Below are 71,371 nucleotides of genomic sequence, written 5' to 3' on the forward strand. Positions count from 1 at the left end.
GGGGTATGAGGCTTGTGAGCCGTTGGTTGGTAGGCTCCATAGAAGAAAAGGCAAAAAAACCACCCTACAATCAAGAGTAGAACGGTCGGACTCCCTTTTGGGCAACGCTGAAACAGTAAAAGCAGGGAAAATGGGCATGAAAAAGGAGACGAAGCTTGTGTGGTCTTGAACTCTGCGTTTGGGTGGGGAGGCGGTTTCAGTTCCCGATCTCGAGGTGGGGTGGAGAAAGGGGGATTTCTCGGGGTTTCGAAACATGACGGAGCAAGCCGCTCGGCGGGGTTCACTATGCTAATGAGCCGCCGGGGAAAGGGGTCCCGCGAGCCCGTCCCTCGGCCCCCTCTCCCGACCCGGGAGCCGACCCTCTCCCGGCCCGTGCAGCCATGCCTTGTGCTGCTCCTGCCCCGAGGCGCGGGCGCCATCGGAGCAGTCGGGGGAGCCCTTTCCCCGAGCGTCCGCCGGGCCCCGAGGCGGCCGGAGGTCAGCTCGGGGAAGGCGTCGGGCGGAGGCGGCCGGCGCGGCTGGCAGGGCGGGGCGCCAGCAGCTGGAGGGGCGGCCCGGCTGGAGGCCCCGCGGGGGCGGGGAGCCCTGCCCGGGTGGCAGGGCCTGCGGGAGGGGGGCGGGGGAGGCTGCTGGGCGGTCTGCGGGCGCTCGGGCGGGGGCGGCCCAGCTGCGGCCCCGCGGGGGGAGGGCCCGGGCCTGACCCCGGGCGGTGGGGCAGGGCGGGCGCTCGGCCCGGCGGGCCGCTGGGGTCGCGCACAGTGCACGGCGCGCCCGCCCGCCCTGCCCCCTCCCTCCCTGGCGAGCCGCGGCCGAGCGGCCAGGGCGCCCCCGGGTCTGGCCCGTCACCACAGAGCGGCGGGAGGGGCGGGGGCGGGGCGGTGGCAGCCCCAGACAGCCGGCTGGGCAACTCGAGGAAGGAAGGAGGGCAGGCGGGCGGGCGGGCGGGCGGCGGTGGGGGTGGGGCGGGGAGGGAACATCCTGTCTGCGCCGGGTGCACCGCAGACGGCGTCGCGCGCCAGCCGCCCAGACGGTGCGCAGGGCCAGGAGCGCCCGGCGCGCGCCTCGGGGGAGGGGCCGCGCGCGAGACGACCGAGCCGGGGTAGTCTGGGGCGCCACAATAGGCCGGACGGCGCGCGTCCCCGAGCGGCTGGGAGTCGCCAGGCGGCGCGCGCGCCCGCGCCTGGCTCGGCGCCCCTCCCCGCCCCCCTCCCGCCGCCCTCGCTCTCCCCCGGGCGGCCGGAGACGGCGGCGGCGTCTGCGGGAAGCCGTGTGTCTCCGCAGTGACGTGGGCGGGCCGAGGGCTCGGTGACGTCAGAGGGCTGTGTGTAGCGATGTGTGTGGGGTTCGGAGCGGCGGCGGCGGCGGCGCCGGCACAGCAGAAGGGAATTGGCGAGCGGCGGCGGCGGCGGCGGCGGCAGCGACCCGCACAGGTGCGGCCCCTGCTCGCGTAGTGGGGTGCGCGGGGGAGGCGGCGAGGGGCGTGTGGCCTCGGAGGGGACAGTGGGGGGGTCCGCGTCGCTCATCCAGCTTGCCCCAGGCGCCGAGGCCAGAGTCGGGGGTCAGGACGTGCGAGTCCGGGGTGGGGTCAGGGCCAGCGCCAGCGCCAGCGCGGGGGTGGGGTGGGTGCCGGTGTCCCAAGACTGGTCCTGCCTGGCCGGCGCTGGGCTGGTGTGTGCCGGCCGGGCAGGGGCGCTGCACTTGATCCGAGCGGACGGGACCCCGGAGACCCGGACGCCGGTCACCGCCCCCCCCCGCCGCCGGCGGCTCCCCCTTCCGCCAGGCTGTGCTCAGAGGGGATGCCCCAGGCTCAACTCTGCCTGCCGCTCCCCGGTCCCCCGCGGGGGCGAAGGGATCCCGGCCAGGCGCCCGGCAGACACAGACCTCTCCTCGCAGCCCCGGGCGGGGGGAGGTGCAGCCCGAGGGGCGCTGGGTAACACCGGAGAACTTCCCGGGGAGAGGGTGCGCGGGGGATTTCCACAGCCCTCCCCGCGCCCCCGCAGTGGGCTGAGCTGGAAGGGCTTTTGGGGTGGTTCAGAGCTCGTGGGTGGGGGTCGGGGGACTCCTCTCTACTTCCCACCAAGGTCTTTCACACCCCCAGGTGTCCTGGGTCCCCCAGTCCCCTCTGGGCTTTGAGGTGAGTGGGTGGCTGGCTGCGCAGGGAGAGGACATTAGGGTTTTAGGGGCTCCCCCATTCTAGATCCTACCTCTTGCCTTCTCCCTTGGTCTGCGTTGATGGAGGAGGTGTTTCAGTGCTGGGTGGTAGTCTGATGGCTAGTGGACCTTTCAGTCTGCTGTAAGGTAAACTGCTGGGAGTTTGGGAGGTGAGAATATCCGTTTGATGGACTTCTGAATTTTCTCTCAAGAAGGAAGTGGAAGAAGAATATTTTCTCCCTTCCTCCATTTGCATTCTTTGTGAGGTCTGTCTGCCTTGTGCTTTTTGTCCCGGATTAGTCTTGTTCAGGGATGGAGAGATTCCCAGGCGTGGAGTCCATAGCTTTTGGCTTTCCATTAAACAAATTTGCTTTACCATTTAGGGAAAGCTTTTTTTCTTTTTTGCCTGCAGTCATTCCAGAAGAATAGCAAACACTGAATAGATGAATTAATACATTTAAGATTGTAACTCATTTACATGATTGCTATGTTAACAAGCGTCCGATTTTTTTGGGGGGGGATAGCAATGGTGTGTGTGTGTATTTTAACTAGGGATATGAAGTAAAGGATTTCTATAGTTCATATGACATAGTTGAAAAACCTCTGGTACTGAGCTTTCAGCTGTTTAAGGTCTGCATATTTGGAGTTGAAGGGTATCCCCCAACCCCCGTTTGAGGGTATTTATCCACCTTGTAAATTGCTTGTTTTTTTAGTGAAGGTACTTCAAGTTGCTGGTGTTAAGATTTAAAGAAATCACTGAAATGTCACCTTTGGTTAAGTGAACTTAGTTTAAGATTAAGAAACTGGTTTCAAATTGACCCTTTGGCCTCTGGAGCAAATTCAAATATAACTCTCCCCCCCTCCCCCTTCTCTTTCAGATTAATTGAAAGAAGAATGAACTGTAGTCCTTGAAGCTAACTGGGCAATTTTTCTTTGAGTATAAATTTTGATTGTAGAAGTTCAAGTGCGGCTAAAGGGTCTTGCTGGTACCAGGATCTCTCCAAACCTTCAGTTTGCCAACCCAGACCAACACCATCTTTTTCACAGGGGGACCATTTTTCCTCCCCTTTCGGTGTCTTGGGTGGCAAAAAAATAAATTTGACTGGATCTTTCTGACTCGCATTTTTGACTGTTGGCTTTATGACACAAACGGTGGCATAAACTTGGCTTGAAAGTGAATAGAACTTGGGCATCTTGGATTGAGAGAATTGAGACCTTACTTCTAAACCATATAGCAGAGGAATTTGAGCAAACATACAGACTTCCTCATTGCCATTCCTCATAAAAGTTATCTTGTAATAACAGACCAAAAAATTCCACATCTGCAGTGAAATTATATTACAGTTTAAGCAGAACCCAAACATTGCCAAATCTCTTAAGTAAGGAGCTTTTTCTGGACATCGAATTTTCCAGAGTGAGTTGCCACAAGTATTTGTGTACATTGTTTTTCTCTCCTCTAATAAGAAACTCAGTGAAAATGCAAATCTCAGACTGAATTTTGTTTTTCCGCACGTGTTGAACAATGGAAAATCGACAGGCAAATTTCTCTGAGGCTGAGGGCGCAAGTAAAAAACTGAAGGGGATGGGAGATGATGATGGCAGCCCCCCGGTGAAAAAAATGATGACGGACATTCATGCCAGTGGAAAAATGCTGATCAATAAGGGGCCGATAGTAAAGAAGGAACACATGGAAGACTATGGAGAAGCACCGATGGAGAGGAATGGAGAGCATGCCAAGCGAACCTGTACTTCCGTGCCTGAATCCTCCAACCTAAATCCCAGTTTGAAACACACCCTGGCGCAATTCCATCTAAGTAGTCAGAGCTCTCTGGGTGGGCCAGCGGCGTTTTCCGCTCGATACTCCCACGGAAGCATGTCACCCAGTGGTTTTCTGCCTCTTCCTTCTCCTCAAGTTCTTCCTGGCCCGCTGCTCATCCCTTCTGATAGCTCCACAGAACTGACCCAGACTGTGTTGGAGGGGGAGTCTATTTCTTGTTTTCAGGTCGGAGGAGAAAAGAGACTATGTTTGCCCCAAGTCTTAAATTCTGTGCTCCGAGAATTTTCACTCCAGCAAATCAATACAGTGTGTGATGAACTGTATGTATATTGTTCAAGGTGTACTTCAGACCAGCTTCATATCTTGAAGGTCCTGGGAATACTTCCTTTCAACGCCCCATCCTGTGGGCTGATCACCCTAACGGATGCACAAAGACTATGTAACGCGTTGTTGAGGCCTCGCACTTTTCCCCAGAATGGTAGCATGCTTCCTCCTAAAAGCTCATTGGCCCAGTTGAAGGAAACTGGAAGTGCCTTTGAAGTGGAACATGAATGCTTGGGCAAATGTCAGGGTCTGTTTGCACCCCAGTTTTATGTTCAGCCTGATGCGCCCTGCATTCAATGTCTGGAATGCTGTGCAATGTTTGCACCCCAAACATTTGTGATGCATTCTCATAGGTCACCTGGCAAAAGGACTTGTCACTGGGGTTTTGAATCTGCCAAATGGCATTGCTATATTCACGTGAATCCCAAATACTTAGGAACACCCGAGGAAAAGAAACTGAAGATAATTTTAGAAGAAATGAAGGAGAAATTTAGCATGAGAAATGGGCAGAGAACTCAACCCAAGGCAAGTTTTTCTCCTTTTCTGTTAATAGCAATTCTGAATGGCTGTGATGGTTTACTTTGAAATCAAAATTCCATATTTAAACTATAACAGCCTGTAAGTTGTTAGGGAGCGCTACTGCCTGTGCAACAACAACAAAAATATTGAGCCATGTGTAATATGTTTGTATTGTACTTAGAGATGGTTCTTGGATGTGTTCTCCTTTGTCCTTCCAAACAACCTTGAGAGAGAAATTGGGTTATCCCCAGTTTGCAGATGAAGGGAATGAGACTATCAGAGGTGGGGTGGTTTTCCCAAGGTTACAAAGCCAAGAAATGAGAGGAATTGGGTACTCTTTCTCAAGCCCTGCCCTACATCCTATTTCATGGCACCTCAATCTGCTGTTTTCCTAGGGCTTGCAATAATTTACACTCTGGTGATAACTCCATTTACAAATGGCAGGAGCTCATCCTCAGTTCTGGTGGTGAGCTCACAAAAGAGCCTTTTCCAAAGGTGTGCCTAGGATTTCTGACATTGTCTCCAGGTTTGGATATCCTAGCTTGATGACTATCGGAAACAAATGGGCAAGGCAGATTTATTTATTTGATTTGTGATTTGACTAAATTTTTTCTTTAAGGAGCAGAGTAATTTTAAAAAATAGGACTGAGTTAGAATAATAAAGTTATTGTAGGCTTTACAAATCTTAATAATTTAGAGAATTTTTGGCACAGAGAAATGAAACTTGCAGTTTTTCCACTGCATTATCTGCTCAGCTTAACCAATATCTTCAGCTGACTAAAATTTTGAAGGCCTGGTAGTGGAGAAGATGCCGTTGGTTACGTATTCAGTTTCTTGATCTGGTTACTTTGTATATTTATACTTGATTAAAATTGGTATATAATAACAACAGCTAACGGTTTATTAAGTGTTTAAACATGTGACAAACATATTCAAACAGTTTAATATGGATTATTTTATGTAGTTCTTCCAACAAAAGGTTGGCCATCTTTAACAGAAGAAATTTTATTTATTGTAATTTGTATTTCTTAACATATCTCTACCGGTGCTCATTTATAGAAGAAATGAATGACGCACAAGGTATGACTGCTTGTTATTCCCAGTAACATGAGCCCTTCAAATTCAGTGTTCCTGGCGTTATTAGGTCCCTTTAAGGCAGCGGTTCTCAACCTTCCTTGACCCTTTCATACAGTTCCTCATGCTGTGGTGACCCCGAACATAAAATTATTTTTGTTGCAACTTCATAACTGTAACTTTGCTGCTGTTAATGAATCGGGCGGCCCCTGTGAAAGGGTCATTTGATACCCTCCCCCAAAGGGGTTGTGACCCAAAGGTTGAGAACCGCTGCTTTAACATTTGAGAGAGATTTAGTTACAGTGATTGACTTCTAAGCCTGATGAAGATAATTTTAAACTCTCAGAGTAGTTTGCAGCTTGCTTACCCCCCCCCCCCCATGCCCCTCCCAGGGTCACTCAACACCTCTTCAAAATTACATTGCCAGTCGCTCCTAAAAGCCTTCTGCCCTCTGGTCAATTCTAACTGTAGAACATAGTAGAACTGCTGTCCAGGCAGCTTCATCTTCCTGCCTCAGAGCTGCTGGTTTGAACCCCTGACCTTACAGTTTGCAGCCCAGTGCTTAATCACAAGACCACCAGGATTCCCTCCAAACCAAGACCAAACACCAAGAGACTCCGGCTCATAGCAACTCTATGACTCAGGGTCCCTGAGTGTCCACTAAATACAGTTAGGTGTTTTAGGTGTAGCTGTTAAACTGATTTTAAAGTAGAATTGGCTTCAGGTTACCACTCAAACTGCTGGACTGGCCCCATGCTAGAAGCAAGTCTTCAGAGATTATCTAAATTCTCCAAATGTGAAATACCCCTTTTGATATTTATGATATATTATCCCCAAGCTAATTGAGGCCCTGGCCCTTCCATGCATGCAGGTGGCCACGTTATTCATTACACTGACATAGGCAGTTTGGGAGTGAAATACTATTTGCCTTATTATTTTCCCTGTGTGAGAAAAGACAAAGAGGATGATAAAGATTTTTTGTTTTATGTTTTTTTTTAAAGTAGTGAGTGACTTACCTGAAACTGGGAATAAACTATGATTAAAATTAAAGCCAGTCTTCATCTAGGATGTAGTACTTTATATTGTCTCAGAATTTGTTATTAATTTTGAGTATATTTCTGATTTGGAGAGTGTCTTTGCTATGTCTCTTTTTGGTAGTATTTGCTGGTGTATGTGTGTTGGTAGTGTTTCCCATTTTGTGTGACTTTCAGAAAATTTAAGAAGATTTCCAGCACACTTTTATGAAAAGATTTTTTTTTGCTTCTGTACTTGAGTGTTTTATTGTACTTGCCACTTCATAGCTTAAAATTTTTCTCTTTAAAACACAGTGAGGTGTAGTCCCTTTTACATGATTTGTGAGGAAGCAGGACAGATGAGAAACTAATGTCAGATCAGTCACCCGCTTCTGATTGTCTAAGTAGTAGGTGGTAGAAACAGGAGTTGACTGTGGGTCTTCTTGGTGGATGTCTGCTAATTTTACTACTACTATTCCTAGCCAACCCAACTAAGTAGCAGAAATTGCATTTTGAGAAACATTAACTTTCCTTACGGACTTCCCTTAAAACAATGGTTTTAAAATGTAGTAGTAGTAACCTACATGGAGCATTTTCTTCGGAAAGAACGAGGAGGTAATCTTCCAGGCGTGCTCTACCTTACACGAATGAGCCAGGGATTTGGTTGCCAAGTAAACCTAATGGACCCAAAGGAAATTGATTGGAAAAAATCAAAATAGCCTTTACTATTCAGGGTCTTATGTTTAGCATGATTACTTACGTGATTTTATATATTTACATAATTTACAGTCAAAATTTTGCTTTTGGAGCAAAAAGGTACGTGAAACCTCAAAGACAATTATTTGAAATTACTATTTCGTAAGACTGAAATTGTATTAGTATGGATCAACAAACTACTTACTTGCATATTTATTAGTGGTATTAACTTGCATAGTTAATAGTTACACTCAGATGAGAGCAGTAGTGGTTAATGAAAAGTGTTCTAAGGGAATACTTGAATCTATTCATTATAGAAACTCAAAGGCATTGTTTAGATCCATTTACTTTGTACAGCATAAGATTCACGTAGTTTGCACTGCAAAGGGGTGTTATTGAATTAGTTCTCTTGTCAATATCACTTTGTTTTTGTGTTTGTTATTAGAAAAATGGTTACTGTATTTTTTTCAGGGCATAAACATGTAAGAATATCACTCCTGATTCATCTTCAAATCTCCATAGTGTATTTATTTGCCTGTAATTCTGATTTTGTCGCCTCTTACATTTGTGTCTATAGAGAAAGCCATAAGCAGATTGATCATTTGTAAATAAAATTTAAAGGATTCCATTTACTTAGAGACAAGTTATTTTCAGGAACATTAAGTCATTGTATAGTCCATCAATTAGATAATTACAGGTCATTTTTCACTGTTACAGCATGTGGCTGACATTCTCCACTTTACTAAGTTAAAGATCATTTAGGCCCTTATATACATAAACATTTTATATTAAACTTTAGATTATAATATTCAGACTGGACTTGTTTTAGTACGAGTATGATTTTTACTCTCAGACAAAAAGCAATCCTATCAATTATCACTAATACAAATAGGTCTAAAGATAACCTTCCCCCCAAAAAATGCCCCAAACACACCATCTTCTAGTCAATTTCCAACTCATAGTGACCCTACCTATAGGACAGGGTAGAACTGCCTCTAAGTTTGAGAGCGTAACTCTTGATGGAGTAGAAAAGCCCAGTCTTTCTCCTGTGGAGCAGCTGATGGTTTCGAACCACTGACCTTGCAGTTAGCACCCTAACTCGTAACCACTATGCCACCGGGGCTTCCAGGATCTAAAGATTATCAACCTGAAATTTTTTTCCCTTTAAAACTTATTTACCATTTCATTACCTTTAGTTTTGTATTTTCCTTTCTAATCTTTTTTTGATAACTAATAATACTGAACACTTGTTTCCTCTTACGCAGTACTGCACTTTCATTTAGGAAGTTTCTCCTTATAAACCTAAGTGAGGTAAGGAAATAGAAAAGATAACGGGCAACTGCAAAGAATAAAGTCGAGACAAATGTGTTCTGGCAGTAACTGTGGCACATTGGATGGTGCAGTTTGCATTTTGTTATTAGCATACATTTTAATTGAGGATAAGGTCTGAATGACATGACATTTGTGCTTATATAAGGTGAACATTTTTATCCCACTTTTTAAGTTCTGCCTTTCTCTATGCTTCTAGAGACTTTGCCTTTTCCCAGACCCTAGTTTAGTACCTGTGAACTTCATGCTTTTAAATCATATACATTGTTGCAAAATGATGGCAACCTGTACTTACAACATGTTTGAAAAGAGATGTTTTTGAACAGGATAGATTAGCCTTTCAAAACAGACAAAAATAAAAACATTTGTAATACGTTTTTCAAAACCTGCTGAATAAGAGTAACCGATCAGATGAGAGAATGGGTATGAGAGGATTTCAGAAGCTGGAGTTTGTAGAAATGAGCAGGAGGGCCTTTCCAATGGCCGATTTTACCTCCCTTCTGATAACTTTGTGGATTCTTGCATTCCCCCAACATCTTCTTGCCTGAGCTAGGGCTCCTTGAGCATATTCTAAGACAGGTAGTGGCACTGCATTCACAGTCTTCTCCCTTTTACTTGCTGTGCAGTCATTACATTAAGAAAATGTTGGTGACACTAAAATGTAGTGTCCTGGGGGAGTGTGGAACAGATAGGCTTGCTGCAAGAAGCCGTAATCGTCACTCTCTGAATAATTTCATTATTGTAGACATGCAACGCAAATGTGGACATTGGCTGTGGATGAGCCTGGGGCCCATTCTTGTGACTTGGCTGGGGTCCGAGTGAAGTTTAGAATGGTGGAGGCCTAACACAGCTATTTAGATTGGGCAAGTCGGCTCAGAGTGCCTTTCTCCCTTCTTACTCTGCATTTATAATAAGTTCAGCGTAATCACGCTTTGGGAACTTCTCGATTGTTCACTGGATTTGCGGGCACCCCCTTTCCCAGGTATCCTTTTTCCTGAAGTTGGTGGAATGCCTTTGGGAATAGTAGTGTCCTGTGGGGTTTCAAAAGGAGCGCTTTCGTGATGCAAGGTTAAAATGCTTGACTGCTAACTGAATCTTCGGTGGTTGGAACCCATCAACTACTGTGCTGGAAAATGGTGTGACAGTCTGCTTGGTTAAAGATTTACAGCCTTGGAAACCCTGTGGGGGGACAGTTCTGCTTTGTCCTGTAGGGTCGTAATGAGTCACTGTCAGCTAGATGGCAGTGGTTTAGGAAATAGAGTAGTAATCATTTTTATCTTTAGAATCCAGAATTGTTGGCAGATTGTTTGGATTGGAAAACTTATGATTGGAAAACATAGGAATTGGTCTCTTAGGACTTGAGAAATAAACATTTTTAAATTTCAAAGAAGCAAGTAAGAAAAAAAATTGTCTCCTTTTTCCCCCTTCAAGGTAGGCTTTGATCAGTGTAGTTAGCCAATAGTGTTCTCCCAGCTATGCTCCCGTTATCATTTGTTACTGGTGAACAAGGCAGTAATCGAGCATGGGGTTAATTCCAATCCCTTTAGAATTCTGTAAGTGGAAAGGGATTGTGGAGCTAAAACTCAAATTTTTTCAAGTACAGGGATGGAACTATTTTGGGAATAGTAATAACTCTCACCTGTATTTGTTCACATACAGAATTTGATCTATTGGGGTTCATATATATAATAATTTTAGAATTTTATTAGTAATAAAAGCAAAGGCTATAATTAAACCATAATCTTTTTTTAAAGGTGTGGTTTGTTTCAATCGCTAAATTATAGTATTCCAGCACTATGCTAGCCTGAAATAGGAATGAGTGGGATAAAGGAAAAAAATTAGTTTAAGACTCACATTGATTTTCTGATTTTTAGGTTTAGGAATGGGACGGAACTATGTGAGTAGTGGTAGATGGAGGCCCCTGGGGGCAGGAATTCATCTTGTATTCTCAGAATTGCGGGCGATAGATTGAAAGTTGTAGTAGACCTGTCAGTAACTGCTGAGCCAGTGGTGTAGTTTTAAAACAAAACAGCATTTTGTTTATCTTCTGGGGGAAGAGAGCTTTCCTGGCTGAGCTGTCACGGTGGGCACTCGATGGGCTGCTAACAGGGTAAATTGGTGGGTGAAGGGAGATATTGGACAGTGTAAGACATGAAAAAATAAATTATCAAGGGTTCATGAGGGAAGGGGGCAGGGAGGGAGGGGAAGAAATGGGGAGCTGATCCTAAAGGGCTCAAGTAGAAAGCAAATGTTTTGAGAATGATGAGGGCAACAAATGTGCTTGACACAATGGATGCATGTATGGATTGTGATAAGAGTTGTACGAGCCCCCAATAAAATGATTCAAAAAAGAAAAAGAAAAGCTCATTTGCTAAGGTAGAACTATACCTGCTGTACTAAGTCATGTCAAAAAGCAAAGAATGTATGAAAATAAAAAAAGCCTCAATATAAGAAAAGAAACTACCAGCTGTTTCTCGGGAGAAAGATGGGGCTTTCTACTTCTGTAAAGAGTGACAGTCCCTGAGACTCAGGGGCACCTCCACCCTGCCTGGAGTGTCACCAGTAGTCAGAATGGATTGCACGAGTGAGTTGTTGTTTTTTAATTGGAAAAGGAATAAGAATGTCTAAGAAACTTAGAAAAGCCATTTTGGTAAATAATATTGGCACTTTTTTGCTTTTTAAGTCTTGAGAACAACCTAAGCTGAGAATTCTGGAAGGGTCTTGAAATCGGTTTAGTAGTTCATAATCAATGTTTTAATAACACATCGTAGAAGAAAATAGAAAATAAAGTATGGTATATAATGATTATTTATATTATTTATATTTTATACTAAAATCAGTTAATAATTTTTTCAAGCATAGGTAATAGGACACAAAAGTAAGTTTTAGATGTATATAGATTAAAACTTTTTTGAAAACTCTTTTCAGTGAAAATATGTATCTGGTGTAGAGATTTCCAAGTAATTACAATTCTAAATGGTTTGGACCCCATAGAATTCCAATATATATATTTTAAAATTATATATATATATTTAAAAATTAAATTTGGGGGGGCACGAGGGGGCTGGCCAAATTAAATTGTTTTGAAAAGTTCCAGTAATGGACTTTTTACTAGTTTTTCGTTCCTTCCAAGTTGTAAATGGAGTGATAACATACTATTGACTTCCTGTTGTTCATTCCCGGGAAGAATTTGTTACACAATTTATTATAAAAGTGTGAATCTCTGCGTTTTCTTTTTTTTAAAAAAAAATCATTTTATTGGGGGTTCTTACAGCTATTATTTGGGGGTCAAAGGACCTTTTCACAGGGGTCACCTGATAACAGTAGCAAAATTATAGTTATGAAGTAACAACAAAAATGATTTTATGGTTGGGGTCACCACCACATGGGGAACTGTATGAAAGAGTTGTGGCATTAGGAAGGTTGAGAACCACTGGCTTAGATCATATTTTAATTTGTTTTGCATTAGATTGATTAATTCTAATAATTGCAATGACGTGAGATACAAAACTAAGCTTTAAAATCTGTTAAGTAGCAGTTTGCTACCTTGTAACATTTCCTTTTGTCATTGTTGAAACATTTACAACATGTTGGAAGCATGAACTGGTTTAGTCATGGCTGTGAAGCAGTAAAATTGGAACAGTCTTGCATCTATAAAGTGTGGGTGTATTAGATTGGGGAAAGTGTGAGTTGAAGCTGCCTTGGAGATGGGGACGTGGAGAAGCATAGTGAGCTCTTCGTGGAGCCTGATGTAGGAGACTGGATTACTGCCAGACTTCTGCAGAATGACACACAATTCAAATCAGCGTAGTCAGTTGCCATCTTTGAGCCGGGCGCTGTTGTTTCCAACTCCGTCAAGAGATCTAGTTGCTACCCATGCTGTTTCCTGGCCTTATTTTCTAGGAGGTAGATCATGTTTCTAAGAAGCAGGGCATCAGCTTGTAACTTTTCCTATTCTGGTTACTGTTCTGGTCAGGTACGCTAGGTTTTACCAATTTGGGTCTGTTCCAGTTTTGTTTTATTGGCTATGCCTGAACCAGGAAAAACTACCATATATACTCGAATATAAGCTGATCCGAATATAAGCCGAGGCACCTAATTATTACCTGGGAAACCAGAAACACCGATTGACTCGAGTTTAAGCCTAGGGTGGAAAATGCAGAAGCTATTGGTGAGTTTTAATAATCAAAACAAATGAAAATAAAATTACTAAAAATTGAGACATCAGTGGGGTAATGTATTTAAATATTTGTTTTAAATAAAAAACATAAATAAAAGAATGAGTCATTTGACATTATTAGTAAACCAGCACAGTAAGTGGAAAATAGGTTCAACAAAAACAATAAGGTATCAACAATGATACCTTAAGAATACTATTCCCTGAGCTCAATCAGCAACCAAGCTAAAATGTAAAGAGTTAAAATCCTTCAAAACTGGATTCCTCATCATCTGTATCCCAATGCAGAGCTTCAGCTGGTGTGAGGTCATCATAGACGCTGTCCTCACTGAGATCGCCGTCATCACCATCACTGCTGTCATTTTCATACAAAGCGCAGTCTTCACTGCCATCCATAGCATTACTAATACTACATTTCTGGAAGGCACCTCACACCATGTCTTCTGGAATGTCTTCCCATGCATCTCGAACCCACTTTGCTATTAACTCTATGTCAGGCTTCATGAGATTTCCTCCTTTTGTTAGTCGGGCTTGACCAGATGACATCCATTCATGCCACATCCTTTGCACACGGTCTTTAAAAGGCTTATTCAAAGATACACGTCATAGGATGGCTCTTGATTGGTCAGATGTGAGTAAACAAACAGTCAAAGCCCTGCAGTGTCAGCAGGGCTTTGAATGAACAGCGGAGAGACAGCAATCACCCGTGAGATAGCGGGCGCTTGTCTTTTTTTTGTGTGCTGAAAAACTTGGCTTATACACGAGTATATACGGTAGTTCAAAACCCTGGTTGAAAGTATTGGGGAAAATTAATACTGTCCTTGGGCATTGGATTCTTTCAGTAAGAGTTGTTGGCAGCTGCATGGTAGGCTGTCTCGTGTCCTTCTGAAATCATTTATTGAATATTTGAATATCTTATTATATACAGACACATTGATGAATAGGTATATTTGCTTTATCCTTAAGGCATTAATGCCTGTGTTTCTAGTCACGTGTACAGGATTACCAGCCAGTACAAAGTAATGTGCATTTTCATAGCTGTTATATTTTATTTCTTATATAAACAGACTATTAAGAGAGAGACTGTTAAATTTAACAGCCTGCTAGTGATGTTCTTCATAGGCTTGTTCTCTGATGATTTAAATACCAAAATTAAAAACTTAGTCTTTACATATGATGCACTTAAAAAATTCCGCTTTTAACAAATCTTTTCTCACGTTTTAAAAAAGGCTTAATTCTGATTTTTGTTGAAATTTTACACATCCCACCGGCATTTTGATGTATTGTCTCCATTGCCCTAATTTATCAGTATTTGTCATTAGGATTTAAAGATCATGATATTAATCTGATGCTGTAATTAAGGATGCTGTAATTAAGAATCAGTGCCACTGAAAGCAAAAGTTTCTTAATGAGGGCCGTCTTGGGACCTTCAAAGATTTTGATTTTTAAGTATAGACTATTTCTGTATAAATATTAAGTTGGATTGCTTTTATATCTAGAAAGTGGTAACAAAACTGCTTATTAGCTTTTTGTAAATGAGATTGAGTGCTCTGTGACTTGTCATTGTGAGGCTACACCACCCCAAATCAGCTCCCACTGGGAGCCATCCTGCATAGGTTCGCCAAGGCTGAAATTCCCTCTGGGAGCCAGATGGCCTCCGTTTCTCCCACAGAGCAGGTAGCAGCCAGTCTAGTGCTTAGGAGACAGGGCCACCAGGGCAGACAGAATGCAGTGGTTCTTTGAGGGAATTTGTCTCTCCAAGGGTTATGTTCATGAAATAAGAAAAAATTTAGGAAAATGCTTCGTTTTTCCCTGTTCTAAATTAATTCCTTTACTGTGCATTTTAGGATTGTTCAAGTTTTGCTTTCAGAGCTATTACTTGAGTTTTATGACTTACAGAAAGAACTTTGAAATGGAATAATTTGAAATTTTGCTTATGTGTTTGGATGAGGATGCCATCTGTTCATTTGGGGTAGATAATGGTGAAACATAGGAAAAGAAAGCATTTAAAAAATGTTAAGGCCTTCATTTCATGTGGGAAAGGGAGATAGCGGGTGGTGTAAGATATGAAAATAATAATTTATCGGGTCTATGAGGGTGGGGAAGGGGGGATAAAAGAGGAGCTGATACCAAGGGTTCAAACAGAAAGAAAATGTTTGAAAATGATGTTGGCAACATATGTACAAATGTGTTTGATACAACTGATGTATGGATTGTTGTAAGAGCTATAAAAGTCTCCAATAAAATGATGTATTAATAAAAAATCTGTAAGGGCTTAATTTACTAAATTATATATTTGTTTTGCCAAATACTACGGTATATTTTGTTTCTATGATTGACTACCCAAAAGAAATAAATTATTCCCATGTTAAAAGGTAAAACAAAAGGCTATAGATGCTCATATCTTGCTATCTAATTTTTATTCCTGATCAGTAGCATTCCTGCTTTGCCATTTAATTATATTGTTCGTTTTTTTAAAAAAATCTAATTTGTATGTTGACACAAATGCAGAATAGGTGAGAAAATCTGGTATGGCTTTGAATATTTCGTTGTATAATATGTGCTTTTCTTAATTGTCACGCAACTAGGATAATTTAAGTGTGTTTTTGCCTTACCATAGCATGGTAGGTAAAATTAGCTCCCTATGTTTTTATCATCCCTGTGTATTTTTCCCATCACTTGTATTATTTAATTTGTAGCTCTGATCTCTAAAAATTCAGCCTGGGGTGGGGGGTGGAGGGGAATTCAGCCTAGAGATTGTTAGGGCTCTTTGGTGATTCATGGAGTGGAAGGATATTTAATGTGAAAAAGAGACTATCTTGAGTTTCTTGGTAGCAGAGTAACCTTGAAAAAGGCCACCCAGGGAATTAATGAGCCACCCTTTCATTCAGAATTCATTCAGCAAATACATACTGAGTCCCTAAGCATGCCAAAGTGATTGAGATGATCCTTGACCTCAACTTGCTGTTCCCGCAGCCACTGCATGGCCTCTTACCACGGGATTTGAACAGGGAATTTGAACACTGGCTAGGGGATTGCCACGGCGATCTTTCAGACTCATGAGTCTGTGACGTGGATAGTGGGCTAGTCTAGATTAGTCTGACTTTGATAGTAGGTTCGTGTGAGGATGAAGATGACACAGGGCAGAAACTGGCGGGCAATGGGTGTTTTAATGAATATGCCAGCAATCATCTTATCGCCACATCTTAAATTTGGAGACAAACGACATTGGTTTTTGATTCATGAATCGGAGTAAAACACTCGTCTTGTGTTTTAACCAATGGACTTCTAGAAGAGAAATGGCCGTTTCATTCAAGCCTGTCGTAGGTTTTCTTGATTGGTTAGACTGGGCTTATCCAGGTTCAACAATACCTTTTTTTATCATGCATTTTGTGGTATAAAATTCCCTGCTCAGTTTAGTGACATTGTTAGATAATGAAGCTTACTCTTGTAAGCACTTAAAACAAAAACAAACAAAAAACAATTTAAACATCTTTCGTGAAATTCTGAAATGCCCTCCATAGTGAAGTCTTTGTAAATGGCTTATAGAATGTAATTATGTCATACTGATCTTAAACTTCGATCACTGTGATCTTTGGTGGTGGTGGCAGGAAGCAGCTGAAGTGTACTCTGTATGCTACCACCCCCAGATTGTCTCGCCTTGAATCAGTTTTTGTTTGAGGTTTTGTCATTCTCATCTTTCCTTAGGTTGTCAACCCGTCACCTCATGTCTGCCCGTGTATCTGATGCCAGCAGCCAGTCCCCTTTCTAATTTACTAATGAAGCTAAGCTTTACATATAGAGAAATGGTGTTGATAAGTGATTGGTTTATTTTATAAATAAGTGGTTGCATTCAGTCCAGGTTTCGATTATGTATAGAATATTTGATCAAGATTGTGAGGTAGGTTTACTTAAACATAGAGTCTGGGGCCCTCCTCGAATACCGAACGCTTTTCAAATTGTTTTTTTCCTGGGAATTTCTTAGTCTTTTAAATTCTTTGCCCATTAATTCTTAACAAAAGCGTACAGCTCCCAACCAATACAGATAACTGTGTTTGCCAATTGGTTTTGCTTTGATCTCAAGTGCTGAGCATATGGAGAACTGTGTTACCTATTTCACTTGTTTCTTGGTTCTGGAGTATGGGGGAATCATCTGACAAAATTGTTTTCTAATTCTCTGGAGCTGTCTAGTAGTCGTCTCCCTCAGGTGTACTGCATTACCGTGTGGGGTGTCATGCCCAGCACACCTGCCTGGCTGGGGAGCCCCTCAGAGGGAGGGATTCAGAAGAATACCCAACTCTTTCTCTTATCCTTCCTTCATGGCATTCCCAGCCCCATTCTGCTTCATTGCCATGGGATTGCCTCCTGGCTTTCCTTCCCTCTTTTGTTGCTCATCCAAACCATGCCTCCTTCCAGTTCCTGGCTCCCTCCTGCACTAGTGAACCTACTCCCTCTCCCTCGCTAGGTGCTCTTTTGCCTCCAGAGCAGGGCACTCATAACGGTAATATGAAGGTCAGTAGATGGATGAGGGACATTGTAGAAAGCAAATCAAAGTAAGGAGAAAAGTTAGTAACCCCGGGTTCTGCTCTTTGTCAGAGCCTCAGTTTCTTAATGTGCAACATGGAGGTAATGACACCTATTTAACAGGATGTGTGTTAGAGATGAGCAGGGTGTGTAGTTCTCAGCTGATGGAGATGCTCATTGATTTGCCAGATCCCCTCCTCCTCTTCCCTTTGGTTATGGGTACAGTTCAGTATTTGGAGCATATACAACTTTTTTTTAGCAAGCTTGTTTACATTTATGAGGGAATACGGTTTACCCATAACTGTAAGCAAACGAATGTGGTTTGGGGTTTTGTTTTACAGCATATCTGTTGTAGAAGGTTATCGAGTTAATATGCTAGCAACTGGAAGAGTTGCTGTTTGTTGCAACTAGAGTAAGGATCAGGACTTCTCAGTGCTGTCTGTTTTCAAGAGTACTGTTTTTATCAAATGGATTTGTAGAGTGGATTCCATAAATGTGAACTTGGACGAAATGAGTCTTGTTGATCAGCAGCAGGCATACCGAAGCTGCCGTTTATTTTTAAAGTTCATTTTATTGGGGGCTCTTATAACAATCCACATATCAGTTGTATCAAGCATATTTGAACTTAATTGCCATCATCATTTCCTAAACATTTACTTTCTGTTTGAGCCCTTGGTATTAGCCCTCTCCTCCCCCCTCCCACCTTGCCTTTACTGGCGAGAAGCTGCCGATTTGATGGAATAGTTCATGCAGCATCTGAGTTTCCAGGTCACGGGATGTGGCCCTCTGAGGAAGGACCACTGATTGAGAAGGTCGCTCTTCCGTGACGCACCTCTTCTCTAAGCAGTCTTCCCGCTCTGCTCATTTCTGCAGATGGTTACATCACCCGGAATGGAGTTGCAGGCGTGGCATCCTGTTATAAAGCAGGAGGGGGACCATGTTTCTCACACACATTCGTTTCTGCATCCCAGGTGAGTGGACAGTCATCCGCTTACCACTTATGCTGTGCCAGGGGTTAAAAAGTGGTTACAAGTTGGGCTGCCATCCTCAGGGTCAGCAGTTTGAAAACCACCAGCTGCTCCACTGGAGAAAGAGGAGACTTTCTACTCCTGTCCAGAGGTCGTCTCAGCACCCACCAGAGCAGTTCTACTCTGTCCTGTGGGACCGCTATGGGTCAGCACCCACTGGATGGCGGTTGAGTTTGCCAGCTGAGAGGAGCCCTCGAGGTGCAGTGGGGGCAACACTGGGCAGCTAGTTACAGCGTTTTCAGGTGGGCCCGTTAGCTGCTCTGCAGGAGAAAGACGCCCTCAGCACCCACAGTGCTTGGCCGCCTCCGCGACTGCAGGGGTCAGAACCCGCCCCACGGTGGCGGGCTTGCTGGTGCTTGTATTGCGCCTCTGTACTTCTCTGTTGTTTCTTCTGCTCAATCTTATCGTCTAGTCATTCGGATTAGAAAAACTTTGAGGGAAAAATATAAATGAACTCTAATTGTATTGAATATTGATAAAACTTTTGCTTGGTTTTTCTGCTTTTTTTTCTTTCTAGAAATAAATCATTCCTGGGTCCTTGATTTTTTTTGTTTAAGTGATAAAAATCATATGCTTGAAAATGTTCAGATAATCTAAAATACACAGCAGTACATATTTTGATTTTGACATAGAGTACGTAAGCAGGCGCAGAGCCCGAAGGACACAGTGGTTACCTGTTCTGGAGGCTGTTAGCCTCAAGGTCGCAATTCCGATACGCTGCTCTGCAGGACAACGGGGTTTCCTCTTCTGTAGAGTCACCGTCCAGTAACTTATAGGGCTGTTAGTTCTACCCTTGTTATACAGGGTTCCTGTGCTCTGGAATTGACTTGATAGGCACTGAATTGCTATATTGGTGGTGTTTTTTGTGTGTGAGTGGCATTTAATACTCAGCTCACTGTACTTTTCTTTGTTTCCAGTTACTACTTATACATGTGTGATAAAGTGGTTGCCCCAAATGTGTCTCTGACTTCTGCCACCCCTCAGTATAGAGAGGGCACAGGGATGGAGGCATGTAAGTCCATACCAAGACAGCCCGAGAAGCCGCACAGCAATGTCCGACGCCCCAAACTAGCGTCTTACCCAGACGTCTCGCTCAAGGAGCAGGAGAATCTGGATTTGAAAACAAGTAGAGGATTGTACAGCCGTGTTGGTGAGTAGTCACACATCATCTTTTAAAAATAAAATACCTCATGAACACACTGATTCATCATTGTCAAAGAGGATTTTTATGTAAGAGAGTAATTTAAGCTTGAACTTTAGAACACTTTTTTACTCTGGATGATGTTAATACCCGTAGAATGGTGATACCTCTAGAGGGTAATTAGATAGACAGACAGACAGAGAGACCGGCAATGTAACTTTCACACTGCTAATGATTTTTATCTGACTCACTCTGTCTTCCTGCCTTTGCCCCCAGCCACCTTCTTTACTAGGTCTTTATCTTTCTTCCTAATTTGCTATCTTCCGAGAAACCATAGAACTAGGTTTCTAGGAAGTACATAAAAGTAAGAGGAGATAGAACTCAGGGAAACTTAGTTATGGAATGATGCAGTGATTAAAAATTCATAGATTTAGGGGCCTGGCAGATGGCATAAATGCAGAATGCTGGCTGGAAGCTAAAACAGAGCTTCTTACTTAACAGTGCCTTCTAAAATACTGTGGACTGAACAGGATATGCCACCTGTTTTATCTCCTACAGCCTCAGAGTTTTGCTGACAGCTTAGGCAGTGTGGCAATTGTTTCACTGCATCAAGCTGTTGAGCTTTCTGATTATTTAACCGTTTCCACAGAGAATGGAGATTCTCAGAGTTTTTGGTACTTTAATTTTTGGGGATTTAAAAAGTTAATTTTCCTTGTGATTTCAATATGACAGATAATAATTCCTAAGAGGGCATCATGTCATTCTAGCATTTTATCTTATTTTCTAAATTAATGTGTTCTAGTGACTTTGAAAATTTACAGTAATTCACGTACTATAAACTTCACCCTTTAAGATGAACAACCCAGTGATGTTTAGTATTTGTACAACATTGTACAGCCATCTCAACCGATTCCAGAACTTTTCATCACCCCAAAAGGAAACTCGCTGAACTATTGGCAGCCACACCTACCTTCTCCTCTTCCCCAACCTCTACCCCAAACTGCTCTGCTTTTTGTCTTTACGGTTTTGCCTAATCTGGCTGCTTCATAGAAACGGAATCATATTCTGCATGTGGCTTTTTGTGTCTGGCTTCTTCCACTTGTCTTTCTGTTTTCCCAGTCCATGTTATATCAGTCTTCCTTCCTTTTGATGACCAATCTTTTATGATATTCATGAATACAGTCCGCTCTAAAAGCCCATTCATCAGTTGATGGACTTGGGGGCTGTTCTTTGGGTTTCTATGGCTATCATGACCAGTGCTGCTGTGAACCTTCCTGTGAAAATGCTAGTGTGGACATGTGTTTCCAGTTCTCTAAGTACATGCTTAGAAGGAGATCCTGTTGGATCGTATAGTAGCTGTTTTTAAAAACAGCTTTGTTTACATATACTTTGTATAACATACAATTTACTCGCTCAGTAGTATTAGGTCAGTCTTCACCACCATCCATTTCAGACTCCTGGCAACTTTGTGAGGAATTGACCAAACCAGCATCCAAAGCTGCCACACGCACCGTTTTGCGTTCCAGCCACAGTGCGTGGTCCTTCATGCTAGTGATTGTCTTCCTCTTCTAGCCATCCTAGTGGTTGTTAAGCAGTCTCTCATTACGGTTTTAATTTGCAATAATACTGTTGATAATCATTTCATACACTGTCCATTTGTATATCTTTTTTGGAAAAATGCCTATTTAGATTCTTTGCTCACTTTTAAGTCGGACCTTTCATTTTACCAGACCTATGCTTTATCACTTTTTATTTGAGTTCTTTGAAATACAAGACTTTCAATTTGGATGAGGCCCGTTTTTTCCTAGTTGCTTTAGGTATCAATCAATCTGAGTCATGCACATATGCATCAAATGAGCTTTGTTTGTATGTTTAGGTCGTTGATACGTTTTAAGTTAATTTTTATGTATGGTGGGGTCTGAGTAAGGGTCCATTCTTAATCTTTAGCAAGTCGATACGGTTGCCACAGCACCATTTGTTCAAAAGATATTCTTTCCCCGATGAATTAGCTTGATTCCTTTGTTGAAAATCGGTGTACATAAAGCATGAATTTATTTCTGGGTTCTCAGTACTACACTGTTTGTTTACATGTCTGTTTTTTATGGGAACACCATACAGCCTTGATGTCTGTACTTTGTTGTAAATTTTAAAATTGGGAACTGTGAGTCTTCAGTCTTTTTCAAGGTTGTTTTGGCTATCCTGGAGCTCTTGAATTTCATTATAAATTTTAGAAACAGCTTGTCAATTTCTACCTCAAAGGTAGCTGGGATCTAATAGGGCTTGTGTTAAATAAAGTAGATCAATTTTGGTAGTACTGTCATCCTAACAATATTACCTTCTAATCCGTGAATGTTAGAAGAACATCTTTAACATTGATCCACTTTCTCTCTTAATTACTCTCAAATGAAGTTTTGTTGTAGTTTTCCGTATACAAGTTTTATACTTTTGTTAAATTCATTTCTAAGGTTTTGATACTTTTCATGTCATTGTGACATAGACTTGTTTGTTATTTAATTTCAATTTTGGATAATTATAGGGACATTTTAATGAAGTGACTTTCATACTTTATTGCCTGACTTTTTTCTTTCAAAGATCCACCAATATCAAATAACTCTACAAGTAAAAAGAAATCTGAATCTGCCTCCAATTTAGTCAGAGACACAAGCAAGGCCATGGTTGGTCAGGATGCTGCAGCTTCATCTCCACTGCCTGTCAAGGACGTCACTTGTGAGGATGACAAGGGGAAAATCATGGAAGAAGTTGTGAGAACTTACATCAAACAACAGGAAAAGCTGAACTCAATTTTGCAGAAGAAGCAGCAACTTCAGATGGTAGGTGGTAGTAGCTTATGAAAAAAAAAACCAGTGTGTGTTCTTAGTAAGATGAACCACGATGAGATGGTGTACGTGTACTTGAGTTTAACTCCAAAATTTACAATGACACAGACAATTTTAGTAGATGCTTCACTTTTCAGACTGAATGGTTTTGGAGAAAATAAATTCAGCTGTGTAATACAAATCAGGCATTTTTCTCTTCTCCTTTTTTCCTGGATGAATAAAATATATGATGAAAATAAGGTAGCGATCATCTTGTGCTCTCTGCTCTGCAGGAAGTGGACATGCTGAGTAGTTGCACAGTCATGAAGGAACTGACCGAGGAGCAGCAGCATTTACAGAAGGAGCTGGAGTCTTTGCAGAACGAGCATGCGCAAAGAATGGAGGAATTCTACGTTGAACAGAGAGACTTGGAGAGAAAATTAGAGCAGGTTATTAAGCAAAAGTGTACCTGTGATGCCAACATAGAAAAAGATAAAGAAGTCGAATATGCGGCACAGGTAAGAATTGTTTAGTTTATCTAATGTTGCCCTTTCAACGTAGAAATAGAAACTGTCAGCTCTGTTAAAGAAGTAACTCATGTCCACGCTCATTTCACGAGGCTACATTTCAAAGCAGAGAATTCTGTGACATGCACTGTTGAACTATATTGTCCAAGATGACTTTGTGTGTTTTTCATTTTAAACTTGCATTGGGTCGCTGTAGAAATCAATGCTTACGTTATCAATTGCTAGCTCCCCGAATAGTAACAGTTACACACCCACTTGTCACTTACCAGCATGGTTCACTTTTGAAGATGAGATCCCTATGTGAAAACCGAGGATGGCTGCAGCATTGCGTAACTGCCAAACCACCGAGAATCACGGCCCACTCGAGCTGACATGCAATCTTACTGTTACTCTTGCCTAGTGCTCTGGTGTTTCTTAACTGCGAGACGTAGTTTGTTAGTGTGTTAAGTAGTCATATAGATTTTTCATATTGTCATGAATGCAAAATGTTAAATCCTGTACTAGTGAGAGGAGTAGGTGTATATGTAATATTTTAATCTAGTGAATGAGAGAAGCCCTAGGGGGGGAAATGAATTTTTAACTCACTTCCTGTTCATTGAGGAGCCCTGGTGACATAGTGGTTACGAGTTGACTGTGATCCGCAGGGTCAGCAGTTGGAAACCACCAGCCGCACAGTGGGAGAAAGACGGTCTTTGTGCTCCCTCAGAATCTGCCATCTAGGAAACTCAGAGGGACGGTTCTGCGCTGCGCTCGCTGTCTTACAGGCTTGCTACGTGCCGACATGCACTCTGTGATGGCAGTCATTCTGTTTTGTTTCTGAGTTTCTGTTCATTGTAGTGCAAACTTGGGAGAGCTGAGTAAATAATTGTGACATAACCGTGTCATGAGAGAGTAAGGTGTGGGACCACGTGGAAGTATGGCGGGTATTCAGCTGTCTTGACCCGTGGCTTCTCCCTGTGTAATATGTCAAATTCAATATATTAGCTCTTCAGTGGTTGTATTATGTAGAAAATAGCTTGTAAAAAAACAAAACAAATTGCAAGTAGACCTTTGCCATGATGGTCGGGATGAAATGGAGAGACCAGACTTGAATGAAGACTGACAAAGCCTTTTCATTCACACAGCTGGCTGAGCTGAGGCAGAGACTGGACCATGCTGAGGCCGATAGGCAAGAACTCCAGGATGCACTCCGACAGGAGCGGGAGGCGAGGCAGAAGCTGGAGATGATAATTACAGAGCTCAAGCTGCAGATTTTGCAATCGAAGACTTCTAAGGAATAGAGATCCATCTGTGCGCGCTCGGACAGGGTGCCCGTCGGTCTGCTTTGCTCATAGAAGGGTGAACAACTTCTGCGCGTGAATGGAGATAACAAGACATTCTGTCCATTTGTAGATCCGAGAAAGTGAAAGATTCTATATTAGTATATCGGTTTTTACATTTTTCAAATGAATGAAAATGTATGTTTCTTTGTACTCCCCAACTGACTAGTAACAGTACTCTTAGTTTTCAACTAGTAGATAAGCTGCCTATATTTCTAATGCAAACTTCATAGTTGTATACTTTTTAAAGCTGCGTTGTGTGATAGGAAATCGCTGTGGTCCACTTTGTTATCGCTATTTCAGACTCACTTTCCAGTGCACCTGTGGCTTCATGTTTCAGACACACAGAGCTGCTCAGAAGAGGTTGGCGCTCTGTTCCTTTTCCATTACACAGTCTCCTAAATTGATGATAGTGTATTCATTGTTACACAGACAGCGTTGCTTTTACGTTGAACAGCTATGGGGGGTGAATTTCCGCCCATTTTCTGCTTTTCCTTGTCTCCCGCCAAGACACTTTGTGCAGATTCCAGTGATGAGGTTACAGCGCACCCTGTGGGCACAGTGGGGAAGGCAGCATGCTCTGTTGGGCACTGCTGCTGAAAACAAGCAGTTGGGATTTGTCTTTGAGTTTAAATGTGGTTATATTTAGATTTAAAAATAAATGAATTTAAATCCAGTAACTTCAGAAGAGGGAATAAAAAATAATACTTCTACAACTTTGTTTATGTTAGTAGTGGTGTGAAAATATTCATGTTCTTGAGAAAAGCCGCCCTCATTGATGTGCATCTTTTCCCTAGCCCCTGATCCTCCTGTACAGCTTTTCGTAGGTAGCTCTGGGTCTCACTGAAGTTTATACGATGGACTCATTTTCTTTACTGGATTTGTTCTCCTTTAGATTGTAAAATAGTAAACCCTGCAAGCTTACTTTGGACTTTTGTATGTTTAAATGTTAAGATAAGTCTTACCAAAATTTGCACGAATGGACCATTTTTAATTACTGCTTAATATTAAAATCAGGAATTTACCGTTAACTGATTGTGTATGATAGGCTCATATAGGAAGATTTAGTTATCTCCTACTATATTGTTTTAGATAATTTTAGAGAAGACAGCAGTTCCATAGTATGGGGAAGGGCAGAACCTGCACTTTTTTTTGCACGGGAAGTCTTACTCTTTCATGGAAAGTTTCTTATTAGTTGAGTCTTTTTAAAGATAGTTGATTCTTCATATGGCTCTTTTAAAAAGGAAGTTTCCTGAAGCTATCACTGATTTGCATTATTTTCTCTTGACTTTTAAGTTTCTTGCATTTTCTCATGAGGCACGGTGTGACATTACTTAACGAGCGCTGCGCTTGTTTTTAAAATGAACTAGTTCTGTTGTTAGGACGAGGTAGATGCTCTACTGACTGTTAATAGAGCTTTGCAGTCGCTAGGTTGTCCTTTAAGCAGCGTCCCTATTCTGATGGGTGGCACTCCCATATCCAAATGTATTTTTCCAAGTGTGGCTTCTTCACTGTGCGTGAGCGTATGACCTTGAGAGCAAGTGCGCTGTCTTCCGCCGGAATTGTACTGCTTCACCCCTGTCCCAATTGGCTGATTGTTGAATTCTCAAGAAGAAACATCCTAAGGTGCCATGTAGGCATAAACATTAAAAGATGCCAACCTCTCTCCATACCTTTTATTTAGGTCTGGAGAAAGGAAAATCACAAAAGGCACTTCTGACACAGTTTTCCTTGTGAATTAAGTTCTGCAACTTGCCTTTTGGAAGGCACTTGGCCCCCTATATTGTCATGTCTTTTTCTACTCCATTGAACTCTTTTTGGCCTATGTTAACTTTAGTAAGTGATAAGCTTATTTAACTTTTACCCAAAACTTCTAAAATGAACTGTTTAATCTTGGAGATAGGTTATTTGAAAAATTCTTAATGTTGCTTAAATACCACTAAACAGCGATAAAACTCATTTAGACGAGTCCACAGTACTTCTCCTCGACCTGTGTGTCTGCAGTTTACAGAAGATGCACTGATGTGCCATAAGTTTCTGTCTTAACACTTCTTTGAAAATAGTTTTTTAGTCACTTGTGAATATCATACCCATTCCAATTGAGAGTAATTTTATGTTAAGCCGTACCACATAGCTTTCAAACAGCTTAGAAATTTTGTAATGCTTTAAAGGTGGCCGCTGCCACGAACTATCTTACCCATAAGTTTGTTCTGTGCATGCTCATTCGTGTTGTTGGTTGCTAGTTTAAGCTTTGTTTTGACACGGTTTTTTGTGTGCCAAATTTGTTAGTTGAGCAAATATTTTCCTCAGCCTTTGTAATGTTGTTATTTTCAGAAAAATGTTTACTTTGAAGTGAAGAAATGGCCTATAAAAAGCTGCCACACCATCTTTAGCAGGAAGAAACATTCAAATATTACCTTTCAGGGTGAGGGATCAGGCTTAATTTTGAATGGTAATAGTTTCTTAAAATTGATGAGAAATGACCAGATATACAAAGGCAGGAGTGCAAACAACAGCAGAAAAAGCCCTTCCTGCTGTCAATGAAGAAGCTCGGCATCACCCCTATTTCCTACACAGGCTTGTTCACACTATGAAAGGATTTGGCCAAGAACTGTGGCTTATTTCAGTTTTTGTAATGCATATTCTTTTGCTTGAATTTCTGTGTACATGAGAGGATGATTTCTGCTTCATGAACTAATTTTATAACATATTTAATATATTAACAGTCTAGACAAAATCATTTGTATATATTGAATTATAGAGCAGTTACTAAAGTAGGTGAAATAAAGAGGAAGTACAAGGGTATTTGTAGGGTAGCAATATATTTTAGAAGTCAGGACAGAATAGCTAGTGTATTTGCACATCTGTGGCTTCAGTTTGAAAGAAAGGACAATGATGAGCGAACTTAGGTTTGCTACTTAGGAAAAGTGCTCAAGGTAGTTGGGTAAAACTCAAAGATGGTGATGAAGGTTTTTAAATTTTTTTTTAAGGAATTATTTTTTAGTGTGAATTAGGTGGTGGTGAAGGATTTTTATTAGCTCCTATGATCTTTTTTCCTCAAAGGTAAAATTTATGATTTGATTACTTAGGGAAGAAGTCCACACTTTTTCTTTATGCATTTGGTCCACATGACAGGACATTATAAATTGATACAGTGGAGAGTCGTGCTCTTCCTGTACACGTACTTCTGTGCTTGGAACTACTTGTTAATAGTTTTTATTGCAGCGTCAGCAATAAAGGACACATAGCTGCTGTAGTGCACATTGTGGAATGGAAATAAACAGCTTAATTTTTTTTCTAGTATAGAATACTTAACGCTTCACTGTTAAGGGAGAAAATCGTATGGGTGTTTTATGTGGCATCTTCTATTAAAGGGCAGTCTTTCCCCCCCCTTTTTTGGTAAAACCTTTTCATTGAATTGCTTCTAAACTACGTAACAATTTTTCTTTAATAATAAATTCATGTCATATGTAGTGCTTAAACAGTTTTTTAAATTAGAAAGTGATCAAATATAAAGGCTAAAATTGCAAAAAGCCCAGAAAACAAAATAGTGCATTAAACTAGTTTAATATAAAACAGATTTATAAGATTTTCTTAATATAGATACCTCACTTGAAAATAAAGCACAGCAACTTACAGAAGTCGTTTTAGTAGAAATAACCTTCTAAAATAACTGCTTAATCTAGGACATCTTTGGGGGATTTATAGTTTGTGAGAAATATAATACTGCTTTTAATCCTTTTAGAAGATTTGTTCATCCTGATAAACCAACACAGTAGTTTTTTAATGTTGTTTCTGAATTTCTAACCTGTTAAGGCAGTGGATAAAAAACCTGTCCTACAACAGTTGAAATAAACTGCTGGCTACATCGACCACAATTCAATAAAAAATTTTGCCAATGATGTACAGTTTTATGGTTAAAATTGCTGTGGTTGGTTGCATTATATGACACACAGAACTGTCCTCTACCTCACGTGAAATAAATATTTTATATGGTTTTATAAACCAAGACTCATCTATCTGCTCACTCAGTTTACAAATTTTGAATTATATTTATTGAAACATAACTGTGCTCTTAGCTTATACCTCAATTGTATTTCGTGCTGTTTTCCATTTTCATGCCTTGTAAATAACTTGTAAAGATTGTGATTAAATTCCAAATAAAATCTTGTAATGCCAATGAAACAGATTGAAATCATCTGGTTGTCGTCTTGTGTGACCTTAATTTTCTTGTCCAGTAAGATGGACATTTTCTCCTTTTTTACCCTATACACGGATTGACTTTTAAAACCTTGTTACGTTGTTAGGTGCCGGTTCTGACCGGTAGCAACAACAGGACAAAGCAGCGCCCGTCCTGTGCCATCCTCTCAGTTGTTACATGCTTGAGCCTGTTGTTGCAGCCAAGATGCCAGTCCATCTCTTTGAGGGACTAACTTTTTTCTTCCCCTCTACCATTTGTCATGTCTTTGTCCAGAGACTGGTCTGTCCTGATGACATGCCCAAAATATGTAAGACAGGGTCTCGCTATCCTTGCCTCAAAGGCGCACTCTGGCTGTTCTTCTAAGACACATCAGTTTGTCCTTTTAGCATTCCATGGTCACTTTGAATATTCAAATGCTTGCTTTTGGGTCTTTTTAAATTTAATGTTCAGCCTTCACATGCATATGAAGCAATTGAAAATAACATGCCTTGGGTCAGCCACACCTTAGTGCCCCCATCTTTGGTTTTCAGCATTCTACAGAGGGCTTGTATAGCAGATTGACTCAATGCAACTTGTCTTTTGCTTTTGACAGTGGCTGCTTCCATGAGCATTGATTGTGGATCTAAGACAAAACTCTTGACAACTTCAACCTCTTCTGTATCATGATGTTGCCTATTGGTCCAGTTGAGAGGATTTTGTCTGCCTTCTCATTGAGTTGTCATCCACACTGAAGGCTGCCCTCTTCACTTTCAGCAAGCAAGGTTTGTCGTCTGCTTATAGCAGTTTGTTAGTAAGCCTCCAATCCTGATGCCACACTGTTCTTCATGTAACCAGCTTCTCTTGATTGTTTGCTCAACACACATAAGTATGAGAGGGTACAACCCTGATACACACCTTTCCTGATTTCAAATCATGCAGTATTCCCTTGCTCTGTTGACACAGCTGCTGCTTAATCCATATATAAGTTTCTCATAAAGTGTTCTGGAATGGCCATTCTCAAGATAATCCATACGTGGTTATCCACACAATCGAATGCCTTGGCATAGTTGATAAACCACGAGTTAACATTTTTCTGGTATTACCTTCTTTCAGCCAATATCCGCCTGATGCCAGCCATGATATTTCTTGTTCCACGTCCTCTTGAATCTGGCCTGAACCTGTGGTAGTTAATGGACTCCTGTGTAACCATTGTTGGATGATCTTAAGCAACGTTTCCTTTGCATGTATTTCAGCGATCCTGTTCTAGAGTTTGAGCACTCTGGTCACCTTTCTTTGGAATGCTCTGTTAGCTACTCTCTAATTAGAGCCAAGTAGCTGTCATTCAGTTTTCCTGACAGAACAGAGCACTTCCAGGGTTTCTACAGCTTTTTGAAGTATTTCAATTGGTCTTGCATTGATTCCTGGATCCTTATTTTTGGCTAATGCTTTCAGTGCAACGTGAAATTCTTCCTTCAGCGCTGTTGGTTCTTGGTCATGCAGTGTTTTTTTTTTTCAGTTTTCTTACGTGGTTGAAAGTTGGCATACTGTTGCGTAGCCATCCTCTTTTGATGCTTCCTGCATCATTGAATACTTTGTCCATACATTCTTGTCAATATTACAATTGGAGGTTTGAATTATTTCTTCAGTTCTTTCAGTTTAATATATGAGGGGGTACCAAAAACAAACAACAAAAAAAACCAGAAAAAACTGCTGGGCAGAGTTTTCATAGTATGCCACCCCCCCCCCCCCCCCCAGGCCAACATCAAGCAACTCACTCTGAGTTAGTGCACCCAGTAGCATCACCTGGGAAGGTTCTCTTGTCACAGCGAATTTTTTGGTAAAAGTTCCCTTCAAGCCTACTTTTTTTGTGACGGCCGATTTAAGAGAACAGTGTGCTGCTGTGAAATTTCATTTCCTGTTCTGGGAAAAATGCCGTAGAAACTTGTGATATTAAACACAACTTTAGAAGGACTGAACTATGGGAAAAAAGTGTACAAGTGGTTTTCTCACTTCCAAACAGGTTAAATGTCGATTGATGACAAACCTTGTTCTGGATGGCTGTCAACTTCTGTAATGAAAATGTCTACAAAATTCATGCACTTGTGCTTGAAGACAGATGGACCACTGAAGAGATGGGGAAGTTGTCTGGACTGTCTTGGATTTTGGATCAATAAATTTTAATGGAAGATTTGGGAATGAGAAGGGTTGATGAGAAATGCGGGCCTTGGGTTCTGACTGACCAGGAAAAAGAACATCGACTGGAAACATGCTGTGTTTTGAAAGAACAGCTCCCAAGTGATCCAGATTTCCCCCCCCCCCCCAAGGTCATTACTGGTGACAAGATATGGTACTATTCTTACGACCCTGAAAGCAAACATCAATCAAGCCAGTGGAAGACGCCATCGTCACCTCACCCCAAAATAGCTTACCAAGTGAAATCAGAGATCAAGACGATACTCATTTGTGGTGTTTTAAAAACAATTTTTATGTGAGGGGGATGGTGCATTTGGAGTTCATTTCACCAGGTCAGATTGTTAATCAAGGTTCTGAAAAGATTGTGTGAAAGTGTGGGACAACAAAGGCCTGATTTGTGGCAGATTGGACTGGTTTTGCCACCACAACAATGCACCTGGTCAAAGCCATCTCAGTGCGTCAGTTTTTGGGGAAAACTGCATGCCTCTTACCCCATGCACCTTATTCACCTCACCTTGCTGGCTCTGTGGGACTTCATGTTTCCATGAATGCAGAGGACATGAAAGGACAGCGATTTGACGACAAAGAAGAGGTGCTGTCAGCCATTCAAAATGAGTTTGAAAACTTTCCTAGAATGGAATCTCAGATTTGACAAATGGATTAAGTTTAGTGGAGAGAACTTTGAACATGATAAAGTTGTTTTGTAAAATTTAAATATATAGTTTGGGGGCCACCTCGTTTGTTTTTAGTTTTCTAATTCTAGGTCTTTGCATACTTCATTATAATATTTCATTTTGTCTTCTCAGGCTGCCCTTTGAAATTTTCTATTTGGTTCTTCAACATTTCTTCCATTTGCTTTAGCTACTCTCTAATTAGAGACCAAGTTTCCGAGTCTTTTCTGACATCTACTTTGATCTTTTTCCCCATCTTTTTGTTTTCTTCATGACTTATGTTCTTGATCTTCTCCCACAGCTCATTGGGTTTTCAGTCCTTAGTGTTCAGTATGTCAAATCTGCTCTTGAGATGTTCCTGAAATTCAGGTGGGATGGACTCAAGGTCATATTTTGATTCTTGGGGATTTGTTCTAATTTTCTTCAGCTTTACCCTGAATTCATGAGCAATTGAAGGTCTGACCCACAGTCGGCCCTTGGCCTGCTTTTAGCTGTTGATACCAAGCTGCTCTGGCATCTCTTCCCACAGACTTTGTCCGTTTGATTTCTGTTATGCCACCTGGAGAAGTCGATGTGTGTAGTTGCCTTTTGTGTAGTTGAAATTATGGGATTTGCTATAACAAATCCTTGATTTTTGAACAACTCTCATGTGATCTCCAACTTTATCCCCAACCATTTTAGGAGGGCATAATCTAGACATCATACCATTCAAGTTAGTCATAATTCAGTTATATTAAGCAGTGTTGCACAATCGCTACCACAACCAATTACAAAACATGTTCTCCTTACACTCCTTGATATCAACTCCCCCACTTCGCCTGCTGTTCCCCCCGGAGCCCTTGACCTAGTCTTTCTCTATAGATTCACCCTTCCTGAGTCTCATCGGCTGAAAAACAGGAACATACATAACAGTCAAGAAGGCTAGCAGCAATAACAAAACACAATAGAGATAAACCCCGGTTTGAATAAAAACCCACAATATTAAAAACCAGATCAAGTTCAAAGTGTATCAAAAGGAAGATCACGTGACAAAGTTGTAACCATTTATGTCAGATTTTTCATTTTCATCTACTTTAATTGTCTCTACAATACTCTGATAACCAGGTTATTCCCATCCCTCAATTATAGTCAGCAGGAAGTCAGTGGAGGCTTATTCCATGTGTTGTGTCCTTCCACTGTCACCCAGAGTCATGCAAACCAGGATTGCACAGTCTAAACCCTGGCAGCCTCCGTCGGATGTGGATTACATTATTCACAACCCTTTGGTCACACATGTTGGTGTGCTTCTTCCATGCGGGGCTTAATTGACGTCTCACTTCGATAGCTGCTTGTTTGAAAACAAGCCTTTGAGATCCCAGATGCAGCACCAGCTGATTTCTTCACAACACTTTGCTTTAGCACCCATATCTTCCGTGTGCCCTTCATGAAGACGAGTATCCAGCAGGACCGTGTTGGAAGAACTAATTGTTCTTAGATAGGAGCTATGATTAAGTACAAGCCCCCAACCATCCCTACATCTGTTTTCTATCTGCCTCTGGTTCACCTTAGAGATATCTTTGTATGTTATGGTAACCTGTCATCTCCCTGGAGCCTAAGAGCCTTCTGTTTATAGTGTCACCGATTTAGCTCACGATAATGAATTTGAAACACAACTTAGGAGATTGAATATTATTAACCCTAACACAGGCTAACTACAAATTGCAATACACGGATTCATAACTTGTACAGACTAAATCCTTACGTGACTGGATACTATTTACACAAACAATGGAAACATGGTCATATGAAATATTACTATAATATTCACTGACAATGTCAGATACAGCTATTAGAATAATACCTATCTTAATACAGCGAGCAGGACCTTGGGTTATAAGTAAATGTTTGCTAATGTTGACTGGTCTGCTTCACACACCATGTAGTTTCGGCCTTAAGACCTCGTGTTACAGGTGTGCTTGAAGTAGAGCCCAGTTCAGCCCTGTGAGGTTTCCATATTGCACCCCTCTGGTATGGCCTTTGGAATATGTTCTTTGCCTTGAAGATCCAGGTTCAATGTCCCAGTGTGCTATTGCTCATGACCTGGGTCCCCAATGGCTGGACAGAGACTCAGATCACTGTCCTATGAGGGGCATAATAACAGACACACGAGCCCTTTGGGATCCATATACATATTGGGAATCATTTTTCCCCCTCTTGGAGGTTGGTCCCCCCGTTTTCTAACAACAGAAATGCACTCGTATACCACCTTTCCCCCTCTTGACTTGATTTCCCCATCAGTATTGCTTATCACTCTTCTAGGAATGTCTGCTGGTTTGGGGGAACCGCATCACGTTTTTGCACGGGAGCCATTACCTAGGTATCTTTCTGACCCCCATCTTGAATAGCTGATCCCATTTGAGGTGAGGACTCCTCTGCCGTCTAGAGAGGGCAGTGTGTAGTTCGTGGGCACTAGTCAGGCTCTCCACCAGGTTCAAGATTGGCAGAGTTGGTTGGCAGATGAGTTTGCCTCCATCTTGGTGTCCATCTTACGACAGTGGACTCACAATAATGGTCCTTTCGTGATTAACTCACTTCGCGGAACATGATGGTTTCCAGATTCCTCCATGTCATGAGGTGCGTGGTATTCATTTGTGTGTATATACCAAAGTTTAAAAATTCTTCTCCTGATGGGAATTTAGGCAGTTTCCAGCTTCTTGTTATTGTCAACTATGCTGCCATGAATATGAGAGATGCAGGTGTGTTTTTTATCCCCGAGTCTGTATTTTCCAACCACCATTTCCAACTTTTGCATTTCAATCACCAATCTTCAATGCATCTTGGAAGAAATCAAGAAGCGTTGATAATTAAAAAAACAACAACAAAACAAACTATTACGCAGTGAGAAGTTGTATGTAATATTCCAGGTAATGAAAATAGTACTTTGTGATGATTCTCTTCCTGAAACATTTCTCCTCTCGCCATCTCGAGTAACAGCTATTACTGCTCGAGAGATGACTCCCAAAGGTAGCAGCTTGGAACAACAAATGTCGATCGTAATCGAGGGTCAGAAGTCTGGGAACAGCTTTGCTGGGTCTTTTGGCTCAGGTGGCCCTGCCTGAGTGCAAGTAAGAGAATTCCCAGGCCTGATGTTTTCACAGAGCTTGCTGGGTCTGAGTTACTGAGACCATTCTGGTGCTGCAGGCGGGGAAGGTGCCTTCACTCCCTCCCCGTGGAGCTGGTCACCACACGGGTTGGTTCTGTCAGGTCAATTGATCCCAAAGAGGCGCAGTACCAACATTTCTTTCATGACCTTCTATGACATTTCTTACATGCTTTTTCGGTTTGTTAGAAGCAAGTCACCAGGCCCAACCCATCTCCGTAAGGTGGAGCTCACTGGAGTCACTGATTCCAGCTGCTGCTCCTTCCATTGCACGTAGGAAAGCTCAGGTTTCTTCCCAAGTTCCTTATGGCTAGCTCATTCCTTAAAACCAAAGCCGTTGTACGAGCCCCCAATAAAATGATTTTAAAAAAGTAAAAAACCAAAACACCCCAAAAACAACAACAACAACAAAAACCAAAGCAAACTCACCGCCACGGACTTGAAAGTCTCCTTTTTTCTCCAGTGGAGCGGCTGGTGCATTCGAACTGGGGTTAGCAGCTCAGCTCAACTCACTGTGCCACCAGGGCTCTGCATCTCCTTCCTTAGGTCTTCCTTTCCCGCTTTGGCCAGCCTCTGGTTGGTTTCAGCTGGTGTTGTTGCCCAGGCAACTGCAGGGTCAAACAGTTGACACTGATCGTTTCTGACAAAGCTTCTCCCACAGAGGGAGCTATGAGTCCGGACAAACAGCAAGGCCTGTTTTCAAAGAAGCCGCCAGACCCAATTCTCTGGCGATGACTCTGAAGGAGCTCCACACCTGGTCTGCCCCGCTCCGGTGGCTGTGCCTTTTGACTGCCACTGAAGTTGAAACTCACTGCCAATGAGTTGACTCCCGGTCAGAGTGGCCCTATAGAATGGAGAAGGACTGCACTTGTGGATTTCTGAGACTCTAACTTTTGTCCCCTAAAACCATTGTGTTGGGAACTAATACAGATATGAGATCGTTCCACAGTTCAATCACATCAGGGAGTATTGTACAATTGCCACCCCAATCAGGTTTCAAACAGTTCTTGAATTCCTTGACATCAGCTCCCTTTAAACATCCTCCCCACTCCACCCCGCCCCCTCTGAGACTCTTAACCATTGAGTGGAGTAGAACGCCTCATCTTCCTTTCTCGTAGCTACTGGAGACGTGCCTGGCGGTTCTGCACTGCGGACCTTGTGGTTGGCAGCTGACACCTGCTAGTTTTTGAGGCTCCTGCAGAGCAGGGGCAAAGAGTTAAAATATTCTTCCCATGGTTCGTTCATTTTTCTTGACTTAATGTTTCTTGTTGCAAGCCTTTGGCCATTTCCAGCGTTCTCAGCAGTGTCATTTGGGCAGTGCTCACCCCGTCCTGTGTTCTCATTGCTTTTCATGCAGTGGGCTTTTCCAAGTCCTTCCTGTGCCAAGTCCAGAAATCTTGGCATTCTGGGGGATAAAAAAAGAGTTTGATTTCAAGTTAAAGCGTGATAGCTAAAGTTTTCAAGTAACACAAGTACAAGGGATTTTGAAAAGTTTGTAGGACAATGGACTGAAGAGGTAGAAATATGAATTTTATTTATCAACATAAACTCCATCAAGGTCCAGGCACTTTTGTAAAGGGTGATTCCAGCTGTGTGGTCCATCCCTAAGGAACCGAGAGCCCTGGCATTGTCGTCTTCTGTACATGATGGATTACAGAAAATATCGGGGTGTGTGTGTGTGCACAATGTAGGTTATTAAGATTACCATTGTTATTAGGTGCCGCCAAGTCAGTACCAACTCACAACAACCTAATGTCCAACAATAGAAAACAGGGCCCTGCCCTGTGTCATCGTCACATTCACTGTGCGTCAACCCATTGCTGCAGGCCCTGTGCCAATCCATCTTGGGGAGCAAGGGCCTGCTTCTTTTGACGCTGCCCCTCCACGTTACCAGGCATGATGTCCTTCCCCAGGGACCGGCTCGCCCAATGGCGGGCCCAAAGTGTGTGAGATGAAGTCTTGGTGTCCTTGCCGTGCTCCTCACACGCCAGATTTGCTTGTCGTTCGGCAGTCCGAGGGCCTTTTAATACCCTTCACCAGCACCAGAATCCACAAACCGTACAAGGTTGGCTAGTCTTCAATTAGGGCATGAACTCGGCGAATGGTTTCCCCATGCACTGACGGGTGGTCTGCCACCGTGAGCTTCACCTTTGACAACACCATATCCCTTCTTAAAATGAGTTGGCTATTTCAAATGGGACATTCCCCAGAGATGTCTCATGACCCATCGACGACTTCATCATTCTCCCTGCGAGCAGCCCCAGAAATTCGATGTTTGTTCTGGCTTCAATTTTAGCAGAATTCAGGTTGTTCGGAAAGGGATGCCTTTCTCCTCAGTGTCCCAAGTCAGATCCAGTTCAAACACATTTTCATAGGTTGGCACGAGGTTATTTGGGTGCAATTAACCGCTGTCTCCCTTCACCCACTTTTCTGTTGTTCATCCCCCTGGGAGGGGGTTATATGTTGATCCTTGTGCTCGATTTCCCCCCTGCCCCCACCTTCCCCTTAATTTTTTCTTTTTGAAATCCTTGCGTACCTTTTCCCTAACACACATTTTCCACAAACTTTTTTGAAGACTGCTGGTACAGCCTCAATAAAAGTCTCACTCCCGCCACCAGCTCGCCCCCTGACTGTTGTCATAATTTCAGTTTTTCAGAGATTACTACTGTGATTGTTTTGAAGAAAAGAACTCAAGAGTTTTTCCTGCACATAAATGTATGAATGTATGTCCCTATCTCTCTTCCTCTCCTCTTTCAGAATTTCATCATCTCTTATTAGCATAGCACAGTGATAAAAGAGCAGATTCTTTTTTTTTTCATTTTTCTTTAAATCATTTTATTGGGGGCTCATACAACTCTTATCACAATCCATTCATCCATTGTGTCGAGCACATTTGTACATGTGTTGTCCTCATCATTCTCAAAACATTTGCTTTCCACTTGAGCCCTTAGTATCAGCTCCTCATTTTTTACCCTCCTTCCCCACCCCTCCATCCCTCACGAACCCTTGATAATTTATAAATTATTATTTTGTCATATCTTACACTGTCCAACGTCTCCCTTCACCTACTTTTCTGTTGTCTGTCCCCCAGGGAGGAGGTGATATGTAGATCCTTGTAATCGGTCCCCTCTTTCTACCTCATCTTCCCTGCCCCCTCCCAGTATCGCCACAGAAGAGCAGATTCTTAGGTTTGAACTCAAAGCCTATCCCCGTGATTTGCTTGGGCTCAGTACAGAAAGTCCCGAGTCCCTATTCTCTGTACAGTGAACATAATGATCTCTCATGCACAGTCATATTAAGTGAGAGAATCTGTGTTAGGTCCTTAGCTCATAGCTAACATTCATTAAGCACTCTTAAAATACTTCCCAGTTTTATAAAAACTCATAAGAAAGATGCAATCATGGATTTGAGGTAATTAGCCGGAAAGACTACTGGACTCTGGGAACAGACTAGGTATGACCTCGCTCACAGGACTACTGCAGGTCTAGAGGGCCTGGGAATGTCTGTACAGCCGCATCCCTGGCTGCCGTCGTCCTGAGAACATTTGTGTATGCCCCTTTGAAGGGACAGAGCCAGTCTGTTTAGCTACAGCCCACACTGTATTAATCACATTCAGTCTCTCTGTGCCAATGACTGTTGTGCCCGTCTGTATTCTGTAGGCCACCAAAGCAATGGCACTGCTAAGAATTCGGAACGTTCAGGGCACGTGGCTTCCTGGCTCAGCCTTTAAAAAAAAAAACTTTTATTGGGGGCTCTTACATCTCTTATCACAATCCATACATTCCTCCAAAGTGTTAAGCACATTTACACATATGCCGCCATCATCATTTTCAAAGAATTCTCTTCCCACTTGAGACCCTGATATCAGCTCCCCACTTTCTCCCTCCCTTCCCTATCCGCCCTCCCTCACGAACCCTTGATAAGTTATAGATTATTTTTTCCATATCTTACATCATCCTCTGCCGTCCCCACCCACTTTTCCATTATTCATCCATCTGGGAGAGGGTTCTAGTTGATCCTTGTGATTGATTCCCCCCTTTTCCCCCCACCCTCTCCTAATCCTCCTGGTATCCCTACTCTCCTTGTTGGCCCTGAGGGGTTTCTCTATCCTGGATTCCCTGTATTGCGGGCTCTTGTCTGTAGCCGGGTGCATGCTCTGGTCTAATCTGATTTGTAAGGTAGAACTGAGGTCATGATAGTGGCAGGAAGGAAGCACCAAAGAACTAGAGGAAAGTTGTGTGTTTCATCGGTGCTATGCTGCACCCTGACTGGCTCATCTCTTTCCTGTGACCCCTCTGTGAGGGGATATCCAATTGTCTACAGATGCGCATTGGGTCTCCACTCCATGCCACTCCCCATTCACTTTGGGTATGGTTTTATTCTGGGTCTTAGATACCTGATCCCATTGGCACTTCATGATCACACAGGCTGGTGTGCTTCTTCCATGTGGGCTTTGTTTCTTCTGAGCTAGATGGCCGCTTGTTTATCTTCAAGCCTTTAAGACCCCAGATGCTATATCTTTTGATAGGTGGGCACCATCAGCTTTCTTCACCACATTTGCTTATGCACCTATTTTGTCTTCAGTGATCATTTTGGGAAGGTGAGCATCATAGAATACCGGATTTTTAGAACAAAGGAACAGCCTTTTAAAACAAACAAACAAACAAACAAACAAACAAACAGTGCTGGGGCATATGGGTCAGTCCCCTGAACAAGGAACCCAATCACTGCTTCCAAATAGACCAGAAGTTGTCACAACCTCTGAGTCTTCAGGATCTGAAGCCTGGACCTTCACATAATCCTGCCATCCAGACCACACATGAGCCCCACCATAGCCACTGCCGTCAGGTAGATTCCAGCTCACAGGGGCTCTATGGGCGGAGTAGCACTGCACCCCAGGGTTTTTGAGGCTGTACAACTTTACAAGAGCAGAAAGCCTCATCTTTCCCCCACGAAGCAGCTGGTGAGTTTGAACTGCTAACCTTGTGGTTAGCAGCCCAACAGAACCCACCAACCGTACCACCAGCGCTCCTTGGATCAGGCCCGCAGACCCTCCTCATCTGTTCCTAAAGCCTGTGGATAGCGAAGCGAATCAGCCAAAGCCAGGCTGAGAGTTGCCATCTTGCTCTCCTCTCTGAAGCCACACACAAAGTTGGAGGTCCTTGTGAAAGTATTCACCCGTCATGCTGACAGAGCCTGGCTCTATTCTGAACCTGCCCCACACAGTGGACAGGTAGATAAAACACAAGATAAAAGGAGGCTCAGAGTAACATCTGGCAGGCAGTGCAACCCATGAACCATGGGTTGGGTGATCTGGAGGCTGGATAAATCCACTGTGAGCATTATAGAAGCGTATTCATAGCCGTAAGGATGGGAAACTTGTGCACGTTGGCAGCAGAATGCAGCTCACCCTTCTTGGGCTAAGCTGATCTTGCCCATTCCCTAACCAATCAGGGAAAGGAAATTGGGCTACTCCAATGGGGTCAGGCTACGTGCAATTCCCTACAGAGGTCAGCCTTCTCTGAGCATGTTGGGCTGGCTGATGCACACACTATGGGGACATGCCCGCTGGTGGAGGTGATATGGCTTGTTCCACAGGCACTGGCAGCGACATCAATGGCAAGGGTCACGGGAAGGTCAGAGAGTGCAATATCGTTTCTGGAGGTCACGCTTGTACTGAGCATCAACCCCAGTTTGGGTGTTCCGATGCAGTCCGTGTAACTTGCCTGAGCCCGGGTGCCTCCGTGGGTCTACACGTACTTTCTGCTGTCAAAGGAGATTTCGCCAGTCATTTCCCATGTTTGCTGTATTCAGTGTGGATGCACTGATGTTGGATGAGTCTGTCTTTGTGGCTTGGGGTTTTCTTAATTTGGTGTACCTGGACTTTCTTTGTACAGCGAGTAAGTCATCTTTGTACAGCAAGTAACCCTCGGGGGCTTCCTCCTACCGTGACGACTGGAGAAGCTCCCAGAGCTACTGGCAAGCACTCTTCCCCCTCCCTGTGAAGGTCTTCTGCACGGGCAGCCTCCTCACTTTCCAAGCGCATCTTTCCACCGCGTTGCTTCGCGCTGGTGGAGGTGTTTGCCCAATCCAGCATCGTTTCCCGCATCCTTACACGCTTGCAGTTCATGCGCAGTGTGTGCTCCTTGGTTCTTAACCAGGGGCGGTGCCCTTTCAGGACCAAGCCACGTACCGCGCGCCAAAGGTGGGTCTTCTGAGCAGAGGGACTGGCCTGGGACATTCTGTCACGTCCCACTTTTTCTTCGGAAACTGTCCAGGAGTGCTTCCTCATCCTTGTTTTATACACGAGCCAGGACCGTGGGGTCCCTGGGCCCGTGGCGAGTGTTCTGTTCATCCACCAGGCCCCAGACTTCCTCCTCTCTGCAAGTTAGTCAATTACATGGGATCTGAGAAACATGTCTCAGTGCGGTCCTAAGTGATCAGTTCTCCATCATCGTGTTACCATTGTGCACGAGCAGAAGCAAGGTTCTGGAGTTCCTATTCTTGGCCATGCTACCCATCGTTTGTTATGATCCCATTCAGTCCATTATGCACAGGTGAGCACCGTTCCGGTGTTCTCTGTTTTCAGCCAAGACCCATGTGACATCAGCAGCGAGAGCACTGTGGTTTATCCCACGGCCTTTTAGCCGATGTGCATGCGATTCTGACTCACTGATCCTCCGGAGGGTTTGTCAGCCTATCAGTCGACAGGAACAGAGAGCCTCATCTTCCCCTTGCAGCAAGCTGGTGAGTTTGAACCACCAGCCTTGTGGTTTAGTAGTCCACCCTTACCCTACTGTGTCACCAGGGTACCTGGGCTTATTATCAACAGTTTGGTTATTTTGCCATTGAAATGACGTTTTTGAAACTTCTCTCTTTTTCTCCTGGGACACCAATCACAGACTAGGTCTCTTCATCTGCTGGTCACCCTTAGTTCTCTCTGCAGGTCCTTAGGGAACGGTTCCTGTCGCTAGATTCTCACCTGGTATCTCGCCCCTGACATGTCTAATTTGCCATTGCTGGCATTCAGCCCAGTTTTCATTTCAACTACTGTATTTTCATTTCAGGAAATTCAATTTGGGTACAATTTCATTCTTCGCCATATTTATAGTTTTTCTACCTTCTTCGCTATACGAAGCAAGCGTGTTTGTAAAAGGTGTTTTAGTGCCCTTTCTCCTAACTCCATCACCTACAGAAAATCTGGATCTCTTTCTTTTTTTTAAAATTATTATTATTTTTTAAATCTGGATCTCTTTCTATGGGTTCGTTTTCTCTCTTACAACTCTTATTTTTCTGTTTCTTTGTATACTTGGTAAATTGTGTTTTTATTTATACTTTAAGGATTTTGTTATGTCCCCTGAGCTGTTTTTGGACTTTACTGTGGGATGTAGTTTATTTTCTTGGAAGCAGCATTATCCCTGTGGTGTTTTCTTCGACATTCAGTTATGGTGGGTACCGGAGTGCCTGTGTGCACAAACAATATAGTGCTGGACCCCGAGCCCACAAGATGAGCAGTTCAAAACCACCCGCAGGTACCTGGAAGGCAGGTCTGGGTCAACTTCCCAAAGGTCACAGCCTTGATACCCTTGTGCGGCAGTTGAAGTCTGTATGCTTACATTCTCCGTGAGCCAGAACTGACTACACAGCATCTAACAATAACAACAACAACAATAAAACATCCAGCATGTCCTTAGAGCAGTGGTTCTCAACCTTCCTCGTGTCGTGACCCTTTCATATAGTTCCTTATGTTGTGGTGACCCCCCCCAACCATAAAATTAGTTTCACTACTACTTCATAACTGTCATTTTGCTACTGTTATGAATCGGGCAAGTCCTGTGAAAGGGTCCTTTGAACCTCAAAGGTGTCACGACCCACAGGTTGAGAACCACTGATCTAGAGCTTATTATATCTCATTACTAAGACAGTAATCTATCTCTGCACACGCTACTGTTATTCTCTGTAGTCGAGGTATTTTCATTTTGTTGGATGGTACCATGACCTGTTCTCATCCCTGTGTCATCGCTGGTGACGACTCCACTTACTCCTTCAGTCATTATTTCCCCTGGTGTGAGAGTTAGGTTTTGTGCCAACTTTGCTGGGATTTCCTGTGGTTTGGTGGTTCAGACCTAGTAATTTCCCATGATATGACCTAATGCAATATAATAACACCCATAAGTGGGGTCTCCTATGGGCAGCCAGTCCGTTTTAAGAAGGTTAGTGTGGTATGTAACATCCTCACTCCAATCACAGGACTGATGCAATCAACTGAAAGGATATTTCTTCAGGGGGTGTGGCCTTCTCTTAACATAAGTGGTGGCTGCGGAAAAGCTTGCTTGCTTCTTGCTGGGTCTGGATTCTGTATTTGGCTCATTGGCTTGACAAAAGGCTTGCCAGTCCTGGGAGTCATCAAGGGTCTGCTGTCTGGCCTGCCGACCTTGGATTCATTCATCTCTGCGCCCACCAGCCTGATCTGCTGATGTTGGGTTCTTTGACCTCTGCAGCCACCATTCTTGTCATCTTCTGGCCCATCTTGGGTTTGTCAGTTCCTGCAGCTACTCAAGTCAGGGGGAACTTCCAGCCCAACATCTGCCTGCTGGACTTGGAACCTGCCCATAATTGGGCTTGCCCACTTCTACAGCTGTGTAAGCCATTTTCTTAACATAAATCTCTCTCTCTCTCTAAACATATGTGTCACTTCTCTCGAGAACCCAGCCGAAGGCATATAGTTGCTTCACATGTATGCTCATGCGAGCACTGAGTGAGAGACTTAGGGGACCCCTCGCCACACCTCTGGAGTTCTTTATCTGTGCAGCTTTTTGTCTCTTGACCCCCGGCCACCCCCCTCCCCCCCCCCACAAATTCTTTTGCCTTGACCTCACTAAACTCCAGTCTCCATTCTCCCAACTATTGAACTCTGTTTGGTTCCCTACTCTGCACGGTGACCTAGAGACTGTTTGGACACTAAGCTGGGGTAATCACAGGGCTCATGTTGGTTGTTTATCTTCTTTCAGGGGTCACTGATCTGCAGTGTTTGTTGTCCAGTATCTGAACACCATTGTTTGGTTTTCTAGTTGTTTATGCAAGAGGGTAAATCCAGTCTGTGTTTCTGTTTTTTCTGGAAGGGTAGGTCTGGACAACAAAGTCTAGCCATCTCATCAACAGTAGGCATTTACAATCCCACTTATTTTGCTAATCTGATAGATTGTGATATTGACTTGATTTTAATTTATTTGACTTTTAATATGCTGAGTACCTCTTCCTATGGTTCATGGCCAGATTTTTTTCTTGCTTAGCCTTTTATTAGTCTCCTCCCTTCTTATTTTTAGTTTAAAGACTATATAGTGTGGGATTAGCATTTTGGTTGTTTTTTTGTAATGTTTTCTCTTGGTCTTTTGGCTTACCTGGAATATCTGTTTCTACTCAGAACACAAAGTCCTGAAGATTAACATAGTGGCCATCAAATTAATTGATAAGGACTTGAACTGTTACCTGTAGCCCCGGACCAGGTATCTTGTCTGCATGGTTGAAGTTTGAGTATAGAGATGAATGAATGTCTAACATGTTTCTATGTAGATATTCCAAGATCTGATTAGAGTCAGCGCATGGCTTTATTCTCCAGCAAGTCACCAGTGTGGTCCCTAGACCAGCAGTCTTGGCATTCCTGGGAATTTGTTGAAATGTAGATCCTGAGATGCTATCACAGACCCACCAAATCAGAAAGTACAGTAACAAGGCCTTCAGGTGAGCTACTGTAGCTGGAGAAGGACTGCTCTGGTAGGTAGGTGAAGTATCAATATTCTGTTAGATTAATTGAGATTCATAGTTTCTCCCTAAAGTAAAGTTGGCTGCAGAATTAACACCGTGACAAGTATGTGTTGCCTGGTGTTGAACTCGTGGTGATGCACAGAGCCCCTGTACGACAGAGGGACCCTATGCGACATCTCTCTTACATGGCCCTGGGAAGAAGGCTTCAAATCCTTGCTACCTGGGCCTCCCCATCGAGCAGCTCACTTACATGACAGTTTGCTTCCTACAGCACAAGTGATCTGAAAGCACATACCCAAGATTGAAGCATGCCCAAGATTTCTTTTGTATTTTTAAAAATTTAATTTTATGAAACGTTTGATTGTGAATTCGATGAAGGTTTACAAATAAAATCCTTGTTCTACATTCAACAACTCATACAAACTCTGGTCCAACTCATCCATTTCCCTGCAATCCCCTTGGTGTGCCACGGCTTATCTTGCTTCCTTCCTGTGTTACCTGTTTCCATTCCTCCTTCTGTCCCGGCACTGAATTTGCCCTTGGGTAAAGGTTACTCCTTTGATCTTAAACGGTTGATTTTTCTAACATGGAGGTGAGTTCAGTTCTGGAGCCAACAGGTCAGGGCCTATGTTTCGAGGGTCCCTCTATCTGATCAATAAACCTGATATATTTTATGGTTTTGCGTTCTGGTTCACATCTTTCTCCCATTCTACCCAAGACCTTCTGCTCTATAGCAGGCTGCTCCTTTTCAGAGCCACTGTGAGTCGGAGCTGGGGCATCTAATTCTTCTGGTCTCAGGGTTAGGGAGCCTGATACTTGCATGGTTCATTAGCCCACTGGACTAATTGTTTCCCTTGTTCCTGTGGAAAGAGAAAAATCAATAGCTGTACCTTAAAGGGCAGCTCACAAGCATAAGGTCCCAGTGACCACACATCAAACTGGAGCACTGGCTTTGTGAATGATGCTCTGCCAGTGGGCCGCAGTGCCCACAACTATGGTCCTGATCTTCTAGGCCCAGCGACTCTTTCTTGAAGAGTGTTTGGTTATGCGTAAGAAGTTCTTGTAACTGTCTTCTGTATGCCCATCCCAAGTACTTGCAGCAAAAGTAAATATACGTATACAAAAACCCTCTTTCAAATTATTATATCTATTTATCGCCTATATACTTGTGTATTAGCCAAGTTTTCAGCACATTTAAAAAACAATTTATTAGAGGCTCACACAACTCTTATCACAGTCCATGCATATACATACATCAATTGTATAAAGCACATCTGTACATTCTTTGCCCTAATCATTTTCTTTTTTTTTCTCCTCTTTTCTTTTTTTACATTTTATTAGGGACTCATACAACTCTTATCACAATCCATACATATACATACATCAATTGTATAAAGCAGAACTTTTTGTGGTAAAATTAGGTGCCTCAGCTGATATTTGGGTCGGCTTATACTCGAGTATATACATAAAACACACACACACACACACACACACACACACACACACACACACACACACATATATATTTGCAGGTCTACTTCCACTCTCCCTCTTCCCACCTCAGGAGCTTGTGTGCCGAGCTAAGCATCTACTCCAAATCTCACTGAAGCACTATTGTGCACATAACCGTACTTGTGTCTCTTGCTGGTAATTCTGGCCTGCATCCCATCACTTTTTCCTAACCTCTCACTCTTATTGTGCACCGTCTTCTGCTCCCCCACGTTAGCACTGGTGGTGCTCTTGGGTAAGTGTTGGGCGACTAGCCAACAGAATAGTAGTTCGAACCCATTAGCCGCTCTGTGGAAGAAAGGTGAGGCTCTCTGCTCCTGTAGAGATTTACAGTCTTGGAAACCTGCTATGTGGTTGCTGTGAATTAGTCGACTTGATGGCAGCGTGTTTCCCTTAATCTGCTCACCTGTGACTTCCCCACCCTCCTTATCCTTCCACCCCTGGTAACCGTCTGAGAATGTTTCTGTACTGTTCTTGAGTCTGGAGAGTAGTGATCTCATACCCCAGTTGTCCTTTTGTGCTGAACTACTCTGACTCAGCAGCGGGCCCTGCAGTTTCAACCTGTAAGGTGTTTCACAAGTCGCTCATTGTTCCATAGCAGCGTGCATTAAAAAACCAAACTCACTGCTATCAAGTCGATGGCAGCTCCGAGGGACCATGTAGGATAGGGTAGAACTGCCTCTGTGGGTTTCCAAGACTTAACTCTTTACAGGAGCAGAGAAAGCCTGGTCTTTGCTCCTGTTCCTGCAAGGTTTCCAACTTCGGACCTTGCAGATCCAAGCCCAGCATGTAACCACTGCACCAAAGCTCATATGTACCATGTATACATCCATTCTTTCATCGCTGAGCATTTAGATGGTTTGTCTCTTTTCTCTTTCTTTTTGGTAAACAGTGCTGTGATGAACATGGGTGCACATCTATCTATTTGTTTTGTGGCTCTCATTTCTCCAGGATAGATACCAAGTGGAGGGGGTGCTGGGTCATACGGGATCTCTAGTCCCAGTGTTTGTAAGAAGGGCCACGCTGCCTGCTCTCCACGGGGGCCGCATCACTTGAGAGTGCTTACAGCAGCCTCTGGGGCTCCCGTCTCTGCAGTCCCACCAGCACTTGTTGCTGTCTGGTTCTCTGATCTCTCGGTTCACGCGGGGCTTAGGTGGCATCTCCTAGTTGTTCTGATGGGCACCCCTCCCACATGCATTCTTCATAGGTGCACTCTTCCCCTCTCCCTCATCTTCGTGTGTATGCACACTTGCATTCAACCTGTGTTGGCTGCCAGAATGTGTTCTTGGGGAAAGTGTCCGTTCATGTCCTCTGCCCATTTTCCAACTGGATGAATTGTCTTTCTGTCTTGTTGACGTGTTGAATTTTTCTATACATTTTTGAGATTCGTTCCTTGTCCGCTAGATCGTGGCTTCGGATTCCCCACTCTCACTCCCCACGTCTGTGGGTGCTCTCTTGATGAAATCTTTTCATGCCCATAAAGGCCTGATTTTTGGGAGGTCTCCTTGGCTTGTTTGTCTTCTGCCATTTGGGGTTTTTTCAGTATGTGAGATAGTGTACTTATGCCATGCACCAGGGCCCTTAAGCTTATCTCTTTGTTTTCATTGGTGATCTTTTTTGTTCTAGGTTTTACAAGTAGCCAGGTAGGTCTTTGAGCTCATTTTTTATACATGGTGAAAATGGGCACCCTGTTTTGAAAGCACCATTAAGGAGACCATCTCTTCCCCATCTAATGTGGGGCAGTCCTTGTTCAAAGCTGTCGGTAGGTGGATGGATTCACCTCTGGATTCTCAATTCTCCGTTCTGGTCTCTGCATCCATCATTGTACCAGTACCACCAAGGCCCGGCCCTTTTTATAGCCTGATCTCATGAGTGCCATACCATCGTTTCTGACACACGTTCCTGTCCATACTTGTCCATACAGACCAACTCTGGAGCGAGGGGGGAGGACACTACCCAAGGGTGTGCACCTTCAGGAGGCAGAGAACATTGGGCATCAGCTGACCACAGGTGTACCAGGATTTACCCAACAAAAGATCTCGGTGGAAGCCACAGGGCCCTCTATTCCACACTGGAAAGTTCTAAGCTCAGGTGCTTAGCTGAGACTGAAATGACGGGTGCGTGCCCTGACTTGACCTTGAGCTTGATATTCGGCTCACAGGATGAGTCAGACAGTTTCTGCCTTTGAGAAACTCCCAGAAACTTGGACAGAAAATCTCCAAGTGCAGTTCATCAGAGACGTGTATAAAGAGGGCTCGGGGACCGCAAGGGGTCCACCCAACTCAATCTGGAGGACTGGAGCTTGTTCCTGGTCAAGACGACACCCAGAGAGAGCACTGAAAGATGTGGGGGCTCAGGCAAGGGGGCCATGCTGGGAAGACTTCTGGGCAGAAGGAGCTGCCCGAGGACAGGTGTGGAGGCTTGTAGCCGAGGTCTTGTCACACTTACTGGCAAATGATTCACACGGGACGATTAGAAATGAAACATTGTCACGTGGGTGACTTATGTCTTGAGAAAAGCGTGCTAAGGGAATCCTTAGGAACTCGCTGGAGGAATCAGGGCAGGCCTGTCATGGATGTTAACTAAGCCTTCTGAAGGAAGCTGGGGGTGGGGCGGTGGTGTTGCCTGCCGGAGAAAGAGGGACTGGGCAGTGCCTGGTCTCCAGAAGGAACTCACAGGAGTGCCGATGGCAGGGCGCTGGGCAGCCGAGAAGGCTGTGTCACGAAGGGCCTATCTGAGCTGTGTCCTGAGAGGTTTGGCCAGGGCCCTGACAGCGAAGAGGACTGCCAGGGGAGTCGTGACACAGCCATCACGGTGGGCTCCGAGTGCAAGCAGCAGAAGCACTCTTTATAAACCCTTACAACACCGACTAATGAACCTGAAGATACATACGTATGTCCTCTCGAGTCAAGCCATGGATGTTGACTAGGAAATGCCTGAAGACTGCAGGAGTGAGCAAGCCCATGGTCTCGCTACTTAAGGAGTCTCTGACTGGCGTAAACGGCTAACTGCTGGACTACCAATTCATTGTAAGGTGGCGGGTTCAAACCCACCCAGAAGTGTCTCGGAAGAAACACCTGGCAATCTGCTTCCAACAGGTCATGGGGTCACCATGAGCCAGACTGCCCTCCATGGCAACTCACACCCACCCACCACCCACAGAAACGATGCTGTCACTTCAAAGCATAGCCCCCAAATTATCTGCATAGATTTAAAAATTGCCGTCCATGGTGCAGATATTTTGAAGATGAGAGTTAATGTATATTTTGGATTTAGTCTGTGACAACAGATTTACTCCTTGCATTTCGTTATTTATTTGTTTATTTTTATTAATGTTCCTTTTTCTTATCAAGTCACTTTTATGTAGCCTTCATGGGGAGGGGGTGGGGACCTGGTGGCTCCGAGGTCAAGTGCTTGCCTGCTAACTGAAACGTTAGTCATTCAAACCCACTAGCAGCACCCTGGGAAAGAGATGAGGCCCGCAGCTCTGGTAGGTTAGGTTACAGCCTTGGAAACCCTGCGGAAGAGTTCTACTCACTTCTTTCCTTTCACTGTGTCGGAAGAGACTCTTTGGGCAGCGGGTGGTGGAGAGAGCCCTCCAGTGGTCAAGCTAATTTCTGCAGAAATATTATCAGCAGAATGAATTGTGTCCAATTAAATCTTAGGGCAAAGGGATGGAGGATGGCCAGAAATATCTGACCTGTTAAAAAGACCCCCTGCAGGTGGAGAGGGGATGCCATCCGCTTTTTCTTGAATTCATGTAATCAGAATGTCATCAGAGTATGCATTGTGTTCTATTTTGTGATTCTGTAATAGGAAAGTTCGGTGTGTTGGTCTCTAACGGATTGAGTGTGTCCCCCTCAAACTGGGTGTTGGCATGCTCATCCTTATACCTGTGGGGTGGCTCTATCAGGGAGGGGGGCTCTCTTTGTTCAGTGAAGAAGGCCACATCGGTATGGGGGTGTGTGTCCTAAACCTAATCACCTCTGAGTTATAAGGAACAACATCGACATAGACACAAGCAAGCACAAACACATGGGGGAAGGTAGGTGCTTCGTGAAGGGAGCAAGATGTGCCCGGAGACCAGCATCTTCCCAGAGCTGCCACACCCAGCAAGAATTCCCCCAGACTGGCACCCTGAATGCAGACCTCCATCCTCCTAAAATGCGAGAAAATAATGTCTGTTCTTTAAAGTCACCCACTTGTGGTATGTCTGTGGTAGCAGCACTCGGAAAGGGTGCTGGTCTCAACCAGAAGAGGTCTTCAGTTTTACAATCAACGGATTCCCTGTGGTTGGTATAGGAGCGTTTCTTGCATACTTACTGCTTGTGAGCCTGCTCCAAGCATTTTACACATAACACTTAATTCTCCCAGCTAGCCTATGCCACGGCTACTATTAATTATTTTACTGATAGGAAACTGAACATTAGTTACTAAATAGTGTTGTCAAGCAAAAAGGTCAGAACGTATAAAATCATTGTGGGAAGCAATATGGCAATACTTCAAACAACTGGGAATAGAAATTCCCTATGATCCATTAATACCTCTGCTGGGTAGATGCCCTGAAGAAGTAAGAGATGTAGCATGGACACACACATCGCCTTTGCAGCACTGTTCACGATAGCACGAAATTGGAAATAACCCACCTGCCCATCAGCGGATGAATAGCTAAAGAAACGGTGCACACGTGCAATGATATTATCCATCACAAAAATAATCCTGAAACCACAAAGCACCCCGGGACCTGGAGAGAGCTGGAAGCCGTTCGGCTGAGTGAAGTTAGTCAATCACAGAAGAACAAATATCGTATGAGACCACTGCTGAAAGGGTAAGAGCCAAGACGAAGACTCGCCTACTGTGTTAGCCTGGGGAGACCAGAGAAACAAATCCATAGAAACTCACATGCTTTATAAAAAGGTAAGTGCACATTAGCAAAGCATCCCTGAGAATGATGATGGCAACAAATATACTTGACACAATAAGTGCGATAAGAGCTGTATGAGCCCCCAATAAAATGATTCTTTGAAAAAAGAGGACACTCATGATTTCTGATCATGTTATACTTCACTTGTCTTAAGTCAAAGACTTGAAATGAGACAAATGTTCTGCATTTTGATGCCTCAGGTATCTAAGTGGAAACACTCACTTTTAATTTCGAAAGCAGTCAGGTTATTTTCTAGTCAGGTTATTTTCTTGTTTCTCCTGCAAGTATTTCCTTTAAAACAATAAGCTCGCTGATGTTGAGTCCATGTTGACTCATGGCCATGAGACAGGACAGGGTAGAACTGCCCCTGTGCGTTTCCGGGCTGTAACTCTTTACAGGGCTTGAAAGCCCCATCGCTCCCCCAGCGGTGTGGCGGTTCGTTTTAACTGCTAACCTTGTACTTAACAACCCGACGTATAGCCTCAGAGCCACCAGGGCTCCTAGGGACTTACCTACTTTCCTATTATTATTGTGGCTTTGGAAAATGCTATCCCGGTTTGGACCTAGAAAAGACTTTTTACTGCTCCCCAGGAAGTAGGGGTTCATATGGTAAGTTAGACACATATTCTGAAATTTCGAGTGGAGAAGCGAGTAACCAGGCCTGGCTGTTTGAAATTCAGATGAGAAAATGTAGAAGATTCAAGTGTAGAACTCCAGGCACAAGCTTTTCATCATTTTATCCTTCAAATGGAAGCAGGGTAAGTTCCTAATAAATTGGCTTCACAAAGAACAACCTTAGAACACTCTGCAGTGTGCCACGGAGGCCAGGAGATGGGACCCTGAAGAAACAGTCTGTGTCTTTAGCTGTGTTGTGAAAGTCTTGGAAGAAGACTTGCTCTTCTCTTGGGGGGACCAGAGGGCCCGAGGCCTGCAGCCCCAGGGAGTCAACTCCGGACGTGATCAGCACACATCTTTTCTATGGGCGGAACTGTCACCTTACCAGGGACAGCCATCTGCTCTCCCAAGATGCAGCAGGATACACACTTCCCCACCCAGTGCTATCATCAGTTCTGACTCATCACCTCCTGGGTGCCAGAGTAGAGCCGTGCCCCAGCTGTTTTCAATGGCTGATTTTCAGAAGGAGATTCCCCAGGTTGAACCACCGGCCAGACAGGGAGCTGTTGAGGGAGTTGACCGATGCTGCCTCCCAATGGTTGCTGCCCAATCCTTAGGCCATTTTTCAGCCTCAATTTCAGATTTCTTCTGCACCGCGTTTTTAGATTGTACTCTAGCAAGACCTGGGCCAGACTCTGGGTGTCAGTGAGGGGGAGAGGAACCCCTGGACTTCGAGCTGCTTTTTGATACACTTGCTCACTATGCAATAAAAACTCACCACCATCGAGTTGCTTCCAACGCAAAGTGACTCGATAGGACCGAATAGAACTCCCTCTGTGGGTTTCCAATACAGAAACTATTACAGGGGCAGACAGCCCCAACTTTCTCCTGTGCAGAGACCCAGGGTCTCAAAATACTGACCTTGTGGTGAGCCACCAGGTGAGAAACCCATGACACCACCTTTTGTACACTGTGTGGAATTTCTGTATTAGCCAATGCTTAAGGCCCACTGGAAGGATTTCTGCTTTCAAAAGAAGTTTGTTAAAGTCCTATGGGTCGGCATTGAGCTGCTTACAAGGTTGGCGGTTCAAATCCACTAGGTGCTCTAAGGGACACACATGAGGCTGTCTTCTCTTGTCAAGAATTAGTCTCAGAAACCCCAGAGGGCCACTGCGAGTCACCATTGCCTGGACGCCAGGGATGTTTAGAAATCCTGCCTAAGACATTTTGTATTTCTCTTGTGTTGCATATATTTGGATTCCGAAAGAGATGCGTATTTAAAAAAAAAGGCTATGAAACAAAATTTCCCAGGAAAATGTAAACTCCACTTGAGACTAGATTACACATTTGGATGAGTGACATTGCCGTTAATCGTATGTTTTTTTACAAGTCTTACATAGCTTTCTTTCCGGAGAAAGCCTGTTATTTGGCTAGACTTGTAATGATAAAAGTCAACCACTAGTGGTCGCTAAGTGCCCGTGCCTTTGCCGGAAACTCATTGGTCAATGTGACAGGACAGGCGACTGAATAGTCACATGCCAGTGGGACCATTTTTAGGAACAGATGGTAGAAGAACAGTTAACCAGGGCATGTCTTTTGTTCAATTGCACGTTTGGGTTTGGTGGCACCCCGGGCTCTCTAATCCTCCCTTTCAAACCTCTTTGAATACGAGCATGAGCAGGGAACTCAGTGCTCAAGCTGTGGTACAGCCCGTGGCAGCTTCCAGAGGCCAAAGAAGAGTGGACGTAGCTGTAACTTACTAGTAGTATTATGTGCTGTGAACGTGCGAAGAGATAACCTGGCGGAACTTTCCAAGACAAGAATCAGCTGGGAAGGCCTTTCTTGGAAGGTCTGGGATTATGCATCATTGAACCTTATCCCAAATCTCGGGCTTTGAGAGATGGGGCATCTACAACTAAAAGGGCACCCCGGACTAGGCTAGACCCAGGATGCCAGTTTATTAAATTATGCACCATGTGACCAAGACCCTAATCACAACGAGGGCTCATTCATCTAATTCGCTTTAGTCTCTATCAAAGGCAGCTCGCATTTCCAGTTGATCTATGTTGCCTGTAAATTACACTGCAGTGATATAGCTGTTGTGTGCTGTCGAGTTCGTTTTTGACTTGGCGGTGATCCCATATGGCAGGGTAGAATTACCTGATAGGGATGCGTGTGTATATTTTGTTTTAAAGAATATTAAATTGTAATTTCAGTGAAAATTTACCCAACAAATTAGGTTCCATTTAATAATTGCCATGCCAGTTGTTCAGTGACATGGGTTACATTTCCCAGTGTGCCCACACCCTCACCCAGTCCCTTCCGGGCAGGTCATTCCCACAGGGTCTCCTTCTCTTGCGCTTTTTTCTCCCTGCTTTTTTAAATCAATCATTTTATTGGGGACTCTTGCAGTTCTTATCACAATCCATCCATCCATTGTGTCCAGCACATCTGTACATTTGTTGCCATCATCATTTTCAAAACATTTTCTCTCTACTTGAGCTCTTGGTATCAGCTTCTCATTTTCCCCTCCCTCTTTCCCTTCCTCCCTTGAACCCTTGATAATTTATAAATTATTATTTTTTCATGTCTTACACTGACTGCTGTCTCCCTTTACCCACATTTCCCTGGCCAGGTGGGAGGGTGGGGGCGTGTATGTCGATCATTGGTTCCCCCTTTCTCCCTCTTCTCTCCCCACTTTCCCCCTACCCTCATGGTGTTACTTCTCTCATCATTGATCCTGAGGGCTTTATCTGTCTTGGATTCTGTCTGTTGAGAGCTCTTATCTGTTCTAGTGTACATGTTCCAGTGCAGCTGGATTTGTAAGATAGAACTTGGGTCATGATAGTGGGGGTAAGGAAGCATTAAAGAAAGAGTGATGTGTGTTTTGTCAGTGCTATACTGCACCCCCACAGGGTTTTCTTGATTGTAGTCTTTATGGGAGCAGATCGACAGGCCTGTCTCCCACAGAACCTGTGTGTGTGTGTGTTTCAAACTGCCAGCTTTTCAGTTAGCAGCCAAGTGCTTAACTGTTGTGCCACCAGGCTCCTGTTAGTGGAGGCAATGTTAGTGAGTGCCTCTTGTTTCACTTCGTTGCCACACTATTCCACTGGGAGCCTTTGCTTTGCTTTGCTCTCCAGATGAAGGATTCTCAGGGTGAGCCCCATAGGGGGTAAGGACACCCCAAGCCGGGAAGGCAGTCTCACTTACAGGCTGCAATCTTTTTTTTTTGAGTTTATTTATTTATTTATATAAAATCTTTTTATTGGGGCTCATAAGGCTCTTATCACAGTCTGTACATACATCAATTGAGCAAAGCACCCTTATACATTCGTTGCACTCGTCATTCTCATAATTCACCTTCCACTTGGGTTCCTGGAATCAGCTCGGTTTCCCTTTTTTTCCCCCCTCCCCCTCCCTCCCCGATCCCACCCCTGGTCCCTTGATAGTTTATAAATAATTATTATATCTTATCTTACACTCCCCGGCGTCTCCCCTTACCTGCCTCTCCATTGCCCATCTCCCAGAGAGGAGGTTACACATAGATCTCCGAGATCGGTTCTCTCTTTCTACACCCCCTTCCCTTCTGGTGTCGCCACTCCCACCGCTGGTGTTGAAGGGTTCGTCTGTCCTAGATTCCCTGTGCCTCCAGATCCCCACTGCACCGCTGTACATCCTCTGGTATAACCAGGTCCGCAAGGCAAGGTAGAATTGGGGTCATGATGATTGGGAGGGGAGGAAGCGTTCAGGAACTAGAGGAAGGTTTTGAGTTTCATTGTTGCTACACTGAACACTGAGTGGCCCATCTCCTCCACACTACCCCTCTGGAAGGGGTGTCCAGTTGTCTACAGATGGGCATTGGGTCCCCATCACGCACTCCCCCTCTTTCACGGTGATGTGATTCTCACCACCACCCCAAGTTTGTTGTTGGAGACCTGGTCTCCTCTGCCCTTCACGGTCACCTATGTTGGTGTGCTGCTTCCGTGTGGGCTTGGTTGCTTCTGGGCTAGATGGCCGCTTGTTTGCTTTCAAGCCTTTAAGTCCCCAGACGCTATATCTCTCAGTAGCTGGGCACCATCAGCCTTCTTCACCACACTTGCTTATGCACACTTTCGTCTTCAGCGATTATGTGAGGAAGGTGATCACACAATGATTGTTTTTGTTCCTTTGTGTCTGCTACATGGTCCATTCAACACCTTGTATTCGCTTAGGCCATGTGCTTCTTCTCTGTGGGCTTTGTTGCTTCTGAGCTAGATGGCCGCTTATTTGCCTTCAAGACTTTAAGACCCCAGACGCTATATCTTTTTAATAGCCGGGCACCATCAGCTTTCTTTACCACGTTTGCTTACACATGTCTGTCTTCAGTGATCATGTCGGGAAGATGGGTATCCTGCAATGACTGTTTAGCAGGGCGAGGTGCTATTGTATTGGGGGATTATGCATGAGGAGGCCCAATGTCCATCTGCTACCCTACTACTGAACCTATAAATATATGCATATAAATCTATTGCCCCCATAATCATAAATATATTTACATATGTACATGTCTGTATTTAGGCTTCTCTGTATGCACTTTGCCTCCTACTCCTTTCCTCTATTTCCTTTCGCTTTCCTCCCGACCAGTTACCATGTTTAGCCTTCATTCTGGTTTCAGTAATTCCTCTCAGTTACCTTGCTCTTGGTCACTCCCTACCGACAGGCTGCAATCATAACCTCTAGCTAAGTGCCTGAGTTCTGAAATCTCACTTTGCAAACCCTTCTGTGTTTGGGACCCCAGGGGAGGGTGGGGGCCTGAGCATTGTCAATTTTGGTGGGCTGAGTTGTCATGGTTAGAACATTAAACCCCAGGGGAGTAGGGGGCAGGGGAGGGAGGGGAAAAACGAGGAGCTGATACCAAGGGCTCAAGTAGGAAGACAATGTTTTGAGAATGAGGATGGCAACAAATGTACAAATGTGCTTGACACAATGGATGTATGGATGGATCGTGATAAGAGTTGTACGAGCCCCCAATAAAATGATTGAAAAACCCAAATATCAATGGAGTTATAAGAATGCAGAGTTCATAGCTACTTTCGCATTGAATGGATGTTTAGGTTTTGGCTTTTATATGGTATTTAGAAGAAACGCTTTTGTTAAAAATGTTATAGGGAAATATCTGGAAACATTCAAGTCAACAGTTCCAGATGATGGAATGTCTCCAACATATTAGCACTCAAAAAAGGGACTTATTTCCTTAACACAGTTTCCACAAGTCATCCTGCACGCAGGATGGACACAGAGAGTGCAAACGCCAGAGTCCTGAATCATTGTACTTGAATCACCGTCACCGGTGTAGTTCTCACTTCATTGAGCACCTACTTTGTAGCAGACAAAGCTTTAAGCTCTGCACGGATAAGCACTCATACGATCATCAAGAAATGGAGGTTGACATGGGGCCCCAGGCTAGGAAGTGAGGGAGCCAGAATAGAACCCTAGCAGCCTGGCCAGAGCGCTGAGCCACTGAGGGCTACGTGATTGTTATGAAAAACCCAAACCAAGTGCACTGTCAGCAAGTCGATGCCGGCTCATTGGGAGCCTATACGACAGGGCAGAACGGCCCCTGTGGGTTTACGAGTGGGTAACTCTTCATAGGCGTAGAAAATGCCTCCTTTCTCTCTCAGCGGGGCTGGTGATTTCCAACTGTCCATCTTGCAGATTGCCACCCAAAGCCACCACGCAGCCACTGGGGCGCCGGAGGTGAGCTGAGAGTGCTCCACCATGGCAGACTTTTCTATGTGTGCACTTGATTTCTTTGGGGTCTCCACTGAAAGGTAACTACCTCCACAAGGTTAGTCTTTCCTGGAGAGTGGGACCCCCTTTAACACCCAGGATTAGAGATAGTTGGTGGGAAACCTCAGTACCTATGATTTATGATCCATCGCTTAGGTTTCAGAGTGCTGAGGTAGATTTTACAATGCTGAGTAGAAAGGTCCAGTTTGCTTAAGTAGCTTCCACACTTCCATCTCTTGACTGGTGAGTAGAAGTCGGGGGGGGGGGGGGGGGGCGCAAATCGAAAACCAAACACCCTGACTCATTGCTATCGAGTAGATTCAAACTCATAGCACCCCCAGAGGACCCAGCAGAATTGCTCCAGGGGGTTCCCAAGGCTGTCATCTTTGCAAGGTGCTCTGATGAAGCGGTGGCAAAGCACCAGGATGCCACCCGGAAGGTCAGCAGTTCAAACCCAAAAGCCGTTCTGGGTGAGAAAGCGGCTTGCGTCTGCTTACTTGCTCTGGGAGACCAGTTGCAGCAGGAAGACTTCATGTCAGAGCAGTGGTTCTCAACCTGTGGGTCCCGACCCCGTTGGGGGGCGAACGACCCTTTCACAGAGGTCGCCCGATTCACAAAAGTAGCAAAATGACAGTGATGAAGTAGCAACGAAAATAATGTTATGGTTGGGGGGACGTGGGGGGGATGTCATACATGTACGTAGCTGCTAACCAAGCGGGCACTCTGGTTCGGAGGCGGCTTCCAAACTTCTGATGAGTGAGTGTGTGTGTGTGTGTGTGTGTGTGTGTGTGTGTGTGTGTGTGCGCGCGCGCAGGACACTTGGAGAAACCAAAGTTCCTGCTATCGGTCCCAGGGACTGGCGGGGCGGGGTGGGGGAAAGCGGAGAGCAACTGGCGGAGGGGGGGGGTGGAGGCGGCGGGGGGGGGGGGGGGGAAGCGGAGAGCAATGGGGCCGGGACCGAAGGACACGCAGACCGAGACCAGAGAGAGTCAGCAAGACTTTGGCAGCAAAACAGAACTGGTTTGTGACGAGCGCGCGCGCTCCCGGCGCGCCCCACTTGTGGGTCGAATCTGGATGGAATGATTTTATTTTTCATCCGTGGGCCTCCCAGCCCGGGCCCCGCGGGGTCTGACCATCGCCCCCTCCAGCCTCGCGCTCCCCTGACGCCCTACCCGGGTCTCCGCCCGCAATTGGGCCGCTCCACCCGGGGCGGCGGCTGATTGGTGTTCGCCGGCGGGGCTGCGGGCTTTAAAGCAGGGGGGGCGGGGGCGCGCTGCCCAGCTGCGCCGCTGTCCCCGCCGAGCGCCCGCCGAGCGCCCGCCCTCCCTGCCCCGCCGCCGACATCCGAGCCTCCGAGCATCGGGCCGCGGGGCGCTAGCGGCTCGCAGGTGCGCGACGAGGACCAGGCGGGCGCCGTCGAGCCGGCGGCCGGGGCGCAGCCAGCGAGGGACGAGGTGCCGGGGCGGCCACCATGGTGGCCACGTGCCTGCAGGTGGTGGGCTTTGTCACGAGTTTCGTGGGCTGGATCGGGGTTATCGTCACCACGTCCACCAATGACTGGGTGGTCACCTGCGGCTACACCATCCCCACCTGCCGCAAAATGGACGAGCTGGGCTCCAAGGGACTGTGGGCCGACTGCGTCATGGCCACCGGCCTATACCACTGCAAGCCCCTGGTGGACATCCTCATCCTGCCGGGTAAGGACCCCCGCCGGGCGCCCCTCAGCCTTTATCCTCTGGGTGGGCTCCAGAGGGGGCATCCCAGAAACGGACCCGTGGGCACATTTTTGCCCCCTCATGTTCCAAATTAGGGAGCCGTGGTGGGTTAAGTGTTTGGCTGCTGACCGGAAGCTTGGCGGTTCAAGGCCAGCAGCTGCTGTGTGGGAGGAAGACGGAGCTGCCTGCTTCTGGAAAGATCTATAATCTGGGACAACCCTTAGGATCGGTCCTAGAGGGAGGCTATGAGTTGCAGTGGAGTTTGGGGGGACGGGTTAGTCTCAAATGATTGCAGCGGAATCAGGCAGCCCTGAACTTACTAACCTCTAGTGGCCCCAGTTTCCTGATGTGGGAATTGAGAATAGCAATGTCCACTGGCAGGGCCATCTTAGAATTTAAGGAGTGGAGATACACACACAGGAGCTCAATACTTGTCAATGAACACCACCACCCCATTTTCATACCGCTGATTGAATATAAGGATTCAACTTCCCGAGCCCCCCCCTCCTGCCCACAGGCGCCCTACTTTCCCGTTAGATTCTTCTGATGGGTGAGGAGGAAAGAGGGGAATGGAATTATTTGAGCAGCCCAGCAGATGTAGGCTGAATTTCCCTGTCTTTACAAGACATGCGAGGCGTCCTGGCTAAATCAGTGCCCACCTCGGAGGGGTGGGGACCCCCCCTGCGGGATCTGCAGCCAAGGGATTCATGTCCATTAAACGCCAGGTCGGTCCTGTGTGCCCAGGGGTCTGTCCCATCGCTCCACCCCTCACCCCATTCCCCTTCGTGCTCTGCCTCAGGATGTGGGGTGCGTGGCCAGGCCTCCTCCTCCATGCCTCTGGTCCCTGGGGTTGACTTGTGAAGAGTGGACTCTGGGGAGACAGTGCTTCGCTGAGGGACACACCCCATGTCCTTGCCACGCCTGCATCCATGACCTGGAGTGGGAGAGAAGGAAGGAGGCGACACCTGCCCACCAGGGTGTCTTCTCCTTCACTTGCTGACCGGCTGAAAAACTTGTTGGCAAATTTCAAAGCAGACTTTAAACTCCAGTCATTTGGGGCATTGGTGGGTTTTCAGTAGCCCCTCCCGTTCTCCCTTACCCCCTCCCCCAAGGGTCTTTTGCTCTTAATCTGTCCTAGTCGCTGCTGGTTTGAGGTCAATCTAGCAAGCCTTTGTGCCTCACCCATCTTGAGATGTGGTGTGATCCCATTCCCTGGGTTTTCGTCCACCTGTGCCTTAGCCGATAGCTACCTCCAGACAGACAGCTTCCTCTTTCAGCCTCCCCTTTCCCACCACTCCCCTGCGCTCCCGGGTTCCGTCAATGCCCGCTCCTCCTTGCTGCTCTGGACCCGTTAGGGCACTTTTCATCTCGAGTTTTGTTCTTTGTTCCAGAGTCAAGTTCTCCCGGTGTGGTTTAAGCCCCTGAGCGATATGAGCAAATTCCATTCTCTTTGCTTCCTCTCCTGGACCACCACCAAGTCAGTGCTCAGCTATGCCAATCCAGCCCCACTCTGCTCTTTCTCCTTTTAGAACTTTTCAGGAAGGCTGAGGTTGGGGGAACCAGTTCTGAGCCCAGTGCTAGACTGGGATCCAACACGCATAGCCTGCGTGATTTGGGGAACGCTACCTAACTTCTATGCACCCCAGCTCCTTTAAAAAACGAGAGTCAACCTTCTATTGTTCAGGTTTGCTCATGGGATTAAAGGAGGTGAGGACTGAGACCCTCCTGCCATGCTGCGTAAAAGGTACCATCTAAAATCGGGAATGGCATTGTAGTGGCCTCGACAGAAGCACAAGCTTACTCGTGGCTTCGTGCCCCGAGGTTTACGTTCAGAAAACATCCAGTAGAAATAGCCCAGAGAGGAGTTTATTTCAGGAAGGGCCCAATTCCTTTTGCCTTCTCCCTCCCACTTACTTTGTTTGGGTGAGGATGGGGACAGACCTCAGACTTCACCTTTTGATTTCGACTTTGGACCACGGCCTTGACATCAGTGGTACCACGCAGGGCAGAGCCTCGGCCGCTGGTCTCCTTTCTGCTGGCCTGGAGACTCCGAGGAGCCTGTGGTCTCGCCTCAGACTTCCGGTCACTTCTCCCTAGGGGTCTTCAAGTCAGTAGGTACTTGGCTGGTTGCTTACCTGAAGAAGCAGAGATGGAGGTTTCTGGAAGAAGGCTCTGAGGAATCTGAGTTCTAGCAAAATCTATCTGACTAAGAGAGTGTTGAGGTCTGGTCTTGGTGCACAAGACAGGCTGGTCTTAGGCGGTGTCTTGGAGCATGATGGAGAAGTGGGTCTCCTTCCTAGTTTTTCCATTCACTGCTTCACCTCTCATTTCCTCATTGCCTCCCCAAAGGTAGTGTAATAAAAGCAACTCCCCCACCCCCACCCCATCCCCAGGGAGTGAGGAGGGTCCAGAGGTAAGTTTCATGGAGAACATTGAAAGATGATACAATGTGTTTAGGCTGTGTTTGTCAGCTTTATTTCACATACCTATTGTACATACTGGAATACGTTTCTTAAGGAAGCAGATACTTGACATCTGATTCGACAGTAACATCCCAGATAGTTTTGCTTTCTGCCGATTAGCTAGCTCATTGATTCCTTCGTTTAGAACCGTGTACACCCTGGCTTGTGGCTACTGTATTAACCCCTTGAAGACTAAGGCAGGTGTCTGTTTTCCAGGAGGCTGGGGCCTGGAGAGATGCTGTTTTCAGTAGCTGATATGCAGTGCAAGGAGGTTCCCCCATCTTCCCTGGAAGGGGAAGCACGCACAGGGGTGGTGGTGGAGGAAGGTGGGGGTGGGGAGGCAGTAGGAGGGAGGGAACAAGGTCAAGGACAGCCACCTCTGGGGCCGATACCAGAGAGAGAAAGCGTGAGCCTTAGCTGTAAAAAGTAGGAGTTGGGATGATTACACCACCGGCTTGAGGCCACACAGTAGTTGCAGACACAAGGTGCGAGATCAAATCACGGAGCCCGCCTGTGGCAACCCAGTGTGCTAACGCCAGTCGTAACAGCTAGGGGACAGTGGTGCTCAGGGATGGAACCCCGAGGCCCAAGTTAGATTCCCACAGCCACCAGCTGACTGTGAGTGGAGACCTCCACATTTCCACGGTACCAAGCGGGTTTCGGCAGAGATTCCAGACTGGGAAGAACGGCCTGATGATCTGCTTCTAAGAGGGAGTCCGTGCAGCCCTCCTGGGTCACCAAGATAAATCAGCAGTGGACCCTAAGGGTGCCACAGGACCGGCCGGTGCTTTATTCGGTGGCGCGTGGGACTGCCACCAGTGGGGTCAGCTGATGAGGACAGCTAGCCATGTTGAGTGCTTACCAGTGTCCTAGCCAGGAGACCTTTTTAGAGAGAGGTAGTTGTTGTTATTGTCTTCGATGAGGGAAGACAGACCCAGAGATTCAGTCCCTTGGCTAGTCACACGCACAAGTATGCACAGGAAGATAAGCCGACAGGAGCCCACAGAGACTGGCCCCTAAGGTTTCCTGGATGATTTCCAGGCTCTTAATCAAGAACTTCCTCCTGTCACCTTCGTCCTGGAAACTTGGCCAACAGGTCTCTTTCATGCCCAATACCCTTTTGGGTTGCCAAGTTACTTTAGAAGTGCAACTACATTTAACAAGTGGGACTTTTGGAGAACATTTATCACGTTCTAGGAGTGGGGCAAGAGGGTGGGAGGGAGGCAGGGTTGAGGGTCCCAGAGGACCAGAGGCTCACCATTCTTGTCTGCTCTCTTGTTCTCAGGCTACGTGCAGGCTTGCCGTGCCCTGATGATCGCAGCCTCCGTCCTGGGTCTCCCGGCCATTCTCCTGCTGCTGACCGTCCTCCCCTGCATCCGAATGGGCCACGAGCCTGGCGTGGCCAAGTACCGGCGGGCCCAGCTGGCTGGCGTCTTGCTCATTCTGCTGGGTAAGACATCTTTCTATACTTCACCCTAACCCCAAGGGATCCTGATACATCTCGTAACGTGTGGTCACTGCTTCATCAAGTTCAAGAGCCATGTGAAAGGAAGCCGAGTGAATCTCCTGGGGAATGAATTCTCACCCACTGCTACTCCCATGACCCCCTTGGTGTTTCTCTTTCTAACGGTTTTGTTCCCTGGACAGCTTACACAGAGGGCTGGGTCAGGTCTGCCGGAGTCACTGGACATGAAAAGAAACAAAAACACAAAAAGGAAAAGAGGTTCGAGGGCAGGAAATAGCTAAGAGAGGGACCCAGAAGGCAGAAGAGAGTCAACACAAGAGCTCTCTACCCACGCTGCACAAGGGGACCCCTCCTGAGGCTACCTAGGCATCAAGTACTAGATCAACTGAGTCCGAATTTTGGCTGATCAGTCCAGGTGATTCCTGTGCAGCTGGATCGACTGGGCCGAGCACTGGGGCATGAGTTAGCTTTGCCCTGGGCCGGCACGCGTTGAGAACCTGTTGCGGGCCAGCCCATTACTGGGGATCTCGGCGAGAAGAGGCCGTCGCTGCCTTGAGTGGGCTTGTCCATCACCATGCAGCGTGCTCTCCGGTGCTCACCAGGAGAGATTTTGGAGAGCGGAAGACCTTAGTGAACAACCGTCAGAGTTGAACAGGGCTTGGATCGCAGGGAGGGGGCGGCCAGGTCAAGGGAATGGTTGTTCCTGTTCACTTTTGCTTATGCTTATCGCCCCTCCGCAGAGAAGGCCCACTTTAATAACCTATGGAGGGGCCTTTAGCGCTGCTCTTGGCAGTGATGACCTGTCCCCCACCCCCTCCCCGGCAGTTCTTTCAATGCTAATTCCACGAGCAGGTTCTACATTCTAATAGAGGCTACGCATCTCAAGTACAATAGCTCTTGTTGCAAAGCACCCACCATGGATAGAGGAGAAATTGGTTTGGAAGTGAGTTGGGTGTAACCATTGTCTTTGGAGGAGGAGTCCACCCCCCGCGGGTCTATCAGGCCGTGTGCTGGAGTGGGGAGGGAAGTGATCAGGGCTCACTGTGGGTGGGCGTTACTTAGTGACGGTCTCCTCTAACCCGAGGCTTTTCAGTGGCCTCCAGCACCTCACCCTTAGTGCCACCAGCGACGCCAAGGGTGACAGGTGGCTGGGGTGGTATTTCCCCAGGTTACAAAGGGATAGAGGTTTGCAAAGTGGAAGAGAATTCAGGAGTCACATATCACCCTGATTTGCCGAGAAGAATCTCGGCGTAGAACCTTCCAGTTCCAGCCACAAAGCACTTCGTTGTGATTGCTCCTGGGAACCCGCCGTCAGCGTGTTCGGAGCCAGCCCCTGGCGGAGTGCTGTGTGAAGCCTGTTCTTGGCGCCTGCACTCTTTCCCCACTGCTAAACCAACCACAGCCTGTGAGTGAAGGGGTTTTTAGAAACCCCAAATCCTTCCCCGCCCAGACCTTCGCTGCTGTGTTATTACTTTCCTCCTGCGCCCACAGGAGCCCCGGGAGCCCTTCGTGGCTCTGGGGAGGGTGGCGGAGCCAAAAGAGTAGCACCAAGGCTCTGCCACGTGAGGTGCTTCCCCTTAGACACTGGCCTCTCCTCGGAGAAGCACAGGATATCCACAGGTAGGGGATCCATACATGTTTAAGTATGTGTGTATGTAGATATTTAAGTTGTTTAAGATATTTATACAGCCACACACAGGGAGTAAAGTAGAGAAGAGCAACCTTTTTTTTTAAACTCACAAGAGCAACTTTTTTTTTTAAACTTGAAAACAACCTAAAAACAACTGATTTGTCTAGTTGAATAAGAAAAGTTATTGAAAAATACAGAAACAAATCCCAAACCTACCATTCAGAAGCTTGGGGCATCTTGGTTGAACTAAAATACGGTTTTATTTCTCTTTTTAAAAATGAATTGGTTTTGAGCACATAAAATCATAGATGAGGAAAGCAGTGTGTGTGTGTGTATGTGTGTGTGTGTGTGTGTGTGTGTGTGAGAGAGAGAGAGAGAGAGAGAGAGAGAGAGAGAGAGAGAGAGAGAGAGAGAGAGAGCGAGCGAGCATGATTGCGAGTCCCTCAGTTTGCCTGGCTGCAAGACGGCTCTGTGGTGGGCAACAGGGGCCAGTGGCATCCAGGGAGCAGCCCCTCTGGCCCTCAGCGTTCTGCGGGGCTGCGGACAGCTCGTTGCCCTCTCACAGCCTGGCATGTCTACTGTGGCCTCTGCCTCCTCCTCGCTCCTGCCCGGATTTACTTCTCAGTAGGTCACCCACTTGCTTCGGGTTGGCTGCTGTTTTGACTGGACACGCCAGCTCGGGAAATGTAAAGCGCATTGTCTCAAGTGGGCCACCTGCCTATCTCCTCTAGGCCTTCACACAACGGAGCCCAAGAGCCTTGTTTTTCCCTGTTGGTGGTGGGTGGGGGGAGCAGGAGGGAGTGAAGGCTCCCATTGTGTCCCTCTGGGCTGGCTCCTGTCACTCGCCCAGGAGGAGCCAGTGCTGGGCTCGTGCTGGGCTCCAGAGGTCACCAGATGGTGCTTCAGCTGAGGTGTGGTGGCTGTCGAAAGGGGACGAGACCCCTATGTCACAGCTGGTGCTGGTAGGGAAACGGTGAGCACTATTAGTTAAAGTAGGTTCTGCCATACCCCGAAGATCTCCAATCATGTCCTGACAGTGTAAATATATATATCAAATGTCTGTTGTACAACAAGTGAGTCCTTTCTTGTGTGGGCAGATGAGCTGAGCAGGGGGAGGGCTTGGCTCCTGCTGAGGAGGAAGGGGAGGCGGCCTGGTGCTGCAGGCTTCTGATCCCCCATAAGGGGCCGGGGCGGCAGCAGCCTCCTCAGATTGGCTGCCGGGTGAGGTCTGAGTGCTCATCCTCTGCCGGAGGGTTTGAAAGAGTCCCTGCCAACGGATGGCAAGGTTCTTGTGCTGTCATCTTGTTGTCTTTGGCCTGAGTGTCAGACCAAGCGGACGGAACCTCGCAGCCACTGCTTTCTAGCTGGGGGAAGTGGGCTGTGACATAGGTCTCTAGGCCTCTCCAGACAAGCTTATCGCGGTCAGGTTGACTTTGACCCAGGGCAACCCGGGAGGCCAGAGTAGATGCATAGGGTTGGCTTCCCAGGCTGTGAAGCTGGATGAAAGCAGACGGCTTCATCGTTCTCCTGGGGAGCAACTGGCGATTTGAACTACCAACTTCCTAGTTAGCAGACCAGTGACTAACTCATTGGGCCACCCAGGCCCCCTTTTCTCTTAAGGGGGACCAGTGATACCTACTTCTCAGGTTGGTGGGACAGTAAGTAAGACGATGCACGTAGACTATTCAGCACGGTGTCTGGAAGAGCGAAATGGCTGTTCTTCGGATAGCTACCCAGAGGGCAATTGGCTGTTCTGCAGTCAGGTCTAATTTCTGTGGGGTCATCTCCATGCATGGACCTGGTGAGGAGAGACGGTGCCCCCGTCTTGAAGACCTCGCCCACACGCTAGCCTCTTGGCACAATGTCCTGTGTTGGCTTTGTCGAGACCAGGATGCTGGGCTAAGAGTCAGAGCTCCTGCTTAATACTCTTGGGAAGAAGAGTCAACGCTAAGGACGCCGCTGAAAACCTGGCCCCTTAGTCCCGATGCCTCTGGATTCCTACCTCACTGCAGCGTCTCCATGCCACGGGCCAGTTAGCCGGTTCCCTGCAGCCGCCTGTGGGTGACGGCAGCACTGCCTCCCGGGCTTTTGGGGGCCGTCATTCTTACGGGAGCTGAGTGCCAGGCCGTTCCCCCTAGGAGCCACTGGAGAACACCTCGCTTAGTGTTTCTGGGGGAGCTAGCCTGGGAGCCGTGTGGCCTCTCTCCGCTATGCCACCCTCTCATCTCCTCCTCCTCCTCCTTTTGTAAATGATGGTCGAAGGACTAGTATCAGCAGTGGAAAGAGTTGTGTTCCCTTGGAATCTGCAGGCTCATGTTGAAGTGATGGCGAATTACAGGGGCAGGCAAATGTCGAAAGGAGGCCTGGTGCAAAATATATATATATACCATAGTGAATGAAGGGGGAAGTGCAGAGTGGAGACCCAAAACCCATTTGTCGGCCACTAGAGATCCCCTCATAGAGGGGTTTAGGAGAGGAGATGGGTCAGTCAGGGTGCGATGTAGCACCGACGAAGAATACAACTTTCCCCCAGATCCTGGATGCTTCCTCCCCCCAACTACCATGATCCGAATTCTACCTTGCAAGTCAGGATAGGGCAGAGGTTGTACACTGGTGCACATAGGAGCTGGAGGCACAGGGAATCCAGGGTGGATGATACCTTCAGGACCAGGGGTGTGAGTGGCGATACTGGGAGGATAGAGGGAGAGGGGATTGGAAAGGGGGAACCGATAACAGGGATCTACATGTGACCTCCTCCCTGGGAGACGGACAGCAGAGAAGGGGGTGAAGGGAGACGCCGGATAGGGCAAGGTATGACAAAATAACAATCTATAAATTATCAAGGGCTCATGAGGGAGGGGGGAAAGGGGAGGGAGGGGAAAAAAAAGAGGACCTGATGCAAAGGGCTTAAGTGGAGAGCAAATGCTTTGAAAATGATTAGGGCAAAGAATGTACAGATGTGCTCTATACAATTGATGTATGTATATGTATGGATTGTGGATAAGAGTTGATGAGCCCCTAATAAAATGTTAAAAAGAAAGAAAGAAAGAAAGAAAGAAAGAAAGAAAGAAAGAAAGAAAGGAGGCCTAGTGGGTGGAATGGTTGGTTATGCTTTGTGCTCAAGGTCCCCAGCTGGAAACCACCGGCAGCTCCGTGGGAGAAAGACGGGGCTTTCTGCTCCCATAGGCAGCTAGCAGTGGCACCTTTACCCTGTTCTGTAGGGTCGCTCTGAGTCGGCATCGAGTCGATGACAGTGAGTCTGGGGGTTTTTTGGGAGCAAATGTGGAGACAGGGTACACCCCAGATCAGATGAAAGGGTGAGGGAAAGGGAAGACTCACGGGGATGTGAACAAGAACACTCTTAGTCCCAGGACATCAGGAAAATAGTGAGAAAACGCTCCGCCCAAGCTCACTGGCTTCGTACAAACAAATCCCGACTAGAAATCAAAGTTCATATGGGCAGTGGGCACGCTGCAGATCTTAGTACATTCACAGCATAAAATGACCTTATCAGTGAAAGGAGGGGTTAGATTCTTTATACAAGTCCCCACTTCTCTCAATTCTGAGTTAAAAAAAATCTAGCACATGCTGACATGACTGGCTCTTGAAAAGGTTTAAAGAAAAGAAAAAAGAAAAAGATAATGATGTATGGAAAGGAAGAAAGGGGAAAACATTGAAAGCATGCCTGAACAATAGTCGAATAAAAATGCCCCACGGAGGGGATGAAGACCGCAGATGGGACATTTCCCTAGAAGTCCTGTGTGTAAGAGGGACAGGTCCCCGGCAGCGCTGCTTCCTTCAGTCAGAATTTCAGTGTTCCTCCCGAGGAAGAGGAGGAAGATGAAGGGATGTGTAGAACTATAAATAACCAAGCCTCCAGCCAGTCCAGTAGCTGCTCAGAAAGGCCATTGCTAGTTGTCTAGAGTTAATTAGTTTTTTTGTGAAAAAGTTAGAGGCGACAAAGAGCTACTTAGCTGGTGGCGCAGCGTCAGTCACAGAAAGAGGAGTGGGGGAGGATGAAAATAAACAAAAGGCAGAAATCGTTTGTGGTAGAGATTCTGCCACAGGCACCAAAGTAGGGGGAGAATGATTTAAGGCAGCGGTTCTCAACCTGTGGGTCGCGACCCCTTTGGGGGGTCAAATGACCCTTTCACAGGGGTCGTCTGATTCATAACAGTAGCAAAATGACAGTGATGAAGTAGCAACAGAAATAATTTTATGGTTGGGGGTCACCACCACATGAGGAACTGTATCAAAGGGTCGTGGCATTAGGAAGGTTGGGAACCACTGATCTAACGAATCCCATGACCCAAACACATTCTCAACAATGATCAATTAATTGGCAGCCAAATGGCCTCACTGAAGCGCTCTCCGTTTCCTCTAAGACCCAGAAATTTCCCGAAGCGAATCACAGGTAGGACACCAGGGAAGGGTTTTCCCAGGACTATAATTATAACCTACTCATAAGTTAATTTAAATTGAAGAATATATTATTTTGTGCTAAAAATGATGCTCTCTACAAGTTCTTTCAGTCTGCAGCATCGACAGTAACAAAGCCTGCAAAAAGAAGGGTGAAAGCACATGAGGGAAGAAACCCAGGCATCTCGTCACCGTCTTTATTTCTCCGACTGTCAAGTTCTCTCTGCCTCTAGACTGTTACCTTGAAAGTCAAAGAGCTGTCGATTTTATTTAACTCGATTGCACTTATTTAATGCTATATAATACTATGTGCCATGTACCTAATCCCCAAGAGATTAGAATTTATATTTAAATTTCAGTGCTTGACTACATCAGGACCAGTGTGGACTTGGAATCAGGCCATTCTATTCTATTCACTGAAGCACATGTGACATTATTTGAAATTTGTTCTCAGATGAGATGAGCTGCTGCCTTCTATGAAGAGCAAGGGCGTCTGCTCGGGAGAGGACGGAGAAGGGATGGGTCTGTGGCCACACAGTGAAGCTTTTGTCCTCTCTCCTCCTCTTCCATCTCCTTCTCCTCTTCCTCCTCCTCCACCCCTCCTCCTCCTCCTCCTCCTCCATCTCTCCTCCTCCATCTCTCCTTCTCCTCCTCCTCCATCCCTCCTCCTCCATCTCTCCTTCTCCTCCTCCTCCATCCCTCCTCCTCCATCTCTCCTTTTCCTCCTCCTCCTCCTCCTCCTCCTCCTCCTCCATCTCCTTCTCCTCTTCCTCTTCCTCCTCCTCCACCCCTCCTCCTCCATCCCTCCTCCTCCATCTCTCCTTTTCCTCCTCCTCCTCCTCCTCCTCCATCCCTCCTCCTCCATCTCTCCTTCTCCTCCTCCTCCTCTTCCTCCTCCTCCTCCATCTCCTCCTCTTCCATCTCCTTCTCCTCTTCCTCCTCCTCCTCCTCCTCCTCCTCCTCCATCCCTCCTCCTCCATCTCTCCTTCTCCTCCTCCTCCTCTTCCTCCTCCTCCTCCATCTCCTCCTCTTCCATCTCCTTCTCCTCTTCCTCCTCCTCCACCCCTCCTCCTCCATCCCTCCTCCTCCATCTCTCCTTTTCCTCCTCCTCCTCCATCCCTCCTCCTCCATCTCTCCTTCTCCTCCTCCTCCTCTTCCTCCTCCTCCTCCATCTCCTCCTCTTCCATCTCCTTCTCCTCTTCCTCCTCCTCCACCCCTCCTCCTCCATCTCTCCTTCTCCTTCTCCTCCTCCTCCATCCCTCCTCCTCCATCTCCCCTTCTCCTCCTCCTCCTCCATCCCTCCTCCTCCTCCTCCTCTTCCTCCTCCTCCTCCTCCTCTTCTATCTGCTCTTCTTCCATCTCCTTCTCCTCCTCCATCGCCTCCTCCACCTCTTCCTCCTCATCACTTCTTTCTCTTCAGCTGTCTCCATTAAGACTCTACATCTCACTTTCTACTTCTCAACCACAAATCACAGATTTTCTACCCTGGTGTAGTTAACAATTTCATCTTCTGAAATAAATGGAAAAATCCAGGTGTTAAAATTCCTATCTGGTTTTTATTTTAGAAATAAATCCAGGTGACATTAAAAAAACAAAAGAACAGAAATCTCCATTTCCCCTCAATTTTGTTTACCTCACAGTAACCATAACATTTTAGAGAAAACAATGTCATTTAATTTTTTCACGTCACGGAGCGAACCATTACAGAGTCTTCATTCTTCTTCCTTTTTCTTGGTCTACAGAGAAATAAATCCATGAGGCATTTTTTTCTGCATCTTGAAGAAAGCCCGAAATATTGCCAGCTCTTTTAATATTGCACATTTTTTAGTTAAGGAATGATTTGACTTGCATTTTTTACTTTATTGGTCAAAACATATCCCTTTGCTTCCTTCCAGCCATTGTTGACGTGGGGTGAAGTCTTCCTTTTTAAGTCTCTAAACATTCTTCAATCCGAGTTCAGTTGAAGGTCACAGTATCCAGGGAGCCTCTAATTTCCCTTGCCGTCGTCGTGCGGTGGTTTGTCCTCTGTTAGTGGTTTGATGTGGTTCCTCTCTGAGAGCCACAGGAATTCCACCCAGAGGCCTGTGATCTAGTAGGAAAGGAAGAGCCTGCTGGCCTTATTTTTGTGGGTATAAGAGCGCTTGTAACTTTGTGTGTGTTAATGCCACACTAAGGCTTTATGATGGTAGAAGTCAATTTTGATGTGTATGAGTGGAAAGTAGTTGACTTGAGACTGCCAATCATCTCTTCATACATCTCCATCCAAGTGAGTTCTTCCATCCATCCATCTTCTGTCTGTCCATCATCCATTTGTTTATCTGTTCATCTATTTACCTGCTCAGTCATTCAGGCCTCTTAAATTACTTGTATACATACTACTTAGATTCTGATTTTTCCCTTTTCCCAATGAAGTTTATTGGAATAAAATGGAACACAATCCTAAAACACTCAAATTACTTTTGGCACACCGCACCTGACCTTTCCCCGTGTGATGGTGATG

At 45.5% G+C, this 71,371-nt stretch overlaps 2 protein-coding genes across 3 annotated transcripts in view; both read left to right on the forward strand.

The window, feature by feature from the left end:
• Nucleotides 1–1,199: 1,199 nt before the first annotated feature.
• Nucleotides 1,200–28,591, forward strand: SKIL (SKI like proto-oncogene). 2 transcript variants are annotated; one of them, XM_075547021.1, is made up of 7 exons: nucleotides 1,200–1,430; nucleotides 3,030–4,777; nucleotides 18,458–18,555; nucleotides 19,530–19,762; nucleotides 22,346–22,584; nucleotides 22,863–23,087; nucleotides 24,221–28,591. In XM_075547021.1, the coding sequence occupies exons 2-7, from the start codon at nucleotides 3,674–3,676 to the stop codon at nucleotides 24,374–24,376; spliced, it is 2,055 nt and encodes a 684-aa protein (XP_075403136.1). In that variant the 5' UTR covers nucleotides 1,200–1,430; nucleotides 3,030–3,673; the 3' UTR covers nucleotides 24,377–28,591. The 2 variants fall into 2 exon arrangements, with proteins under 2 accessions (XP_075403136.1, XP_075403137.1); XM_075547022.1 differs by lacking the exon at nucleotides 1,200–1,430 and adding an exon at nucleotides 1,823–2,134.
• A 29,889-nt stretch (nucleotides 28,592–58,480) lies between these two features.
• The window catches only part of CLDN11 (claudin 11), a 16,471-nt gene continuing 3,580 nt past the window's right edge, over nucleotides 58,481–71,371 (forward strand). Inside the window, exons 1-2 of the mRNA XM_075548911.1 lie at nucleotides 58,481–58,877; nucleotides 62,643–62,807. Coding sequence (XP_075405026.1) covers nucleotides 58,652–58,877; nucleotides 62,643–62,807 — 391 coding nt within the window. The 5' untranslated portion in view covers nucleotides 58,481–58,651. The remainder of the gene's footprint in view (nucleotides 58,878–62,642; nucleotides 62,808–71,371) is intronic.

The sequence above is a fragment of the Tenrec ecaudatus genome, chromosome 4 (genome assembly GCF_050624435.1).
Source record: "Tenrec ecaudatus isolate mTenEca1 chromosome 4, mTenEca1.hap1, whole genome shotgun sequence".
Lineage (NCBI taxonomy): Eukaryota > Metazoa > Chordata > Mammalia > Afrosoricida > Tenrecidae > Tenrec > Tenrec ecaudatus.

Excerpts from the sequence above, each read along its gene's own strand:
- SKIL (XM_075547021.1), top strand. The coding sequence starts at position 3,674 with ATGGAAAATCGACAGGCAAATTTCTCTGAGGCTGAGGGCGCAAGTAAA. Across the intron at positions 22,585-22,862 it reads AGAAGCAGCAACTTCAGATG|GAAGTGGACATGCTGAGTAG; the intron begins GTAGGTGGTAGT and ends TCTGCTCTGCAG. Across the intron at positions 23,088-24,220 it reads AAGTCGAATATGCGGCACAG|CTGGCTGAGCTGAGGCAGAG; the intron begins GTAAGAATTGTT and ends TCATTCACACAG.